This window comes from Typha latifolia, chromosome 14, assembly GCF_019914945.1.
Source record: "Typha latifolia isolate L0001 chromosome 14, TyphaL0001v2, whole genome shotgun sequence".
Classification (NCBI taxonomy): Eukaryota; Viridiplantae; Streptophyta; class Magnoliopsida; order Poales; family Typhaceae; genus Typha; species Typha latifolia.
In genome coordinates, this window is record NC_133099.1 from 7,682,589 (window position 1) to 7,754,677 (window position 72,089).

Here is a 72,089-nt window from a genome sequence, read left to right on the forward strand (position 1 = left end):
ATTCAAGACCCCAAGGATCTCACTAGCAATGAGTGGTGATTGATTGACGGATGTGAGGGATACATGGTTTGGATCTTCTAATCAGATGTGAGTAGTCTTATTCCCTAAATGCCTTTTTCAAATTAGGTTATATTATATATTATGTATATGCATATTTTGGCTTCCACCATGATTATATGACTTTATCTAAAGATGATTATAGTCGAGCATATTTTATCATACATACAATTAGACTGATCTTAGATATGAGTATAATGATGATAGATAGAGAAGATTAAATATGACTATACTGTTATAATTTTATGTCCAGCTGATTTGTAGTATGAGTATGTATGTTGTGATAGATAGCATATGTATGCATGTGTTGACTACCTGGTTGGAAACTATATTGCATCATTTTCTCTTAATTCCTATTCCACCTAAATTTCTGTTATGCATTGACTTATTATCATACTGGATATATGCATATGATTTGTCATTTAGAAGGACAGCATGAAATATGATTGATAGGATAGTTAATAGAAAGCGTGAGGATACCTGAGTGGGCGTGAGGGTTAGGACGTGCTTGGTGGATGATTGAACGCTAGACAAAGTGGCGATCCTATGGCCTTACGTTCGAGGTCATTAGTCTGTGTGCGCAGTAGACATTTGGACACATGCCATTCGCTAAGGCAATGTGGCGAGTTATCATCACGAGAATTCTATCAACTAGAAGGGTGTCTAGTTTGGATGAATGTTGATACCCTTAGCGAATGACAAAGTATGATTATATTTGATATACTCATTGCGGATTGCAGAGTATGCTCTGAGCTTTCGAGCATGATGTTGAGACCAGATATCGGGTGTTGACTATGCATAGTGGTCCAGTATAATGGTGGTATACCGAGATGTCGGTGATGATTGTGATACAGAAAGTTGCATATAATTATTGAGTAATTATCATAATTTATATATCATCGTAATTAACATCATGACATAGTTGGCATGTATCATATGTGTTATATTTGAGAGTGATACGATAATAGTATGACATAGAGATTTATTTATGCATTGTCAAGAGTTTGTGTTCTTGATCAGTTATAACATGACATTTACTATAGATCTAGGATTATTGAAGACTTGTTTATTTGTTCTTTCACAGCATGATGCTCTTTCTTATTCATATTATCTAGTACATGATTTACTCTCTGTTTGGCATCACTGATTCGGGGTAAGATTTATTCACTAAGCCTTTTGATCATAACTCTCTCTTAATTTTTTTTAACCCCCTCAGATATGTGGTATGTGATAGTAATTTGAGATATCTCGAAAAGATATTTTAGATTGATGAGGTGAGCTATAGGTGCGAGACGGTATAGATGATGATTTGTATAGAAATTGAGTTGTATCGTTGTTTGTTATATTTGTACTTTACTGTATTAGATGATTATTTGTATAGTACATGTTAGATTATAGTGTACTCGTATATCAATTGTTTAATTGTATCTTGATGGTTTGTCGTGGCCTGTGTGGTTCTTGCCAAATTATGTAGTGTTCTAGTGTATATTATTGTGGACTTAGATATTCATATGTTAACAGTTTTATTTGATTGATAATATGATTTATTTGGTGTTGGATTATGTGAGCATAGATATGTTAGTAGGTATTATTTGATGATGTGATGATTATATGTGCACAAGAGTGTATCTGTGCGTGACGGGCCCTACGCGTCCTATCGCATGAGTCGCACGTGCCTTGTAAGTGCGTCAGCCTCATGTGCCGTGTAGGCGTGTGAGTGTGCACGTGCCCGTGTCGGGCGAGGGCGTTACAGCTACTATTTTCGATAAGTGTATACGGTCAATAGTCCGTGGTGTGTTTGTGTATTTGGACTCTGACGTCATTCGAGCAAAGTTTCATCTTCCAGCTAGTGATTTTGAGTACTCTTCTTCTAAGCCTCTTCCTTCTATTCAGAATTTTGCTAGTGACATTTTAGTATAAGGGGAAGAACCAATAGGCAATATGATGTCTCATGCCAAACTGACATCTGTGCCTCACATGTTACACCTTATTTGTCTCTACAATTTCACCCCAAAAACTTGGCACTCCAACATCAATCAGGATCGGGCATTTCTCCTTCACGCAATGCTTATAGGTGTATCCATTGACATCGCCACCGTTATTTATGATAGCATTGTGTCAGCTTTACAAAAAGAGGCCCCTCATGAAGGTTTGCTATTTGGGATCTTCATCACCAAACTGTGCATACAGAGTGGTGCGAGAGTTAATTCCTCAGAAGCTTCAGTTAAGGCTCAAAAAACCTTTGGATCGGATCACCATGAAGAGGAGTCAAGCTCATGATCCACCATCTCCTTACAAACCAACCTCCTCTTCCGCCGCTGAACAATGACCACACCAGGAAATCTCTTCTAAGGACAGCTCCTATGATGAATCATATAAACCTGAGGGAGAGTTTCGTTTATGACCTGAACAGTTCGATTAGCTTAGCACTCAGGTTCATGATTTACGTTGCCCAGCTGCTGGGTTTTTTGCTACTATTGTAGAGATATGAGCTGAGCAAGTTCATCAGAGGACAGTGCTTGACTCTGTGTTGTCTATCCTCCATCGTCACTTTCCTCCTAGTGCTTAGCCTTTGGAAATTTGTGTCAAAAAGGGAGAGAGTGAGTGAGAGATCAAATTGTGGGGGAGTAGGGAATTTAGTTTAAGGGAGTTGCATAGTGAGTTGCATTAACATCTATTTTATTTGCATTATTCTATATAATATGCTAATTGCTTAATTTAAAATGAAAATGTGTTGCTTTGTATTTATGATAATTGAAAGATCGCATGTGTTTACTGTTTTTAATTTTGTATAATCTTACTTCAAATTATTTTCACTTGATCTTAGATTGGTATGATTTGAGTTATAGGGATTGAAGTGTTACATCTTTTAGACTTGTTGAATGCTCGTTTAGGACTCTTTGTAATTTTTGTAAACTAGATATTTTGTCACAAATTGCCAAAGGGGGAGACTGTTGGGTTTTTGGTGTTAGCAATTGTGTACAAAATATTCTAAGTATTTTTATATATGTACATGAGCATTTATATAAGTTTTGAAAGTATTTGGATTCAAGAATTTCAAGATCAAAGGAGAAAAGTTTCTGCGTTCGCACCGCGTTCGAACGTTACGTTTAAACGCGCTCTGAGGAGTTCACACATACAGAGAATGCATTCAGGCCGTTTGAATGCGAGCACAGGTGTTCGCACATATGGAGAATGTGTTTGGGCCATTCAAACGTGTGTACAGGCGTTCGCAAATACAGAAAATATTTTTCTGTTGTTCGAACGCAGTCAAGGGTTGTTCAAACGCACCCTGCATACGTTTATAGCAAGTTCATACATATAGTGGCGTGTATTTGCGAGTTCGAACTCAACCAATGAAAATCAAGTTACCGCGTTCGAACACACTTGGGCCCATTCGAATGCACTTGGATTTGGCTCTATCTTAGTTACATATATAAGTATTATGATGCCCTAACTCGAGAGTGGTTGGTGAAGGTAAATAAAAGAGAGTTCTTGAGGCTACATGGTTTCTTATACCAACAAGGTCCATCTCTTCTACAACACATTAACCTTTCATCTTAAGGGTCATCTAGATGAAGGATCAATCTCAAGGTTTACTGATGTTAGATATCAATCACGGGAAACGATTAATCGTGGGTTCTAGCGAGCAAAACTGAGAGCAACAAAGTCGTGGGGATCAACGATAGTTTTGTGAATCAGTTTTGTAACTGTTACTATTTTAATGATTGGTTTTGATCTGAGTTTGGATCCATAGTTTTTTTTTCGTTTGGGATTTCCATGTAAAATTCGTGGTATTCATCTTTGCTTTTATTTTTTAAATATTTATTCCGCTTTTACTTAAGCAAAGGGATGATATCGTTGCCTAAGATTTAGATACATACGTGTGCCTAGGTGTTTTTCATTTTTCTTCTTAAATAGCTACAAACTCATTGTAATTCATTGCATAGAATGATAGGAAGATGGAGCGAGATTATATAGTCCTTCGCCAAATAAGAAGTATTTAGCATGGTTTAGATCGTGCCTTGTGGCACAATTAATTATTCTTTTATGCATAATAAATCAGTAACACTTGATTAATAATAAAATATTCTAAATAAATTTATAAAATAAATTAGATATTCTTTTTAATTGTAATTAAATATGTGGAGCTAGATTTTAGCATACGCCCGATGATTAGTCCAAATTAGTCCTGTGCATACCGTACTAATATTTTGTTCAATTAAGCCTATTGCAAAACTAATGCAAAGTTTTTCTTTAAAAAATTTTCAACCTGCGATTAAAAGTCAAATTAAAACGACATTTATTTTGAAACTCACTTTTAAATCACGTTTAAAACCAACAATAATTACTTTTTTAATTTGAGATAAATATATAAATAGTGATATATTATTCAAACATGATCTCCAAGTTATACAGATTTGAGAAGGCAAACTAATAGTATCTCACTTATATATTACAACAATTCTAGAATTAGATCATGCTTCTGATACTATGTTGACTCATCAGCTGCTTTAAAATCTCCGAGATCAGAAAATTGTTGGCGATAAGGTATGTAATATTTGAGAAAATCATCCTTAGATCTGGAACTAAAAAATAAAAAGAAGTTACAGTTTAGTGAACTTCTTTACGTGTATGTTCATGTGAAAAAAAAAAAATGTAATTTCAAGTTACCTTTTCAAAGTCTTGAGCAAGATTGTCAACCTTCCAACCTTCGACATTTTTATAAACATGATTAATGAGAGGAATGTGCTTAGTTTTATTTCTTCCTTCTGCACTGTAGATGTTTCGAGTGAATTCTGGGTGCAAATCCCATATATAAAGCTCTTGGAGAAATATAAGTGAGTTCATTCCTTGTGGGATCTCCTTCAATTGTGTCAAGCCGACTAATTTTAACTCCTCAAGGCTCTGCACAGACTTCTCGAACAATATAAACTCAAGCCATGACATATCTATTAAATAAAGTCTTTTTAGATTAGGAAACCACCCTGACTGAAAGAGCAATTCTTTTCCTTCATATGCCCTTTGAAGCCAAAGATATGTTAAACCAGACATACAAGAGATAGCTCTAAGTGGATCTTTCTCGAGCTTGCACCACCGTAGAACAAGCCACTTAAGGTTGACTTGAAGTGATTGAAACAAAAGGGAAGCCAACACCAATCTACCATGCAAACTTAGCTTTTGAAGATGCTGAGGTAGAGAGCTCAATGCTTCTAAATTAATATACTCATTCTCGTCACTTGCAAACACATCTAAGTTAGAGAGGAACTGCATCTTATTGATGGATTTAAATAGCTCATAACAGTGAATGCTTTTGACATTTCTAATGCGAAAACTTCTCAGTTGAGTCAAGTTTCCTATTTGTCGCACCAAGTCCATGGTTGCTTCAATACTTTGCAAAGTTTGCAAGTCTGTCAAATGCCATAGTCTCGTCGGAGCTTCTACACCACTGAGAGCATGAAATTTTCTATAATTTGCATCCAATTTCTTCTCTGCAAACAAGTGTCGCAACTCCTTTAATTCTACTATTGTAGTAGGCAACTTGTTTATTGCAGTATGGAAAAGGTTGAGAGTTTGGAGTCTATGCAATTTGCCTAAGGAGTTCGATAGCTGCTTAACATTTGTATTCTTCAAACCCAAGTAGCGTAAGTTGAATAGGTTGAAAATATCATTTGGTAGACATGAGATTGGAGCATCTTGTATATCTAATATTCTCAGATATCTTACACTACGCGAAAACCATGATAGAGAGGATAGAGAAAAGTGGGCAGTATCAAACAAGTAAAAAGAGCGAAGGTGTGAAAAATTTATACTTGAATGGATACTATCACTATACTCATCTGATGCCACACGACGAGCATTATAGTTAACAATTCTCACCTGCGACTTATTATATGCCGTGTAAAAGTTTTCATTTGCAGAAATCGATATGGCTAATTCCCGCACAAGGTCATGCATTTGACAAGACTTGACCCTTCCAAAGTCATTCCTTTTCACAACTTGTAGCAAGCATCGATCAATGAGTTCGTTAAGGTACTCCTCTGCAACTTCTTCTAGTGTCTTGGTACTTTTTGATGCAACCAAATCTTCTGCAACCCACAGTCTAATTAGCCTCTTTCTAGATATCAAGAAATCCTCTGGAAAAATGCTACAAAACAAGAAACAGTTTTTTAGATGACTTGGCAACTGATTATAGCTTAGATTCAAAACACTCATCACCGAGCTCAAATTTTGGTTGTCCAAGCTATCATGTAACTCCCAATTTATTTCATTATAGAATTTTATCCATTCTGCTACATTCTTCCTTTTAAATGATAATAGGTTGCCTGCAACCACAATAGCTAATGGCAAGCCATGACACTTGCTTACAATCTTTCTCCCCCATTGTTCAAGTTCCTCTGGACATCTTTTATCCAACATGTTTCTAAAAACCCATCTACAAAAGAGAGCCCATTCTTCTGACTTGTGTAGATTTTTTAACTCAAAATTATGACTTTCCGTCGCTAATTCTGCTACATCTTTCAATCTTGTTGTTATTACCACTCTACCACCAGAGTAGTTCTCATCAAAGATAGTAAATAATTTGATCCAAACATCTCTACTCCATACATCATCTAAAACAATCAAGTACTTTTTGTCTTGTAAATTTCTTCGAAGTAGCTCTATTAGATCTGTCCTGCACATGCTCTCAATATTTTCAAGACCTTCATTATTATTGAAGACATGTTTTACCATCCTTATTAATATATCTTCAATTTTATACTTTTGAGAGATTGAAACCCACATACGATTATCAAAGTGTTCCTTTATAACTTTGCTTTCGTAAATATTATGAATAAGAGTAGTTTTCCCGGATCCTCCCATACCCCACACGGAAATTATGGTTGTCAGCTTTTCTCCAGTTGTTAGATACTGCATTATCTTCTCTCTTTCTTCTCGAATGCCTACAAGCTCATTGTAATCCATTGCATAGGAAGAGAGAGTGAAGTCACGTAGCCCTTGAGCTGAATAAGAAGTGTCAATTTCTTTTGACAATATAATGTTGTACCTATCTTTCATGCTTGAAAGGTTATGAAGACGAATTTGGATTTCCTTCAGCTCCATAGCAACTTTATGCCAAGAACTGATGTTCTTTGATTTATGAAGAGTGTTCTTGAGAAATCCTCGAATTCCACTTTGATATCCACTAACTAGGTAAGTATACTCATCTATTATATCCTCGATTTGAAATGCCAAATTCTGTACTTGTTGTAACCAGGCTTGTAGTGTTGCATCATAGCCTCCATATCTTTGTACTTGATATAAGAATGGATGCATTACATTAAGCTCACCTTCAATCTGTTTTATTTGACTTTCCACTTGGATCAAAATTGATACATTTTTCCCTAACTGTGAACTTAATACTTGCACTGCATTGGTTGCCACAATAGATCCTAGTTTATGAAGAATTTGAAAGACTAGAGCTTCTGCCATCCTTTACTACTGGATAGAAATTTTCGAGCCTGCCACCTGCAAAGAGGTGTAAAATCTTAGATGTGCATTATGGGTTGCCACCTGCAAAGAGGTGTAAAATCTTAGATGTGCATTATGGGTTTCTCCCCTTTTTTCTGGAAAGTATCTTTTGTCATATTTGCTATGTGAGCTGAACTTAGTCGATCAATCTTCAGGTTCAATAATTCGATTAAGAATATCTCTCCATCTCAAATAGTCTCTAGCATATGTGCAAGTATACTATATATTTTTGAAGGAAACATCACCGAGCTCTAAAATAGTAGAGCTGATGAGATCTAAGGGAGGGGACTTAAACTAGGGGACTAAGTAAATATATATTCAAATAGATATTTGAATAATCCAGGTTTAATAGTAGAATGTGGATTATGAAAAATGAAAAAGTAAATTAAATTAGAACTAAATCCGATTAGGAGAGACAGAATTATGGGTTAGATATTATCTGACGAAAGCCTAATAATATGGGCTTGGCTAGTTTAAGATTACTAAGAGCATTTTCAAAGGAGAGAGGCTCCAATTATTGAGCCAAGAGCCCGGTGCACTCCAATGTATCCAGCTCTATATTTATTATTTAATTAATATATATATATATATATATATATATTTATTTATTTTTATATTTTAAATCACTTAATAAATCCTCTTAATATTATTATTTTTTAATAAAAAATATATGGTTAGAAAACTCTTATTGATATCTTTATAATAAGACTAATATTCAATCATTTCAGAAATAATTTTAAATGACTATTTTTTTAATTAAAAATATCAAAATTATATTACACGAAATAAAAATAAATATTTAAAATAACTTAAAAAATTTAATATTAGACTCATTTTAAAGAACTTGATGAGAAGATTCTAATAGCATTATTTTTATTAAAAATTGATTAGCAAAACTAATTATATATTTAGTTTAATTAATTAAATTTTTAATAAAGGATATAGATGAAATTTTAATTTTTGGATTAAGCTAGTATTGGAGCTGGCCTCTAAAGTTTTAGATAGGGTTCAAAATTTGGAGCTCACTATAGCTGGCTCCAAATTTGGAGCCTCATTGAAACTCCACTAGGAGCCAAATTTAAAGCATTGGAGACCAGTTGGAGATGCTCTAAGCTGGCTCTATTTCAAAAAGTTTCTATAATATTACTTCATACTTTTTCGGTGGTGGATATATAGAATGACATTCCTATTTCTTAGTTTCTCAATGTGGCACTAAATGCCATCTAGCCAATTTAAATATTGTAAAACTCAGAATTACTTAATTATTTGATATTAAAGTGCAATAACCAAGTACACTATGGATATCTATATATATATCGAACTAATTCATCCTGAGCTCGAGTGAGCCAAGTCTAGCTCAACATGGCTCAATTATTTCTTTGAGGCAAAAACCCGAGTTTACTACCCTCAACTATTTTGATAGCCCTATTCAAAATATAGAATTAGATTGTTAAAATAATCAAGTTGGCTTAAGCTTGGCTAAAACATAAATTAAGCCAAGCTTGATCTTTAAAACACATAGAATTAGGGCCATCAAATTTTGATCATGAGCCAGTTTGATCAAGTAAGCTCGGTAAGGCTTAAAATAATTATAATATATATATATATATAATATAAATAATACTTTTTATATTATACTATATTTTGGTTATATGATAAAATTTGCTCATGTGGATTGTTATGTATTTTGATCTTGTAGAGTTTAATTTTGAATTATGATTCTATTATATCCTTTCCAAATAAATAGATATTTCTATTAGTTTATATTTTTGTTGATTCAAGAGTAATTAAGCTTGATTTAATTTAAGCTTGATCACACTTAATATTTGGCTTGAACTAATTAAGGTTTGAAATTGCTTATTCATCGCCTAGTTTTAATTAAGTTCAAAATTAGCTGGAATTAAAATAATTTCAATTTAAGCTTGATCACAAATTTAGCTTCTATATTATTTTCAATTCAAACATAAACTTGATCAGAGTTAGACGCTAGATTACACCCCCTACCTAGAGTAATGATCGTGCTCCCCATTCATCTTGATTTATCATATAAAAGAGATGTGTCCTCTTCATGACCGCATATTTTATTGGCATAGTTGGGATTAAACATGATGCTTGTCATGGGGGTGTATTTGTATATATATATATATAATCCCTGTTTTGGCCAATAGTCTAGATTTCAAAGATTCTAAATCCTATGTACTAATGTTTGTCAAAAATCGCTACATCAATTAATCCCTAAAATACCTAATCCTAATTCTGGTGTTGTAATAGAACATTTTCTTTCTTGTGTGAAGTCATAAAGATCAGATCTAATTTTTAAATCACGTCTGAACTAATAGGCACAGCCAACCATACATCAATTATGTTAGACTTGTACTAGTTTCCGACATCAAATCGTATCATCGCTATATATAGTCCTACATAAGAAGACAAATAAACAATCAATGCTATAATAACATTTGAAAATTAAGCAGTGAGCTAGAAAGAAATAGATATGCATGTCATCTAGTTATATTCTCATTAATTGACGCTGAGAAGAAAATAAAACTGTGCGAGATACGTACCAGAATGGAGACAGCGTACAGAATCACGAGATACTTTTGGTTGCTAGCTCTTGAGAGGCGTTAGAACCAGTGAAGGAAACTTTAATGACAATATGAGTATTTATAGATACTACCAGAAGTAGTTTTAATTTCCGCATAATCGATCTTTTGACCAAAATACCTCTATTTTTTAAAATTTTTATCAAAAATGGACTGCTTCGAAGTTATTTATCAAATGGGATCGAATTTACTATAGCTATAATAAACGCTAATCAGTTTATCATTTTTATCGCTAGATAATTTTTTTTTCTAAATTATTGAAATATTAAGTTAAAAAGATTTATATACATAAAACGATGAACAACTTAATGTTTTAGGACCAAATAAAAACGCATCAGTATTTTACTTAAGAAAAAAATATTGATCAGTTAAGTATTTTTATTAAGGTTACAGAAAATTAAATTCTATTTGATAAATAAGTTTGAGGGTAAAAATAGTTTGGAAGAAGGCTAGGTCTATAAGAAAAAAAAAACTCCAAAATCGTTGTTTTATTGAATTTTATACGTAGTAAAATGAAAGGGTAGTTGGCATTGATAACGTGCAGACCACTGTCCGTTGTGCCCCTTGACATTAATACCGTGCAGTCGTGCAGTCGTGCAGTCGTGCAGAGTCGTTATTCCAAAATAACAAGTCTTCGTATAAATTAACTGTTAGTACATATAATATCTACTTGGACTCTTTCAGGTTAAAAGGAAAATATATATAGAAATGAGTAACCAAGCAGAGGCCACATATGTATATATTACGCCCGTTGACACTTTTATAAATGAGCTCCCTTGGTTACAATGAGAGAAATCCTTCCACCCAGGTCCAACCAAAACCTTGATTTCGACCAAGGTTTGTTAGCCAATCAGTTGGTTTATTAGATCCATGATAGACGTGACTGATTATTGAGATTTAGTATTTTTGGAGAAGGCTACAGATATCCTCCGTAACGGCTTCCAAGTTGGCTAGCTTGTATTGTTTAGCATATCTGGCGTTTGTTAATGAGTTGTGTAGAATCTTTAAGCTTGTTTGCTTTGATTTTAGGAATCTTTTTAAATTGGTTTGGGGAATCATAATCTGGTTCAGTAACTAAATATTTTTTTATATCTAACTAAGTTCACTTTTTAAAAATTTAAGACTAACTAATTAAGTTTCAAACTTAGCCTCAAACCAAATAAGATCTATACGTTGAAGATGATATTATTTCTAAGTTTCTAAATTTGCAAATTCACAACCACAGAATGGTCCTGCATTAGATTTCTATCCGACCTAAAAGCTCCCTCAAACGCATAAATCTGCTAACCGTAGTCTGAGATTGAAGGTTTGTTGAAACCTATTCTCCACAAAAGCCCACACACATGTGGCAATATTAATGAGAGGGGCCACAATTTTGAACGGAATGGACCCTAGATTAAATTGATAGGGGTACAACCTCAACACATCTTCTAGAGAAAGATTTTATTTTTCGAGGGGGTTGTTATAACCCACAGCTTGTTCCACCTATCCTAGTGGAAGTCACGGGCATAAGTGGGACTACGGAATTTGTACATCGATTTAGCTATGGCCACATCCTTGGGATGCATAGACCAGACCCAATAATCCACTATTTTCTAGAAGGAATGTGTAAGGAGAAGATCCGATCACAAAGATTGAAAATGAAAGAAAATTTCAATGATAAGATCCTCGTCCCAGCTATTAAGGCTAATCAGGTCAACAACAATGTTATATTGGTCTATTGCATTCATAATGATGTAGGTGGGCGAATGGCTTAACAAAACATAGCATAGCCAAGGATCAGTCCAAATATTTGTAGATCTGTCATCTTGAGTGGTAGTGAGAGAATCCTACATCAGCAACCAACTCCAAGCACATTTAATAGGACGCTTAGCTCGTGAGGGGTGTAGTTCCCCATATTTTGTTGTTTTCCTTGTTCAAGAGTACAAAGGATTTATTTTTTGTCATAAGAGCGAAGACAAATATATGCAAGTCTCTTATGGCCACTCCAAGCACATACGCCCCTTTTCTTTTCCTTCTCTCTTTCTTTCTTTCTTCTCTTCTTTCCTTCTTTCTTTTTTCTTTTTTCCTTCTTCTCCCCGCTGGCTCACTCCCCCCACCTATCTCCTTCCCGCCACACTAGAGTGCCACCAGCATCGTCGACCCCATGGATTGAAGTGCCGGAGCTATCTCTCTCGTCATGTAAATTTAATTTAAAAATATGTTAAATTTTGTGTTGTTCTCCTTCGAGCTCTCCCATCTCAATCTCGCCATGATCCGGCTGGCCAGCGGCTTCGTTCCATGCCACACTGGTTCGATGAGCTTCCCCTGTTTGGGAGGATGCCCTCGGTGGCATCCTTTGTAGCTCCTACAGCCAAAATAGCCGGGCGACCCCTCGCTTTGGCTAGTAGACTCGACAAAGACAATCCTCACCGTCAGCCGCCTCTAGCGGCTAGGCTCCCCCTCAGCTAGCTTCTGCTAGCTAATTATTTTATTTATTTATTCTTGTAAATTGAGCTAACTTGCTTGTAGCACCTACGTGGGTATTTGTATTTGTTCGTGGATATATATTTTGAGGCTTGTTATGGCCTATTATATTATGGGCTTTTTTTTATTTGTATTATTTATGAAAATATTGAGCTTTCGTCTATTATTTATATTAAAATATTGACCAATAGGTCATATAAAAATCATATGAGTTTACCCACGTAAAAATCATGTATTTAGTGGTGAGTGTTACAACTATTGTTCCTCCCAGAAGATGGTCTTTTGAGACCCACCTCCTAAAGGTTGCTTCAAAACCAACACTGATAGGGCCTTCGCAAGCTATTAGGATTCTTGCATCGGGATGAGACTAGACCTTGCTTAGTTGGTGCTTCTAATGGTAGCATCAAAGATTCCCTCCATATGGAAGTGGAAGCTCTCAAGCGAGCGTCACTCCCTGCTCATGATCATTCCCTACCAAATCTATGCATTAAATCTGGTTCAGAGCTACTAATTTCCATCCTGCAAAGGAAAAATAGAAACCACCTTAGAGAATCTATTGGGAAGAAATATTGAAATCAGATTTTATTACTATTGTTATTGATTTGGTTAATATGTTTATTATTTACTTTCCTTGTATATAACAACTCTATCCTAATCTGTTGGATAGACAAGTTTAATTGTAGGAGAGATTGTTGTAATCTTCTCCTATTTATGTACTTGATTCATCTTAATGAAGCACGCAATTACCTCATTCTATTTTAATTTCTTTCTTTTACATGGTATCAGAACTAGAACCCTAGCAACCAAGTTCTATTGCAGTCATACTCTAATCCATCGAAACCTTCATTACCCTCAATGGTTGAAGATAATCATTCTTCTTCCCAAGGTGTTATTCTACCAAATCCATCAAAGGTAGGGAAAGAAAATTCCCCTGCTGACCTCTCCAATCCTTACTTCATCCATCCTTCCGATCATTACGGATTGGTTCTCGTTTCCAAGCCCCTCAATAGAGATAACTACTCCAGTTGGAAAAGTTCCATGATTCAAGCCTTGAATACAAGAAATAAGCTCGGATTTCATCAATGGGTCTATCTCAGCTCCTTCAGAAGCAGATGATCCTAAATGTCACACCATTTGGTCAAGATGTAATGACATTATCCATTCTTGGATAGTCAACACCTGTGATCCAGAAATTGCTGACAGTGTGAATTTTTATTCTACTGCTAGAGAAGTTTGGGAGGACCTCGACACTCAATTCTCTCAAGGCAATCTAGCCCGCATATTTGAGATCCAACGAGACATCATCCTCCACAAGCAAGAAACCACCTCTGTCTCCACCTATTACACTCAATTGAAAACCTTATGGGACGAGCTAGGGATGCATTGTGAAACACCACAATCGGAGCAACAAAAGGTAATGCAATTTCTAATGGGTTTGAATAAACATTACAGTGCAATCCGCAGCTAGATCTTCCTAATGATACCTTCCCCTATGGTTTGCGAAGCATACTTCTTCGTTGCTTAAGAGGAGAAACAATGCCATCTAGGAGTTGCTTCCGCCTCCACCGAGTTGACTTCGGTTGCTGCCATAGTTGTCCGTAAACTTTATTAGCCATCACCAGGGAAGAACGAGAGGAGCGATCGTCTAGATTCTAATCACAAACGCAATGGACCCGGTTCTGGAAAAAGGTGCGACCCCACTGCACCTATTATGATGTCGATAGACACTAGGTCCAAAGTGTTACAAGTTACATGGCTACCCCTTGGCCATCCAAAGGCCAAGTCCAATCTGGGCTCAGGCTCTGCTCAGCCCAATTACTCTGCAGTCAATCAGGCAAGCTGTGAAGAAGGTTGACCTAACACCACATTCACAGAGGCCCAATTAAAACAGATTATGAAACTTCTCAATAATTTGGTAGAAGGTACCCTTAATCCTAAGGCAAATGCTGTCACAAAACCAGGTTTGTCTCAATTAGCTCATTGGAATTGGATTATTGATAGTGGTGCAACAAATCATATCACCTTATCATAAAACATACTGTATAAAGACAAAGGTTGCTCGTTGTCACCCGTATTATTACCTAGTGGAGAGAAGGCCAAAACTATTGCTAAAGGTCCATGCCTTTGAATTCCGACTATAAATTGCATGATGTGTTATCTGTTCCTACATTCAAAGTTGATTTGTTATCAGTAGGGCGATTGACAAAAAGCTTAAATTGTTTAGTGACATTTTTCCCTTATTTGTGTATTTTGCAGGATCTGGATACAAGGAAGATGATTGGTTTAGGTGAAATGTGTGATGGACTCTATTATCTGGTGGCATTAGGAGCAGGAAAGTCTACCACTAAAGAAGCCACGTCCTCAAACCAACCAATATGCAATCTCACCATCTCACCTACCGACCTTTGGCACAACCGCTTAGGGCATGTATCATCTTCCCGTTTGAATTTTATTGCCCAAAATTTCTTAAATTTTTCTGCTAATTCTAATAAATCTTGCTCTATTTGTCCACTTGCCAAACAAAGTTGTTTATCTTTTAATATCAGTAATACTTTCTCTATTAAACCATTTGATGTTATTTATTGTGATATTTGGGGTCGCTATCAACATCCTTCCCTTTCTGGTTCTCATTATTTTCTCACCATTGTCGATGATTTTTCATGTTTTATTTGGATATTTTTGATGCAACATAAAGATGAAATACAACTGCTTTTAAACCTAGTTATGTTTCTACTCAATTTGAAATTCGCATCAAAACTGTTCGAAGTGATAATGGTGGCGAATTTATCTCTCTTCGTTCTTTTTTCCAAAATAATGGTGTTTATTTTCAACATTCTTGCGTATACACACCTCAACAAAATGGGGTTGTGGAACACAAACACCGTTACATTCTTCAAGTAGCAAGAGCATTAAAATTTCAAGCTAATCTTCCTTCACAATTTTGGGGAGAATGTGCTCTTAGTGCTGTTCACATCATTAATTGGCTATCTTCTCCAATTTTAGCCGACAAGACACCATTTGAACTTCTTTACTCAAAACCTCCTACTTTTTCCCATCTACAAGTTTTTGGTTGCTTGGCTTATGCCACAAACATCCATACCTCTCATAAATTTGACTACCAAGTTACACCTTCCAATTTCATTGGATACCCGATAGGTCAAAAAATGTTACAAACTTTTTGATTTATTAACAAATAAAATTTTCACAAGCAAAGACGTCCATTTTAAAAAAGATATTTTTCCTTATTCTCCAAATAATATCTATTCTCTACCCTTTCCTTTGATCCAAACAACAAGCCCATCAAGGGGAGATGATACAAGTCCCATAAGCCCATATGATCATTATTTTGAACCCAACTCAACCACATCACCATCATTTGAACCTAACCCACCCACCTCACCACCCTCCACCGCAACTCCACCACCACCAAACATACAACCACTTGAAATTTGTTCACCCATGAACCTTCTCCCCTCTACTTCATCCCCGCCACCACCACCGTGCCATACTACCACCATTCCCTTTACGGGAACACCCGATCCACCACCACCAACCAATATTCCTCTCCGCCGCTCCACTCGACAATCTAATCCACAATTGAGGTTCAACAATTACCTTTGCTCTGTCATCACGTATCCTCCCTTTGATCCAGTCACCTCCTCCTCTCTAGATTCGTACAAAGGGACAAGGTACCCATTGACCAATTACCTTTCTTATTATCACTATACACCTCCACACAAATCGTTTATTGCTTCTATCAGTCAAGAGCAAGAGTTGACCTCTTATAATGAAGCTATCACCAACCCTCAATGGCGTGATACAATGAAGCTTGAGTTGGATGCCCTTGCTACCAATGGCACATGGAGTCTGACCTCTCTTTCGGCTAGCAAGAAACCCATAGGATGTTGGTGGGTTTACAAGATCAAACGTCACTCTGATGGCACAATAGAGTGACATAAGGCGCGTCTAGTTGCCCAAGGATTCACCCAAATGGAGGGCATCGACTACCACGAGACTTTTTCTCCCACAGCAAAAATTATTTTTGTTCGCTGTCTTCTTGTCTTAGCTACTACCAGAGGCTGGCCACTTCATCAACTTGATGTCCACAATGCATTCCTCCACGGTGACTTGACTGAAGAAACTTACATGTCTCCACACCAAGGCTTCGGAGACATGGGGAGGAACATCTCGTCTGTCGCCTACACAATCGCTCTATGGGTTGAAGCAAGCCTCTTGCCAGTGGTTTTCAAAGTTTTCTTCTGTCACCACTTCTGCTGGCTTTGTACAATCACGAGCCGACTACTCCCTCTTCACCGAAAAGAAAGGCAAGTCCTTTACCATTCTCCTGATTTATGTCGATGACATTTTGATCACTGGAAATGATCCAAACAGTATTGCTGCCATCAAGAAGCATTTGCATAAAAATTTCAATCTTAAAGACCTTGGCGAGTTGAAATATTTTCTAGGAATAGAAATCTCTGTATTTAGGAATGGGATTTTTATGTCATAGAGAAAATATGCATTAGAATTAATCAAAGATGCTGGAAAGAGGCTTAAAACTGTTAGATAAAGATAAATTGCTTAAAGATCTGGGCAGATACAGAAGATTGGTTGGCCACCTATTATATTTGACAGTGAAAAAACCCCTAGACACACGTATGTATCTAAACACTAGGCAATGATATCGCTCGTTTGCTTAAGTAAAAATCCGAAAAAATATTAAGAACGAAAGTAGAGATGAACGCCAAGATTTTAACATGGAAAAACCCAAAACGGGAAAAAAACCATGGATCCAAACTCGGATCAAAACCAATCACTATGATAGTAGCAGTTACAAGACTGACTCACAAAACAACCCGTTGATTCAAACGACTTTGTTCTCTCAGTCTTGATCGTTAGAACCCACGATTCACTACTTATTGTGATTAAAGTCCAATCTCAGTAGCCCTCGAGATTGATCTTTCATCTAGATAGCCCTTAAGACGAAAGATTAAGATTTGTAGATGCGAAGGGCCTTGTTTGTTGAAGAACTGATGTAGCCTCCAAAAAATCTTTGAATAATCTTCTTCCACTGCCCTAGGTTAGGGCAACACTATCCTTATATATGATCTCCAAGATAGAGCAAAATCCAAGTCATTTTCGTACTCACGAAAATCTAATAAATTGCAAACTTCATAGGTGCGTTCGAATGCGGCCCGAGTGTGTTCAAACGGCCTGACTTAATCTCAGGTGCGTTCGAACGGGCCCAAGTGCATTCGAACGCGATAGCTTGAATTCTTCAGGTTGCGTTCGAACGCGTTTGTGAACGCTGCTCTCGGTCTGTGTGAACGCAGTATCCGCGTCAGAACGCGTTTGTGAACGCGGCTCTCTGTCTGTGTGAACACAGTGTCCGCATTCGAACGCGCTTGTGAACGCGGCTCTCTGTCTGTGTGAACGCAGATTTCGCGTTCGAACGCGTTTGTGAACGCGGTGAGAACGCGACGGCTTTTCTCCAATGATCTTACAATTCTTCACACCAGTGATATTCTAGACTTGTATAAAGCTCATATACATGAAAAAATACACTTAGAATATTTCATACAAAATTGCCAACAAATAAAAAACCTAACAATCTCCCCCTTTGGCAATTTGTGACAAAACACCTAGGTTACAAGATATTACAATGACTTCAAACTGAGCAATCAACAAGTCTAGAATATTTTGCACATCAATCCCTGCAAGGAAACATATACCAATCCAAGATCAAGTGAAAATAACTTGAAATAAAAAAAATCAAAACACAAGTTATCACAAGAGCAAAAATTTAAACAGACAAAGATTAAACACACGTTATCACAATTACTTCAAGTTAAGTTCAAATGCCAACGACACTAAGACAAAGCAAAGTTCAACCATCAAGTAAACTCCACTAAACTCCCCCTATGCCCATACTCCCCCTACACACCTAGACACCTAAACACTAAGACACTCTCCCCATTTTTTGGCACAAATGTCAAAGACTAGGAACTCGGAGGAAACTGACGGTAAAGAATCGTCAACACGGAATCAAGTACAGTTCCCTGACGGACTTGCTCAGTACGTAAATCATTCACCGCTGAATGGAGATCCTGCATACTAATTGAAAAAACTCCTAGACACACGTATGTATCTAAACACTAGGCAATGATATCGCTCATTCGCTTAAGTAAAAATCCGAAGAAATATTAAGAACGAAAGCAGAGATGAATGCCAAGATTTTAACGTGGAAAAACCCAAAACGAAAAAAAATCACGGATCCAAACTCGGATCAAAACCAATCACTATGATAGTAGCAGTTACAAGACTGACTCACAAAACAACCCGTTGATCCAAACGACTTTGTTCTCTCAGTCTTGATCGCTAGAACCCACGATTCACTGCTTCTTGTGATTGAAGTCCAATCTCAGTAGCCCTCGAGATTGATCTTTCGTCTAGATAGCCCTTAAGACGAAAGATTAAGATTTGTATATGCGAAGGGCCTTGTTTGTTGAAGAACCGATGTAGCCTCCAAAAAATCTCCTTGAATAATCTTCTTCCACTGCCCTAGGTTAGGGCAACACTATCCTTATATATGATCTCCAAAATAGAGCCAAATCCAAGTCATATTCGTACTCACGAAAATCCAATAAATGGCAAACTTCATAGGTGCGTTCGAACGCGGCTCGAGTGCATTTGAACGGCCTGACTTAATCTCAGGTGCGTTTGAACGGGCCCAAGTGCGTTCGAACGCGACAGCTTGAATTCTTCAGGTTGTGTTCGAACGCATTTATGAACGGTGCTCTCGGTCTATGTGAACGCAGTACCTGCGTTCGAACGCGTTTGTGAGCGCGGCTCTCTGTATGTGTGAACGCAGTGCCCTCGTTCGAACGCGCTTGTGAACGCGGCTCTCTGTCTATGTGAACGCAGATTTCGCGTTCGAACGTATTTGTGAACGCGATGGCTTTTCTCCAATGATCTTACAATTCTTCACACCAGTGATATTCTAGACTTGTGTAAAGCTCATATATATAAAAAAATACACTTAGAATATTTTGTACAAAATTGCCAACAAATAAAAAACCTAACAGACAGTTTCAAGACTTGATATCACCTATTCTATTCATGTCTTGAGTAGATTCATGCATCAACCCAGAAGATATCATATAGAGGCAGCCTTACGCGTTGTTCAATATCTAAAGGGTGCCCCAGGTCAAGGTCTATTTTTTCTTCAAAAAATAATTTGAAATTACGAGCCTACTGTGATTCAGATTGGGGAGGTTGTCCTTTCACTAGACAATCCACTACAAGGTATTATGTATTCCTTGGGTCCTCACTAATTTTATGAAAATCAAAACGGCAAAAAACTATATTATTGTCTTCAGCTAAAACAGAACACTACGTAATGACTGGAGCTTGCTGTGAGTTAACATGGCTTCGGCGCCTATTAGAAAATTCACCATGGACCTGCTTTCTTATATTGTGACAACAAGGTCGCTCTTCATATAGCAGCAAACCTAGTCTTTCATGAAAGCACAAGGCACATAGAAATGGACTGTCACTATATTCGAGACAAGATTCAAGATGGTTCAATAATTACCAAGCATATTAGCTCAGCAAATCAATTGACAGATTTATTAACTAAACCTTTGGGAAAGGAAATACTTATACCTATGATACGCAAGTTGGGTGTGCAAGATATTCATTCTCCAACTTAAGGAGGAGTGTTGGAAAGAAATATTGAAATCAGATTTGCTTCCAACTTGAGAGGGGTGTTTGTTGAAAAGAAATATCGAAATTAAATTTGGTTCCAACTTGAGGGTGAGTATTGAAAAGAAATATCGAAATAAGATTTTACTACTATTGTTATTGATTTGGTTAATCTATTTGTTATTTACTTTCCTTGTATATAGTAGCTCTATCATAATCTGTTGGATAGACAAACTTAATTGTACGAGAGGTTGTTGTAATCTCCTCCTATTTATGTTCTTGATTCATCTTAATGAAGCACATAATTACCTCATTCTATTTTAATTTCTTTCTTTTACAGAATCTGGCAAATCTTCGATATTTCCATCTTTTAAAAATAATTTGAAGTAACTTCCTTTAACCACTACTCTAGGGAGGCTAACTAAAGTGCAAATTGGTTAGCCGCCTTGGGTAATTCATAAGATTTTTCTACTCTTTAGGTGAAGGCTATCGCTCCAAACCTATTTTTCTACTCTTTGGGTGGAGGCTGCTCCTCTTGACCTATTAAGAATTTTTGTATACCAACGCCTACGGTATCCAGTGGGATACCAGAGGTTTTTGTTTTCTTTGTTTTGTGGTAATCCTTACAATGACTTGTTAATAATTTCAAAATTCATCTCAGAAGTTGTTTGTTTAATTTTTTTTTAATAGTATCATGTGACTCTTAAGTGATTAATTCCAGGCACCTTATTTAGAAAGAAAAGAGGAAAAAGAATTGTTGACGGTAACACGAGGGGACAAAGTTTTACAAACAATAAATGCATGGACCTTTATATGAAATTTTGCAATAGTTTATGGGCCTTTAAATGTGAAGGAATTTCATTATGTTTCATGTAATGTACAAAGGAGCTCCAAAGGATTCTAAAGGAGAACTAATCACCATCTTCCTCTTTGGGACGAGACTTGAGAGGTCATTTCTAGGAGTTTTTCTATATCATTAAGAAAACTTAGCAAGATAAACTATTGCAAAAAAATTTTCTGATCACACTATCTATATCTGTTATATGATGATTATCTCATAAATAGCTTTCTAACAGAATGCTTTGTCCTTGAGTCATTTTGTTTCGTCATTGTAGAATAGTTTTTTAAATAATATAAAATAAAATATATAAAAAATGAGTTGTCTATTTTAAAAAAATTAGTATTGCGGAAACTTGTTAGAGATCAATTCAAACAAAATTTGAATCTATTCGAGCGTGATAGATCCATTCAAATAGAATTTTTCTAAGAGCAAATTTTATCTAATGTTCAAGATTCATTTGAATGTTAGGTATTATTTTGAATAAGATGTGTCCTATTATTAAAAAAAAAACCTATTTCGTCTCTAAAACTCTTTAAATAAAGAGGGAAAGAGCATCTAAAAGTAATTAATAGTAATCATACCCTTTGATCCTCTTTTCTTCATATAATATCATTGGTTTTAATTTTTCTTCTTGATTTTTGGATTGGTGATTGGTCCCAAGTTTTTTGAAAGTACGGTCGTTCAAAATTTGATAGTGAAAGCATTACATCCTAGAGATAATTTCTAAGAGTACATTTGTACTTTGACAAGGAAATTACTTTTTAAAAGAAGCTACCAACATCTTGCCTTATCAACCCAAATTTCTTTTTAAATTCCACTCTACTTCACAAATACCCCCAATAATTAAGATAATAATTTTCCTCATTATGGAGTCTTCAATGCTCAAGACTACTATACAAGAAGTAGAGGATAAATCACTTTAGAGATCTTCTACCAACTCACCATATTGAAAGTGTTTTATGTAATTATAACTCTTTTTCTATCGGAAGGAGCATTTGAAGGAGAATACAGCTACAAAAAAAAGAAATAAATCGATAACGATTATATTTGCTGCTATACCATTCTCAACTCAACAACAAATCTGTTGTTCGATGAATTTTTCAAGTACACAATAACAACATTCTTATATGGAGCACTTAAATAAAGGTATGTTAGTAAAGATGCCGAATTTCATTTTTTTTCATAAACAAGCATGTTAATTTGTAAGATAGATGATGCTAAACCAGTCCTCGAGCAAGTAAATCAACTTTAAATTCTTGCTCAAGAGATTAGAGAAAGAGGGGAGCTTATTAACCAATACTTCTAAGTTTCAAATATAATTAGTAAACTTCATCCTTCTTGGAAGGATTATCAACATATTTTGAAATATAAGAAGAATGCTCTAATTCTTAATGAGTTGATAATGCACATCCGAATTACAAATGAAGCTAGTTCTACAAATATACTTGAAAGTCAAGAGAGCATTGAGAAGAAAGAGAAAGTTTCACAATATTGAGAATTCGGTATCCAATTAATAAAAAGAAGCATCATAATAAAGGTAAGATTTTTTTAAGTTCAAGAAGAAGGGATTTAAGAAGAAAAAAAATGGAAAAGAATATGAGTTCTTGCTATGTGTGTGGTAAAATTAGGTATTTAGTAAGGTAATGACACTACCGTAAGGGCGAACAATCAAAGAAAACGAGAAGAGGCTAATGTCATGGAGGATGACATGATTGCTATAATCAGTGAACTGATGATGATAGTCAATGGAGATGAAGGTTAGTGGCTTGACTTTGAATAGATTTAGAAAGTCTTATTTATGTTATGAAACTATATAATTATAGCTTCTATATAGCCTTTAATTTTTATAAAATTATTATTAGTAAAAAGGGATCCTTAGGAGTAGGATCTGCAGGAAAATTTATATTTGCTTTCTATGAATAATGAACTTTCTACTTCTTATATAATATATATTTTTGAATGATTATAATATTTGGCACCATAGATTAGGATATGTAGGAAAGAAAATTACGCATAGGATGATGCATCCTGATTTAGTTCTCAAATATAATTCTACTATTTCTTTTTTTAAATGTGATTGCTAAGTGCAAGCCAAATTATAAAAAAAGAAGAAGCTATGGATAATAAATTTGAATATATTCCTTATATCTTTGGAAGAAAGCTATGGATAATAAAATTGAATTTATTCCTTATATCTTTAGAATAAAACGATAAATAATGAAATTGAATCTATTAGGAATAACCAGACTTAGATATTAGTAAGTTTACCTCCTAATACTAAACTTATAGGATCTAAATGGGTATTCATTAAGAAATATAAACCCAATGAAAATATCAAAAAAATATAAGGTTAGATTAGTAGCCCGGGTTATAGCCAAAGAAAATGATTTGATTATTTTACACTTTTTTACCGATAAATAAAGATTATCTTATTAGAGCTATATTTGCTATTGTTTCTTTGTCTAATTTGGAAGTTCATCAAATGAATGTTAAAACATCAATTTCAAATAGTGAATTAAAAGAAAAGATATATATTAAGCAACCGAAAGATTATATGATAACTTTTGCAAATTAAATAAATCTCTATATGTTATAAAGCAAACACATAAAAAATTTAAACAAAAAGCTAAGAAAATACACTACAATCCCCAACTTCCTTTTTAAAATAATAGTAAAATAAAATATTTAGAAAATGAAAATAAATAAAATATTTGAATAATGAACGGTGTATGTGGATAACACTTGAACATATAGTTTGAAAGCAATTCAAATAATATGAATGGATAAGAAGACTAGATTTTGATCTCAAATCATTAAACTTCTAAATCGGGTCCTTGTGGAGATTTGATTTCATTAAATACTAAGTATTAACTTGTATCATTCCAGCGGAGGTACAAGTTACCATTCTAACATCATTAATTGAATCATGCCATGTGGCACAACGATTAATTAATCTTTTATGCACTAAGACTTGATTCGTAAATAAAATATTGCAAAACTATTTTCAACAATTTCCGCGCACGTTTAAATCCAACAAATATGTATTTTATTTCAATTTGAAATAAATACACAAATAGTGATATATTATTCAAACACGATTACCTCCAACTTTATTCAGGGACAAACTAATAGTATCTCACTTATATATTACAATAATTATATAATCAGCTGTGTTTACTCACAGACGGCTCTGAAAACTCTAAGATCTTTGTATTGTTGGCAATAAGGTATGCAATATATGAGAAAATCATCCTTAGATCTGGAACTGTTAAAAAAAAAAAGTTTAATGAGCTTCTTTGCGTCTATATTCATGTGAAAAAAAATAATATTCAAATGTAATTTCAAGTTACCTTTTCAGAGGCTTGAGCAAGATTGACAACACCCCAACGATCTTCCTCATTTTTATAAAAATGATTAATGCAAGGAATGTGTTTAGTTTTAATTTTCCCATCTGCACTTTGGATGTTTCGAATGAATTCTGGGGGCAAATCCAATAGATCAAGCTCCTGGAGAAATACAAGTGAATTCATTCCTTGTGGGACCTCCTTCAATTGTGTCAACCCGATCAATTCTAACTCCTCAAGGCTCTGCACGGACTTCTCGAACGATATAAACTCGAGAGATGGCATATCTACCAAACTAAGTCTTTTCAAATTAGGAAACCACCCTGCCTGAAAGATCAACTCTTTTCCTTCGTATGCCCTTCGAAGAGCAAGATATGTTAGACTGGACATATAAGAGATAGCACCGAGTAGATCTTCCTTGAGCTTACAACACTCTAGACTAAGCCACTTGAGATTAACTCGAAGGGATTGAAACAGAGGAGAAGCCAACATCACTTCTTGTAATCTGCCATGCAAACTTAGCTTTTGAAGATGATGAGGTAGGGAGCTCAATGCTTCTAAATTGATATACTCATTCTCGTCACTTGCTAACACATCTAAGTTAGAGAGGAACTTCATCTTACCGATGGATTTAAATAGCTCATAGCAGTGAATGTTTTTGACATTTGTAATTCGAAGACTTCTCAGTTGAGTCAAGTTTCCTATTTGTCGCACTAAGACCATAGTTGCTTCAATGCTTTGTAAAGTTTGTAGGTCTTTCAAATGCCATAGTCCCTTTGGAGCTTCTACACCACTGAGAACATGGAATTTTCTATAACTTGTATCCAATTTCTTCTCTGCAAACAAGTGTCGCAACTCCTTTAATTCTACTATTGTTCTAGGCAACTTCTTTATTGCTGTTCTGCTTAGGTCTAAAGTTTGGAGTCTACGCAGTTTGCCTATTGAGTTCGGTTGCTGCTTAACATTTGTATACCTCAAGCCCAAGTAGCGTAAGTTGAATAGATTGAAAATATCATCCGGTAGGCATGTGATTGGGGCTTTTGGTATATCTAATACTCTTAAATATCGTACACTCTGTGAAATCCATGATAGAGAGGTTAGTGAAAATTTGGCAGTGTCGAACAAATAAAAAGAGCGAAGAATTGAAATTTTGATACTTGACTGGATATCATCGTTATACTCATCTAATGCCAAACGACGAGCATGATGATTAACCATTCTCATCTGTGACTTGTGATATGCCACGCAAAATTTTTCTTTTGCAGAAATCGATATGGCTAATCCTCGCACAAGGTCATGCATTCGACAAGACTTGACCCTTCCAAAGTCATTCTTTTCCACAACTTGTAGCAAGCATCGATCAATGAGTTCGTTAAGGTACTCCGCTGCAATTTCTTCTAGTGTCTTTGTAGTCTTTGGTGCAACTAAACCTTCTGCAACCCACAACTTAATTAGCCTCTTTCTGTAAATCAAGTAATCCTCTGGAAAGATGCTACAAAACAAGAAACAATTCTTCAAATGACTTGGCAAGTGATTATAGCTTAGATTCAAAACTCTCATTACCGAGCTCAAATTTTGGTTTTCTAAGCTATCATGTAACTCCCAATTAATTTCATTATAGAATCTTTCCCATTCTGCTACCTTCATCTTTCTGAATGACAATAAGTTGCCTGCAACTACAATAGCTAGTGGTAAACCGCAGCACTTGTCTACAATTCTTCTCCCCCACTGTTCAAGATCTTCTAGACATCTTTTATCCTCCATGTTTCTAAAAGCCCATCTACAAAATAGATCCCATGCTTCATACTCATGTAGATTTTTTAACTCAAGATCATAGCTTTCTGTTGCTAATTCTGCTACATCTTTCAATTGTGTTGTTATTATCACTCTGCCTCCAGAGTTGTTCTCACTAAAAACAGTAAATAATTCGATCAAGACATCTCTACTCCACACATTGTCTAAAACAATAAAATACTTTTTGTCTTGCAAATTTCTCCTAAGAAGCTCTTTTAGAGTTGAACTGCTCATGCTCTCAATACTTGTGGAACTTTCCTTGTTAGTGAAGACATTTTTTGCCATCCTTTTTAATATATCTTCAATTTGAAACTTTTGAGAGATAGAAACCCAAATACGATAATCGAAATGTTCCTTTATAATTTTTCCTTCGTAAATATTACGAACAAGAGTAGTTTTCCCCAATCCTCCCATACCCCAAACTGAAATTATGCGAGTTAGCTTTCCTCTGGTTGTTAGATACTTTATTATCTTTTCTCTTTCTTCTTGAATACCGACAAGCTCATTGTAATCCATTGCATAGGAAGAGAGAGTGGAATCATGTAGTCCTTCGGCTGGATAAGAAGTGTCAATTTCTTTTGACAATGTAATATTGTACCTATCTTTCATGCTCGAAAGGGTCTGAAGATGACTATGGATGTTCTTTAGTTTAGTAGCAACATTCTGCCAAGAATTGATATTCTTAGATTTGTGAAAAGTGTTCTTGAGAAATCCTCGAGGTCCACTTTGATAACCACCAACCAGGTAAGTGTATTCATCGATTATGTCCTCAATTTCAAATGCCAACTCATATACTTCTTTCAACCAAGCTTGCCGTGGTTCATCATTGTCTTCCCGTCTTTGTGCTTGACATAAGAATGGATGCATTACATTAAGCTCACTTTCAATCTGTTTTATTTGACCTTCCACTTCTTTCAAAATTGATACCTCTTTTCCTAATTGTGAACTTAATGCTTGCACTGCATTTGTTGCCGCAATAGATCCTAGTTTATAAATAATTTGAAAGACTAGAGCATCTGCCATCTTTTGCTTTACTACTGGATGAAAATTTTCGAGATTGCTACCTGCAAAGAGGTAGTAAAATCTTAAATACAATGTAGCCACCAAGGGAGGGGATTTCTAAACTCTCCATCTCTAGCTAACTAACACTATGTTTTTGGCTATATTAATTCTCAAAATACACACTCTATCACAACAAACAAAATATAGGATATTCTACCTGAATGAAACTTAATTTTTATCAGTGAAATTGATAACTTATTAACTACTTTAAAAATTTATCCTTACAGAGATGTGTGGTTTTTATATTTTATACTCTAAATGCACGCCACGCCCTCACTTCTAGGCTATTTTATACCCTAAAATTGTCCTTTTCATCTATATCTCTGTTCTCTCTGTTTTTCCTGATGCAACTCCAATTTTAACCAAGACTGCTTCTAGTTTAATTTCTTTTCCCTTTTTATATTGAAATAGAACTTGTTGAACAATCTTCAGGTTCATGATATGAGAAATTTTTCTGCTAGTTATCTGAACAAGAACAAAACTCTCCATGCCAAGGTAGCCAGTAATATATTATGTGCTAGTGTACAATAACTTGTTGAAGAAAATATCAGTGGGCCTAAAAATAATAGAGTTGAAGAGGGTCTATGGGAAAGAAGGGAAATGAGGATTTAACTCATTAGACTCATTAAATAGATCTGATCATTCCAAACGCAGCTATATATAGTATCTACAAAAAGATTTGAAGGTTTTAAATAGTAATCAATCCATCTGCTTCAGCTTGCAACAAGAAAAGAGAATTACTCTTATAGGGAGCACGACAAGAAGAAGAAAAGAAACACACACATGGCCGTCAAATATATCAAGAGGGGAACGAAGAAGATTGTGAGAAAAGAAAATATTCTATCAGGTTCAGACAGTTAGTAGTGTAGTTATACTTCCTTTAGGAATTAACCTTTGCTACTTGATGTTTGAGAGAAAAGCTAAGACAATACCAAAGTAAAGCATACATGCAAAAGGAACAGGAAAAAGATTAATTATTTCATAGAGAAAAGATCATAAGCAATGTTTTCAGAATACTTTCTAATTGGTAAAAGACTATATCACACTTATGATACATAAAATTAATTTCCTCGTATTATCTATCATTCGATCTGCTCATATTTGCATGCATAAATGATGGAAGAGATGAGGGGTACCTCTTGGCCAACGGAATCACTTACCTAGTCTCTCCTTCTGTTTCTTATATATATGAGGGCTTAGAAGAACGAGCGCAAGGAGCTTGTGAGTGAGTGATGTATTTATAAAGGAAGTTGCTGGCAGAATTATATTAGTGCTAATCTTATTGTTGTGTTGTATATTGCACATGCTATCGTACAGGCTTGCATCCGATTCCCAATTAACAATGAAATCCATTGGCATGTTGGCATCCAATTCTTTTCTTTTTTTTCATTGTTTTGGTAAGAGAGAACTGATTCTCTCTTGAAAGATAAGGTCCACCATTAAGGTTGGAACCCACTAACTAATTTACCTCTTGGGGTCTACCATAGTAATTTATATGTTGATGTGAGCGTTTTCCCAGATAAACCCAAAATATATTTGATATAGTAGTTTTTTCTCATTTTATATTTTCATAATAAAATTATCTAATTTCACTATTTTATGAATTGTTAGTAATTTGATTAGTGGGCTCATATGTTTAATAAAATTGTTAGTTATTCGATTAGTGAGCATGCTATTTATGTTAAGCACACTTAAGTGATCTATAAGTTTAATTTATTTTGAGCTTTAGAAATATAATTAAGTTGATATGGTTCCAAATATGTAAAAGTCCATGTAATAATAATGGGCTTGTGGCCATAAAGCTTATTGAGTTATGATCCCTAAAGATGATTTTAATAAATATCGATTAATTCCTATTCCCATTACGTGTGAAACTCGTTTCTTAGAAGTTTCCAACCATCTCCTTCATTTTCCTTTCGGCTTCAATGACAATGACTATCGATTCAAATTAATTTTTTATATTATTTTAATATCTCTAAGATTATATCTATATAATTCAACTGGTCCTGTTTTGGATTTGAGAATTTCTTTCAATTGGTATTAGAGAGGTGTTGGAATTATTTGATATAGTTTTTGAGAATTAAGGTTGCCATCGTTTTCTTCTTATGAAATTTTCTTTTAATTTCGGAAGACTCAAGCAATTTATTGGATCAATTCCTTTGTTCATTGAAAGGAGATGTTTTTTGTTTTATATGGATGCATCCAGTTGGTAAAAGATTATACAAATCTTTCCGTATTTCAAAGAAATGCTTTATTGAATTTTGGTATTGTCATCTGAATCCATGTTTTATTTAGCGACACTCACGTGATCTCTACGCGAGGAAAGTCGCTCGGCTGTCACGTTCTTTAGGATCTCTGCGATCGTCTCTCTCTTGGACTCATGCTGTAGCGGCGACTACAATTTTAGTTTCTAGTGGTTACGGTTTTTTTATTTTAAAATCTTAACTGTCATTTTCTCCGGGGTTTAGTTATAATTATTGAAATTGCAGCTTAAGTTTTTATAGATTATTTAAGTTAATCCTTTGACTATGAAATTTAAGATTTTGTCCATAATCCTGTTGGATTTTAAGGATTAACTCATAATCATTCAAGAAATATAATTCAAAATGGATTAGTTGAAACAATATGTTACCAAAGTGATCGCTATTGTGTAAATTAGGGGTACAGGAGACCCACACAAAGATTGAGGATATAAAGTTTGAGAGCGAACGAATGTTTTAAAACCACCATGGACACCTTGAGGACAAGGTGGTTGGAAGCATGGTATATTATTACGATCAGACCACGTGGGTTAAGTCGAGTCAAGTCGAGTCGAGTCGAGTCTATTTATCTTTTAATTATTTCTTATTGTAAGCCTTTTAGGTAAGTCTAGTAACGTGAGCCATTAAGGCAGATCGAAATATGTCATGACAGCCCTTAAGGCAAGTCTAATTAACACAAGTCTAAATAAGTCACGACAGCTCTTAAGGCAAGTCTAGTTAAGTCAAGTAAGCTTGTAAAGCAAGTCCAATTAAGTTATGTAAGCCTTTAAGGCAAGTCCTAATTTGAGTCGTGTCAACCTTTAGGGCTAGTCCTCGTGGGACTCGTTGTAACCGACCTCTATATATAGAGGGGTTGGATTCCTTTTTTAAGCATTGAAGAATCGAAGAATCCAAGTATCCAAGCATTGAGAATTAATTGAGTTTTGTTATTTTTTATTACTGTATTTACGATTTTATCGTAGCCATTGGATCGTCTTTACCTTTCTAACGGTAGATCCTAGCCGTAGATCCTCCAAAGCTTCCAAACCCTAGCCACCTCCTACCTACAGCAGCCACCCTACAATACAGCCATCCACCACCACCCTTGGCTGTCCATCACCCTTCGACAACTGCTACAACGTCGGATATTTAATGTTTAGCACTGTTTGACCTATCTCCACTATTTTATTTTAACTTTTCATCCTGACCCCATTGACAGCACGAAACAATATGCAATCGAACTAATACGTTCTAACACCCGAAACAGACCGAAGTAGTGATGTGCTAACTTTTGGTTTTACATCGAACGCAAGGTCACTTAAGGATACAGTTGAACTCTCACGAACACCCAACTGTCGATGTCGAACTGATGCTCCCTATGGCTGCGATCATAAACTTGCTTTATGCGGTTTTGAGCAAGTTTAAGATGGGCACGCAACCTCCTCAATGTGGCGTCTCTATCCATCAGTGCTAAGTCTACCTCCGTCCTATCTATAGATGCCACTAGATCATAAGCACGTAATGTCAGTGTCATGCGCCTATACACACCTCGAATGGAGTCATGACAATGCTGCTATGATAGGCAGTATTGTAAGACCATTCTGCCCGCGATAAGAACTCCAATCATCGTCTCGACATCTCTCTAACAAAGCACTTCAAGTACTGCTCAATGCCTCGATTGACCACCTCGGTTTGACCGTCCGTCTATGGATGGTAGGCCAAACTAAAGTTTAATCGAGTCCCATGTAAAATGCTCCAAGATATCAGTCTCCAACTGCCATATCGCCTCATCGAATGGCTTACTAAGCCACTCGACTAGAATCTCCATCTCTAATCTGGTACCATGTCGTTATCGATGCCTAGCAAGTACACGAATTTGCTCTACAATCTCTATCTCCTCCAATGGCTCCAGTCTAACGACCTCATGATCTCCAATCCGCTCCCTCAGCAATGAAACATAAAAAATAGGATGCACTCTCCACCCCTCCGGTAGCTCCAAACGATATGCAACTGGACCAATATGCTTTAACACCTAAAATGGATCGAAGTAGAGATGAGTAAACTTCTAGTTTCGCATCGGACGCAAGGTCAGCTGTCGATATGGTTGCACCCTCACAAACACCCAACTACTGATGTCAAACTCCTACGCCTATGGACTGCGATCATAAACTTGCTTCGTGTGATCTTGAGCAAGTTTAAGATATGCACGCAACCTCCTCAATGTGGTGTCTCTATCCATCAAAGCTAAGTCCACCTCCGTCCGATCTGTAGATGCCACTGGATCATAAGCGCATAATGTCGAAGCCGTGCATCCATACACCACCTCAAATGGAGTCATGTTAATGCTACTATAGTAGGCGGTGTTGTAAGACCACTCCTCCCACGGTAAGAACTCCAACCATCGTCTCGGCATTTCTCTAACAAAGCACATCAAGTACTACTCAATGCCTCGATTTAGTGTAACACAATGTAGCGCGCTGATTTGTGCTCGACCAATTAGTCCATGGCTAAGATTTAACTCACCCACAATCCAACATACGCTCGAATCTAATCTAGGCCTCACACAAGGGCTAATCTATTTAGACTTTGGCACATTGTTTATGAGCTGAGGAGGTTGTCCTTTAGATTGGTAAGAAACTTGATGGGTAGCCATGACCATAGGATCGGGCTGTCGAGGTATTGGATCCTCAATATTTTTCAAAGCTTCTATTCCCTTAATTAATGGCTCGGGTGGCGATTGGTGATGGCTGACGATCACTTTTGAATTCCTAGCTGTCGATGTGGGTAGTAAGGTCTCCTTTGATGGTGATGTATACCTCAGTGGTCCTTGGTCAGGCACCGATCGTCGTTGAGGAGATGACGGAGCCGATCAGTTCATGACATATTTCTTTAAATCATTGTGATCCTTTTGCATTGCGTCAACTTTATGCAGTAATGTTTGAAACATGCCCCTAAGTTCATCCTCCAAGCCCATATTTACACCCATGGACATTGGTTGACTCAGTCCTGCTGTGGTCGCTCTAAAAGAATCGGCTTCACGGTTAGGGTTACGTGGATTGTGTCTTCCCTTGTCGGTGTGCTCTCTATTGGTCACCTTGTTGATGTCATCTTCCTTGTTTCCACCATTACTAGAGGTCTGAGGTTAACCTAGCTCTGATACCACGATGATCAGGGTGAAACGTTCATCGCATCGAAAGCAAAGGCCCTTCGCTCTTCGTTCCTCTACCTAGGCAGGTGTGAGAGTTCAAATGGGGGATCTTGTGCCTCCTCTAATATTGGAAGAGGGTCTCAAGGGTGGTCGTGCTCCAGTACTAGCAACCGCTGTCTTTGCACTTGCAGAATTTTCAATCGACGTTCTAGGCATGAACCACCCATCTCAGTTGCCCCAACTTGCTTTTGCTAACATCTTGAGAGCCTTGTGCTTTTACTCCATCCTCACGGCCTTCTCAAAGGCCTCCACAAGAGTGGTAGGGTAGAGAGCATGAACATCCGCCTAGATCTCCTCCCGTAGCCCTGAGATAAATGTGCTTATCAATGTCGGTTCAGGCTAAGGTGGCTCGCAACGACTACTAAGTCTTTCAAATTCTGCTTGGTACTCCAATACAGTTGTCATCTGAACCGTCTTGCTTAATGTGGCAGCAAAATCTTCATATGCCGCTATCCCAAATCTGCGTGTAATCCTCCTACAAAAGTCAGCCCAACCGATAAATCCTCCACCATGAATAGCCGATCGATACCAATGCAATGCCATTCTTGGGAGGTAAAAGCTTGCCATTTGTACCTTTGCGTCCTCTGCTGTCCCATGAAAATAAAAGAATTGTTCCACTTGAAACACCCAATCCATTGGATTACCGCCTTAGAATTTTGGAAAGTCTAAATGTGTGGCTCTTCCCCGAATAGCATTATTGGGCTCGCGAAATATCCTTGGTTCAGGTCTGAACGTTTATGCTTGTTGATCTCCTTCTTTGAATCCTCGAGCATGCCCATCACCATCTCCGAAGGGACCAACTTCATCCTCTATGCCAATCCTCTTCATCAGCGAAGCGCACCGGTGCCGCACGCCTCTCGGGTTTCACCACCGCTGGCCTTGAGTTGTGTATTGGAGGTGGGGGATGATGTGTAGGAATAGGTAAAAGAGGATCATTGACATTAACCTGTCGTACCTTGACTTATGGGGTATTCGATCGGTGTGGTCCCTCCGAGGGTAAATATTCATCAAATATTCTCTTGTAGTGAGAAAATTATGAAACCAAGTTGGATCTATCCATAACTTCCTGATCTACGTTTTTTATAGTTATGCCCTTCATAGATTTGAAATTCAATCGGAAAGAAAATACGATAGAGTGGGGATGAAGGTGGTGGTGATGAGTGGAGTGGTTGTTAGGGTTATGGATGATAATGGAGATGAGGGTGGATGGTTGATATAGTTTAGGGGATAAGGAAGAATGGGAAGAAGTGGTCTAGATCCCAAGAAAAAGGGAGGATTCGACAGATGAGGGAGATTAGAAGTTAGAAGAGACTTTGCCAACGGTAGAGGTAGCTAGTTGGTGAAGAGGAAGAAAGATTAGGGTAGAGAGACTAGAGAGAGGATAGAGGAGGATAGAAACCAATATTTTTTAAGCATATTGATTTTGTGATAAGCTCTAATACCAATTGATAAGATCTGGAACCAAAGATAAGCTATGCAACTATTTCTTCAAGATCTGAATGTATTATAGGAACTAGTCCGCGCAATCGTGGAAAAATATTTGTCAGATATTCTCTATATTCAAAAAACTATGAAATCAATTGGGTTAGATCCGTAACTTCCTGATCTATAACTTTTATATTTACGCCCTTTGTAGATTCTAACTGTAGTAGGGACGAAAACACGGAATAACATGGGTGATGGTGGTGGTGACGAGTGGAGTGGATGTTAGAGTTATGGATGGGTATGGAGATGAAGGTGGATTGTGAATGTAATTTAATGATATAGATGAAGGGAACAAAGTGTTCGAGATCCCAAAGAAGAGGGGTGGCTTGGTAGTCGAGGGAGATTAGAAGTTAGGAAAAACCTTGCCAACGGTAGAGGTGGAAAGATGGTGAATAGGGAGGAGGGAGATTAGGGTAGACAGATGATATAGAGGTAAAAAATTAATATTTCAATAGTATAATGAATTTGGCTGTCATCCGCATATTTATAGAAGCTAGCCAATAAGTCCTAAAACAATATGAAACCCTAATTCTAGAGGATTCCCGTCGATCGCGTTCGAACGTGCTCGATCGTGTTCGAACGCACCAGAAGACGTTTTCTATATGTGCGAATGCAATGTAGGAACTCGTCCGACCGCGTTCGAACGCATAATATGTGTTTTTTATATTTGCGAACCTGAGGCAAGCGTTCACAAGAGCATTTGAACGCGACCTATAGGAATTTTATTTTAATAAAAATAAACACCTAATGCAATAAGAAAAGATACTAAGTGTATCATTTTGACTGTCATCTACACCTTTGTAAAGGCTAGCCAATAAGCCAAAATAATAATTATTAACCCTAATTATAATGAATTCCCATCAATCACATTCAAATGCGTTCTCTATTTTGCGAACTGATGCAAGCATTCACAAAGTCGTTCGAACGTGACTCCTTCCACGTATGAATGCGACATTCAGAAAATTTATTTTTATAAAAATAAATAACTAATGCAATAAGAAAAAACTCTAGCAAAGTGTATTAGTATTTAGTAAGATAATGCCACTATTGCAAGGGCGAACAACCAAAAGAAAAGGAGGAGGCTAATGTCATCGAGGATGATATGGTTGTTAGGATCACCAAACTCATGATGGTTGAAGAAACCCTTAGACACACGTATGTATCTAACCTTTAAGCAATAATATTGTTCGTTCATTTAAGTAAAAGTCGTAAGAAATATTAAAAACGAAAGTAGAGATGAACACCAAGATTTTAACGTGAAAAAACCCAAAACGGAAAAAAACCACGGATCCAAACTCGGATCAAAACCAATCACTATGATAGTAGCAGTTACAAGACTGACTCACAAAATAGCCCGTCGATCCAAACGAATTTGTTCCTCTCAGTCTTGATCGCTAGAACCCACGATTCACTGCTTCTTGTGATTGAAGTCCAATCTCAGTAGCCCTCGAGATTGATCTTTCGTCTAGATAGCCCTTAAGACGAAAGATTAAATTCTTGTAGATGAGTAGAACCTTGTTCGTTGAAGAACCGATGTAGCCTCAAGAAATCTCCTTCAATAATCTTCTTCAACTGCTCTAGAGATAGGGCATCACAATCCTTATATATGATCTCCAAGATAAAGCCAAATCCAAGTCTTATCCGTACTCACAAAAATCCAATAAATTGCAAACTTCATAGGTGCGTTCGAACGCGGCCCGGTGCGTTCGAACGGCCTGACTTAATCTTAGGTGCGTTCGAACGGGCCCAAGTGCGTTCGAACGCAACAGCTTGAATTCTTCAGATTGCGTTTGAACGCGTTTGTGAACGCTGCTCTCGGTCTGTGTGAACGCAGTACCCGCGTTCGAACACGTTTGTGAACGCAGCTCTCTGTCTGTGTGAACGCAGTACTTGCGTTCGAACGCGTTTGTGAACGCGGTGTGAACTCAACAGCTTTTCTCCACTAATCTTGCAATTCTTCAAACCAGAGATATTCTAGACTTATGCAAAGCTGATATATATGAAAAAATACACTTAGAATATTTTGTACACAATTGCCAACAAATAAAAACCTAACAATGGTCAATGTAGATGAAGGTCGATGGCTTGACTATGGATGGACTTAAGAAGTCTTATTTATGTTATAAAACTATATAATCATAGCGTCTATGTAGTCTTTGATTTTTATAAAGTTATAATTAGTAAAAAAGAATCTTTCGCTCGAAAAGGCTATGCAAGAAAATTTGTATTTACTTTCTACGAATAGTGAAGTTTTTACTTCTTATATATTTTTCTTTGAATGATTATAATGTTTGGCATTTTAGATTAGGACATGCGGGAAGAAAATTATGCATAGGATAATGCATCATGACTTAGTTATTAAATATAATTCTTCTATTTCTTTTTAAAAGTGAAGATTGTTTGGAAGCCAAATTATGCAATAAACCTATTATGTATGTAGTTAGATCTACTACGTTGCTAGAATTGATTCATACTAATATTTGTGACAATAAGGTTCATCTAGCTAGAGATGGAAGCATTATTTTATAATGTTTAGAGATGATTTTTTAAAAATTTTCACATGTATATTTGCTTAGAACTAAAGACAAGGCATTTGAAGAAAATAAAAATTGTAAGCTTGAAGTTAAATCAACTTGAAATTAAAAGGATAAGATCTAGTAAAGGTAGTGAATATTTATCAAATAAATTTATATCTTTTTGTGAATCTCATGGTATTGTTAGAAAATTACCCCGCGTAATAGGGTTGCAGAAAGGAAAAATAGAACATTATTAGAAATAGTTAGTGTTATGTTATTACATTCTCATTAACCTAAAAGTTTTTGGGGGTATTGAAGCATTGGTTTTTAAATGTTACACAAGAATTATAATAAGACAGCTTTTGAGTTATGGTTTAATAAAAAACCAAGTCTAAATTATTTTAAGGATTGTGATTGTATAGCTTATATCTTAGATCTTTCACAAAAGAGACCTAAGTTAAGAAGTAAAGCTATAAAATTTATATTCTTAGGGTATATATGCTAGGAATAGTAGAGCTTGTAGATTTCTTAATCTTAATTCCAATAGTATTTTTAAAACTATTTATGCAGAATTTTTTTAGCATTTGACTATTAAAGATACAAGTTTTTTGGAATTAGAGAAGAATTAAATGCTATGTGGGACAACAATTAATTAATCATTTATGCATAATAAATCAATAACACTTGATTTATAATAAAATATTGTAAATAAATTCATAATTAAATATGTGGAGCCAAATTTTAATCTGACGTTTAAAACCAACAATATGTATTTTATTTAAATTTGAAGCAAATACACAAATAGTGATATATTATTCAAACATGATTACCTCCAAAGGTATACAGAAAAGCTTAATCTTTTCTAAAGACAAACTAATAGTATCTCACTTATATATTACAACAATAAGAGAATCAGCTCATGCTCTGATTGATACTGTGTTAACTCATCAGCTGCTCCTAAAACTCCAGGATTTGTGAATTATTAGTGATAAGGTATGCAATATCTGAGAAAATTATCTTAGATCTGGAACCAAAAATTTAAAGAAGTTATAGTAAATATTCATGTGAAAAAAAAGAAGATTCAAATGTAATTTCTAAATTACCTTTTCAGTGGCTTGGGCAAGATTAACACTCCAACGACCTTCTTCATTTTCATAAAAATAATTAATGGCAGGAAAGTGTTTAGTTTTATTTTTTCCATCTGCAACTTGGATGTTCCGAATGAATTCTTGGTGCATATCCCGTAGATTAAGTTGCTGGAGAAATACAAGTGAATTCATTCCTTGTGGGATCTCCTTCAACTGTGTCAGGCCCAGCAATCCTAAGTCCTCAAGGCTCTGCACGGATTCCTCAAACGATATGAACTCGAGGCACGGCATATCTATTAAAATAAGTATTTTCAGATTAGGAAACCACCCTGGCTGAAAGATCAACTCTTTTCCTTCATATGCCCTTTGAAGAAAAAGAGATGTTAGGCTAGACATACAAGAGATATCTCCAAGTGGATCTTTCTCGAGCTTGCACCACAGTAGGTCTAGCCACTTAAGGTTGACTCGAAGGGATTGAAATACAGGGGAAGCCAACACCCCTTCTTGCAATCTGCCTTTCAAATATAGCTTTTGAAGATGATGAGGTAGGGAGCTCAATGCTTCTAAATTGATATACTCATTCTCGTCACTTGCCAACACATATAAGTTAGAGAGGAACTGCATCTTACTGATGGATTTAAATAGCTCGTAGCAGTGAATCTTTTTGACACTTCTAATTCGAAAACTTCTCAATTGAGTCAAGTTTCCTACTTTTCGCACAAAGTCCATGGTTGCCTCAATGCTTTGTAGAGTTTGCAAGTCTGTCAAATGCCATAGTCCCTTTGGAGCTTCTACACCACTGGGAGAATGAAAATTTCTAAAATCTCCATCCGGTTGCTTCTCTGCAAACAAGTGCCGCAACTCCTTTAATTCTACTATCGTACTAGGCAACTTCTTTATTGCAGTATAGCATAGGTCGAGAGTTTGGAGTTTATGCAATTTGCCCAAAGAGTTGGATAACTGCTTAACATTTGTATTCCTCAAACCCAAGTAGCATAAGTTGAATAGATTGAAAATATCATCCGGTAGGCTTGTGATTGGGGCATTCTGTATATCTAATACTCTGAGATATCTTACACTCTGTGAAACCCATGATAGAGAGGTTGGTAAGAAATTGGCAGTATCGAACAAATAAAAAGAGCGAAGGTGTGAAAATTTGATACTCGACTGAATACTGTCGTTATACTCATCTGATGCCACACGACGAGCATTATTGTTTACCATTCTCATCTGTGATTTGTCATATGCTGTGCAAAAATTTTCTTTTACAGAAATCGATATGGCTAATTCTCGCACAAGGTCGTGCATTTGACAAGACTTGACCCTTCCAAAGTTGTTTCTTTCCACAACTTGTAACAAGCATCGATCAATGAGTTCACTAAGATACCCCTCTGCAATTTCTTCTACTGTTTTGGTACTACTACTCTTTGATGCAACCAAACCTTCTGCAACCCACAGCTTAATTAGCCTCTTTCTACGAATTAAATAATCCTCTGGAAAGATGCTACAAAATAAGAAACAATTCTTCAAATGACTTGGCAAGTGATTATAGCTTAGATTCAAAACTCTCATTACCGAGCTCAAATGTTGGTTGTCTAAGCTATCATGTAACTCCCAATTAATTTCATTATAGAATCTTTCCCATTCTGCTACCTTCATCATCCTTCTGAATGACAACAAATTGCCTACACCCACAATTGCTAGTGGCAAACCATGACACTTGTCTACAATCTTTCTTCCCCATTGTTCAAGATCCTCTGGACATTTTTTATCCTCCATGTTTCTAAAAGCCCATCTACAAAATAGATCCCATGCTTCTGACTCATGTAGGTTTTTTAACTCAAGATCATAGTTTTCTGTTGCTAATTCGGCTACATCTTTCAATCGTGTTGTTATTACTACTTTGCCTTTGTAGCTGTTCTCTCCTAAAACAGTAGATAATTTGATCCAGACATCTCTACTCCACACATCGTCTAAAACAATCAAGTACTTTTTCTCTTTCAAATTTCTCTGAAGTAGCTCTTTTAGATCTGTATAGCTCATGCTTTGAATGCTTACGGGGTTTTCATTACTAGTGAAGACATTTTTAACCATCCCTCTTAATATATCCTCAAGTTGGTACTTTTGAGAGATAGAAACCCAGAAACGATGATCAAAATGTTCCTTTATAATTTTGCTTTCATAAATATTACGAACAAGAGTAGTTTTTCCCGATCCTCCCATACCCCACACTGAAATTATGGAAGTTAGCTTTTCTTCGGTTGTTAAGTACTGCATTATCTTTTCTCTTTCTTCTTGAATACCTACAAGCTCATTGTAATCCATTGGATAGGAGGAGAAAGTGGAATCATGTAGTCCTTCAGCTAAATAAGAAGTGTCAATTTCTTTTGTCAATGTAATGCTATACCTTTCTTTCATCCTTGAAAGGTTATGAAGACGATTTTGAATTTCCTTTAACTCAGTAGCAACTTTATGCCAAGAATTGATATTCTTAGATTTGTGAAAAGTGTTCTTGAGAAATCCTTGAAATCCACTTTGATAACTACTAATTAGGTAAGTATACTCATCGATTATATCCTCGATTTCAAAGGCCAAGTTTTGTACTTGCTGCAACCAGGCTTGTAGTGTTGCATCATACCCTCCATATCTTTGTGCTTGATATAAGAATGGATGCATTACATTAAGCTCACTTTCAATCTGTTTTATTTGACTTTCCACTTGGATCAAATTTGCTACCTCTTTCCCTAACTGTGAACTTAATGCTTTCACTGCATCGTTTGCCACAATAGATCCTAGTTTATAAAGAATTTGAAAGACGAGAGCTTCTGCCATCTTTTGCGTTACTACTGGTTGAAAATTTTTGAGATTGCTACCTGCAAAGATGTAGTAAAATCTTGAATACAAATTGTTGAAGGAAATTTATAGAGATGTGTGGTTTTTATATTTTTTTTACTCTAAATGCACTCCCTCACTTCTAGGCTATTTTATACACTAAAATTGTCCTTTTCATCTAATCTCTCTTTTCTCTCTGTTTTTCCTGCTGCACCTTCAATTTTAAGCAAAACTGCTTCTAGTTTAACTACTTTTGGGGAAATTAAACTACCTTTTTTATATTAAAATATTTTGAACAATCTTCAGGTTCATGATATGAGAAATTTTTCTGCTAGTTATCTGAACAAGAACAAAACTCTGTATTTCAAAATAGTCAGTGATATATTATGTGCTAGAGTACTATAACTTGTTGAAGGAAACATCAGTGGGCCTAAAAATAATAGATTTAAAGAGGGTCTATGCATGGGAAAGAAGGGAAATGAGGATTTAACTTATTAGACTCCATCTGCTCATTCCAAACGTAGCTGTATATAGTATCTACAAAAAGATTTAAAGGTTTTACATAGTAACCAATCCATCTGCTTCAGCTTTCAATAAGAAAAGAGAATTACTCTTAATAGTGAGCACGACAAGAAGAAGAAAAAGAAACACACACATACATGTCCGCCAAATATATCAAGAGGGGAACGAAGAAGATTGTGACAGAAAAACAAAATATTCTATAAGGTTCAGACAGTTAGTAGTGTAGTTATACTTCCTTTAGGAATTAATCTTTGCTACTTGATGGTGAGAGAAAAACTAACACAATATCCAAGTAAAGCAAACATGCAAAAGGAACAGGAAAAAGATCAATTATTTCATAGAGAAGAAGATCATAAGCAATGTTTTCAGAATACTTGCTAATTTGGTAAAAGATTATATCACACTTATGATACATAAAATTAACTTCCTCGTATTATCTATCATTCTGCTCATCTTTGCATGCATAAATGATGGAAGTGTATGAGGGGTACCTCTTGGCCAACGGAATCACTTACGTAGTCTCTCCTTCTGTTTCTTATATTTAGGAGGGCTTAGAAGAACCAGCGCAAGGAGCTTGTGAGTGAGTGATGTATTTATAATGGAAGTTGCTGGCAGAATTATATTGATGGTAATCTCCTTTCTTTCTTTCTTTTTTTTCTTTGATGAAAAGGACTAGCAACCTTCTTGTAATATTATATATTAATGTCAGCGATCGGCAATAATTCTTAGTAGTTGGCAGCCCAAGAAAGTGAGTAGACTTGTCTATTTTGCTTGACTAGCTGTTTTCTTTTGTCATTTCTCTTAATAATTCGTAGGTGATGACAACCTAAAACACATCCCAGCCTGTTAGTTTTTGTTCTTATCCTTTCCATGCATGATTTCAAGAATTACTAAATAGTATATCTTTAGATTATTCCATACTGATTGCTTTAAACTAAAGTCCTAAAATCTTTCAAATTTTACCATTAATGTACTTAATATTTTTTTGTTTTGTTCTTTCAAATTAATTTGGGTTGTAACAGGATTCTTTTCAAACTAGCCCTTTAAACAGTAAAATATGGCTAGTTTGGAGGCGAACATATATAATTTAATATATAATCACTTATTACCTTTACAAACAGTAAAAAATGACTGTTGCTATAAGTACAAGGGCCAACATACTCTTTTTTCTTCAAACAAATAGAAAAAGAAACTAGGGTTAGCATAGGGTAAATCTTTTATTTTAAGAACAAATAGATTATAAATTAGCCACTACAATTGCAAGACATGCTGTTAGAGTCGAAGACCAAAAACTGAAGCACCTCAGTTAGAAAATCGCCATCCCACGTATACCCATACCCAAGGTTCATTTCCATTAATAAGCCAATCAATAGCCTGATTAACTTTCCTAGAGATATGTTTAACTTTATAATTATAAAATTTCTAAGTTAAAAAATTAATATCGCCAATAAAGGAGTCAACATCCAAGACGTTTTAGTAGCACCATTAACCATATTACCAGTAGCAAAGAATTTGATCTGATCCACACATTGCAACATATTTATTAGAAAGACAATGAAAAGCCTCCTTCATCTCCACCGCCTTAGAGATAATGATCAAGCTGTACAAACCACAACAAACCCCTACAAGAAAAGACCTATTAGCATGTCAAACCACAAAGCCCACTCCTTCAAGCTCAGGGTTCACAAAAGAACCATTCATTTTTACCCTAACCTATCCCATGGTGGTGGTTCCCAACGGATGAGGTGGTTAGAGGAGTTGGGTTCTATATGGCCGACATAAAAGTTCTTGAAGTATTTGTTAGTAAGCCTTAACACCCAGCTCCACAGCCTTTTACTAGTTCTCCCTCTCCTTCTAAAACAAAGGGCATTTTTGAATTTCTATAATCGCTAAAGGATCACCATGGTCAATGCTCTTAGTTAAGCTTTAGACTTCTCCAGCAGACCCTCTCCTTCATGCAGTTAGAAACCATTATCCCATAAGTCCCAACTCACAAGGCGGTGTCTCTACAAAGCAAAAGCAACTCTATAGTGGAAGAACACATAGTCGATGGGCAATTCAGCGACTTCCTAGGTGGAAGGAATAGAGAAGGTCATGTTAAAATTGGCTTCAGGAAAAAGAACTTACTCTCATTGGGAAAAAGAACTTACTCTCAATGATATGATGCATGTGCTCGACATTCGAAAGAATCTGACTCCGGGATCATTGTTGAGTAAGAAAGGTTTTAAGCTGGTTTTTAAGTCTGATCACTTTATACTTATAAAACATAGCATGTATGTAGGAAGGGGCTAATGACCTCTTTAAGATGAATGTAATAACTGTGACTCTAAGAATAAATAAAGATGAATATTCTTCTTCTTACTTGCTTGTCTTGTAAAATTTTGCATGGTAGATTAGGACATGTTAATTGTGGCACATTGCGTAGATTAATTAATCTTAACATGTTGCATAATTTCTATATTGATTTGAATAATAAATGTGAAATATGTGTGGAAGCCAAATTGACTAAGACTTCGTTTTATTCCATTGAATGAAAGTATAGAACCTCTAGAACTTATACTATGATAGTTCATTGGAGGCCCTAGTTATCTTAATTTTCAGTTTTTGCTTAATTATGCATTGTATTTCATTTTTAGACCTTGAAGTCTTGTTAATTGCTTACTAGTTGTTTAGGGAAATAAGATAGTTTCTAACAAGTGTGTTCAAACACAAATGGTTGTGATACGATTCGGACTTCACCGACGTCGTCTCGAGCATGGATTCACTTTAGGAGAGTTTTAGTTTCATGTTTTAGTATTTATTTTTCATTAAAATAGGTTTTCTGTAAGTTGCGTTCGAACGCGCTGTGAACGCCTGTATAGCGTTCGCAAAAACCGACAGGCACGTTCGCACTTGCGTTCGAACGCCTATATCGCGTTCGCAAATACAGAACAACCAATTCAGTGCGTTCGAACGCGGTCGGGCGAGTTCGAACGCGATCGGCAAAAATTGTGTTTTAGGGTTAGTTTGAATTGTTGGTTAGCCTATAAAAGGATGTGTAGGGCAACCAAGATTATTATTGAATATTGAGAATTGAGTTTGCATTGCCTCCTTCGTAGGGGTGAAAACGGGTCGGATTAACTCCGACCCGACCTGCTATCCGACCCGACTCGGATTGGATTCGGATAAAAAATTTCTATCCGATTCGGATTCGGATACGGATACGGATAGAATTTTTGAAAAAAATTCGGATATGGATTCGGATACGGGTCGGATATAATTTTCGGATTCGGATACGGATATCGGATATCCGTTTATCCGCATATTTTTTTAAATGATTTACAGTTTTTTTATTTGCTTATTTAAATAGTAAGTATTAATATTATTATTAATAATACGTTATATATTATTTATAGAGATTAATTTCTCTAATTTTATATATTTGACATACAAAAAAATAATTTCTTATAAAAACTCTTAATAATTTTGTGTTAATTATATTTAAATAAAATATTATAATTATTTTAAATTTAATCAATATCCGTTTAAGATCTGATATTTTATCCGAAAATTATCCGTATCCGTTTAGTTAGGATATGGTTTTTAATTTTGCTATCCGTCTAATATCCGTATCTGAATCCGTATCCGAACTAAAAATACGGATCCGGATATGGGTTGAGCACTATCCGATCCGTATCCGATCCGTTTTCACCCCTACTCCTTCGTCTTTTTCGCTCCCGTTCCCTCAATCCCCCCGGCGACGCCGCTTCTAATCTCCCTCGACAGGCCAATCACCCTAGTCCCTTAGGAGTGGCCCTCTTCTCCCCCTTCTTCCAATTTATCCAGCGCTATCCCTAACCTTTCCATCATCCATAACCCTTCGACTATCACTTTTCCACCGGTGCCACCCCATTAACACCGGCCCTCCACAATCCACCATTACCTAGGATTTCGTGCCTCCATCCACGGAATCCAAAAACAGAGTATCCTGACGTTCGTCCACTAAACGAACGATATCTCGAGATCCCCAACTCCGATTCGCCTGAACCTAGATCCATTGGAAAGCTCTTTTCCGGGCCTACAACATATCAAAATTTCACAGCGATCCAACATCGGGATATTTCGGGATCTTATCTCAAAGTTCCGTGCAAGATCAAATCAAGCTGGTATCAGAGACATAGCCGAGGAAAGATCGTATCAATCTGGTATCAGAGCCTTAGCCCCAAAGGAGAGATCGTAACAAGCTGGTATCAGAGCCACCGTTCCTCGGACAAGCGCTTCCTATGACGACCACCAGATCCATGGCTGCACGGCGTGATGATGAAGAAGAGTTTCTTCCCATAGAGGAGGGAGAAATGGTTGCGGGGACTTCCAACCGCGGAACCGTCCGATCTAATCGGAATACGGAAGAGCCTAGCGTTCACTTACGTAGTCTCTCCTTCTGTTTCTTATATTTAGGAGAAGGAGCTTGTGAGTGAGTGATGTATTTATAATGGAAGTTGCTGGCAGAATTATATTGATGGTAATCTCCTTTCTTTCTTTCTTTTTTTTCTTTGATGAAAAGGACTAGCAACCTTCTTGTAATATTATATATTAATGTCAGCGATCGGCAATAATTCTTAGTAGTTGGCAGCCCAAGAAAGTGAGTAGACTTGTCTATTTTGCTTGACTAGCTGTTTTCTTTTGTCATTTCTCTTAATAATTCGTAGGTGATGACAACCTAAAACACATCCCAGCCTGTTAGTTTTTGTTCTTATCCTTTCCATGCATGATTTCAAGAATTACTAAATAGTATATCTTTAGATTATTCCATACTGATTGCTTTAAACTAAAGTCCTAAAATCTTTCAAATTTTACCATTAATGTACTTAATATTTTTTTCCTATTTTATGCCAATTGGGATTCTAAAAATTTTAAAGATAATTTGATGTTCATCCCTTAGGTACAAATTAGGTATTTCTATACTTTTAATCATATTATTTTTATTTGATTGTAAAATATAGATAAAATTATGATAATTATCTTGAATAAATTTATGTAAGAATTTAAGTTTAGTTACTAAACTATAAATTATTTTAAGGCGAGAAGACTAAAATGCCCTCATAATAAATAGTGTGAAGCTATGGGTGAAGATAAATATATAGTTATAACTTACTATGCAAAGAGAGGATTATTCTTAGTCACTTTTGAGATCACAAGTACTTTAGCTATAAAAGGAAAATATTTTTACTATTTTTTGCTAATAAAAATTGGACACAGGTTTTGAACATTGGTGAAAGAATGGTAAAGCAAGAAAATAGGTTAGACATAAAGGAGGTCATTTTAGTTACTATTTTAATAAAAATCTTGCGTAAAAAATATGGATAATTTTATAGCAATCTATTATCTCTGATTACATTTTGTGCACATATAATAATATTTAATTAAAATATATATAAATAAATATTTTTATTATAAAAGAAGTTTAATTTATAAATAAATACTCTTATGCAGGAAACAAATGCTGCCCTAAGTTTAGTCTAAACTTATCAAAGCTATTACCAAAAACTCTTAGTGGGAAAGGATAGTGAAGATTATTGACGAGTGAAAGAAAAGAAAAGAAAAGTTAAGAAAAAGATAGATTAGACTGCTCGCAATTGTGGTCATAATAGGACAAATTATGTTACCATCGCTCTTAAGTCTCCCATTACGAAAGAAACTTTGCAGTCGTATGGCCATTGCCCTTTGGTGGTGGTTAGCTAACTAGAAAAAGAGAGAGAAAGTAGGAAAGTATAAGACAATCTTGTTTTGAAAATGTTAAGCACCAGACTTCTATTCATTTGTGGAATAGAAATAGCTATTTTCTAGAATAAGGCTTCTTATTCTGGCATAATAACTAACAACTTAGCTTCTTCTGGTATATTAATTTATATAGTCATGACTTCTAAAATAATAGAGTCCCTTTTAACTCCTTTAAAAGATTTTCTTATTTGTTTTCACATGTATATGTCCGAATCGAGCATGGCTATATTGATGTGTCATATACATACATTATAATATTAAAACTGCTAGAATAAGTATGAGTCAAATTTTCAATAATTAATTTAAATAAATCATTAGAAAAATAAAATAACCTTTACTAATAAAAAGGTCTCCATGAGTTATCACAACTTTATTAGATTCTTAAACAGTCTTTATCCCTTTTGGACTAAATAAAAAGGAACTACTAACAAAATTCTTTCTAAATCTCAGTACTAAAAGCACATTTTTAAAAATAAAGATTTTTTTCTGCATGTGCAGACTCATTGTTGGCAAGGAGTTAATCCTCCTCCAACAGAGTCCTGAATGATGGTGAAACAGGAACTGTTATTACACACATGTACATTTTCTCCTAAATCTAGCCACCCAATCATGACAAGTATAAGAGGCAAAATTTATAAACGGTCAAGGATCTTCAACCTTAATCATGTTGACCTTGTCTTTTCATTCAACCTTCTTTAATTGATTTTTTTTTTTGCGGTGATACAATTTGACTTCACCGATGTCGTCTCGAGCATGGATACACTTTAGGGGTGTCTTTTATTCTTGTTTTACTATTTATTTTATAAAAAAAAATTTGTGTATGCCGGTTTCAAACGTAGATGAAGTGCGTTCGAACGCGCTTGTGAAAGCTTGCATCAGGTTCACAAAAACAGAGAACGTGAAATGTGCGTTTGTGAATGCCTACAGCAGGTTCACAAATACAAAGAATGTGAAATGCTCGTTCGAATGCGATCGACAAAAATCTATTATTTTAGGGTTAATAATTATCATTTTTGAATTGTTTGGTTAGCCTCTGAAGGTGTGGATGGCAACCATGAAATCATTATTGAATGAATTGAGTTTTACCCTTGTCTCCTTTGTCTTCTTCTGTTTCGTTCTCTCGTTTCCCTACGACGCCGCTTCAAACCTCCCTTAACCAGCCAATCACCCTAGTCTCTTAGGGGCAGCCCAGTCCTCCCTCTTCTTCCAATCTATCTATCACTTTGCCCTAACTCTTCCATTATCCATAACCCTTCCACCTCCACTTACTAATCGGTGCCACTCCATTAGCACCGGTCCACCATCCTCCACCATCACCAAGGATCCCTGATGTTTGTCTACTTATCGGACGACATCTCAAGATCCCACTGCCTATTTCACCTAAAACTAGATTTCTTGGGAAAGCTCGTTTCAAGAGCTGCAACATATCAAAATGGCACATCAATCTGACGGCTTCATCTTTCGATATCTATTTGCTAAGTTTCGTATCAAATCCTGTCCAAATCTGAAAATCGGGATAGATCGAACCTTCACCTAAAGGGGGAGATCGTATCAAGTTGGTACTAGAGCCACCATTCCTCGGACACGCGGTTCCTATGATAACAACCAGATCCATGGCTGCACAGTGAGATGAGGAAGAAGAGATTTCCCCATTAGAAGTGAGAGAAACGGTTGTGGGAACTTCCACCCGCGGAACCGCCTGACCAAATATGAATACGGAAGAGCCTAGCATTCAAGCCATGATTGGGTCTTTTTCTAAACATATAGCCATCAATAATCAGATGATGATGGAGATGATGCGGGGAATACGGGCGATAAGAGAAGCTATGGCAAATGTAAATGCACCATTGACCCTATGACGCGAGTCCACTCCCATGGATCTGCTGCCACCGGTTTAGAATTTACAACCACAAGAGTCTCTACTACCATCAGGGTACAGCAGAAGATCAATTCTTCACGTACTGTGATACAAGCGGAAGAATATAAGGTGAAGCTTGCGAGCTTCCACCTTGAAGATGCGGCTCTTCATTGGTTTCAAGCAGCCAATGCCCATTTGAAGTGTTAAGCTCTAATACCAATTGTTAAGCTATGATACCAAATTGTAGACTTTGATACCAAATTGATAGGTTCTTGTACCAAAAGATCATCTACGGAATAATTCCTTAAGATCTGAATTTATTGTAGGAAACAGTCCGCGCAATTATGGGAAAATATTTGTCGATATCCTCTAGTACTCAGACATTTACGAAACCAATTGGGTTAGGTCTATAACTTCCTGATCTACAACTTCCGTATTTATGCCCTTAGTAGATTTGAACTGTAGCAGAGACGAAAATATGGAATAACGTGGGTGATGGTGGTGGTGACGGGTGGAGTGGATGCTAGGGTTATGGATGGGTATGGAGATGAAGGTGGATAGTGGAAGTGATTAAGAGAAGTAGACGAAGGGAAGGAAGTGATCGAGATCCCAAAGAAGAGGGGTGGCTCGACAGTTGAGGGGGATTAGAAGTTAGGAGAAACCTTACCAACGGTAGAGGTGGAAGGATGGTGAAGAGGGAGGATGGGTATGAAGACTTCGATGCTCTCTTTACCAAGAAGAATTTGAGAGGATAAGTAGCTGATGCCAACCTCCATGGATGGATCAACAACTTCACAACACCTTCATCTCCGGGCTACGGGGAGACATACAAGCCGACGTAAGGGCCTTAAGGCCTAGAACCTTAAATGAGGCCTTCGAAGATGCAGTACTCATGGAAGATAAACATTGAGCCATGAAGTTGCACCTCAAATAGAACTGGATGAGCCAAGGAAGCCGCAATCCTGCTCAACCAACCATAATGACAAGAAATGTTACCGGTGTACTAAGAGCCGTTGCTGCAATGGTGCCTCCTCGAGTACCCTTGAAGCCCTCCCAAGATGTGAAGTACGCACCTAAAGCTCCGGACAAGCACTCACTCCTGCTCAAGTGGAGAAACGAACAACCAAAGGCCTATGCTTTCGTTGTGATGAGAAGTTTATACCTGGACATCGTTGCGCTAAACTTATGGGATCGATGATACTAATAGACGGATTGGAGGAGGTAGAGGATGAGATTGCAGCTAAAAATGAAGGTGTGGCTGGACAACAAGGAGGAGTAGCTGAGGAACGACCTGTGGACGACATAATAGCTGAAATCTTCCTCCACGCCTATTCAGGGGCAGCTGCGCTAAAGACTTTACGGGTGAACGGTATAATCAAGACAACCATAGTGAGGATATTAATCGACACCGGGTCCACCCACAACTTAATGGACAAGAGGCTTCTTAGGAAGATTGGGCTTGAGTTGGAACCCATAGACGGGTTCGATGTGATGATTGGAGATGGCACCACCTTGCGAGTAGATTTCATTTGTGGAGGTGTGGAATTGAAGGTGCAAGGCCAAACTTTCACATTGGATCTTTATCTGTTGGCCTTGCGAGGTACCGACATTGTCTTGGGGACCCAATAGCTTCAAAGCTTGGGGCCCGTAATATTTGATTTTTTCAAACCTCACGCTTACATTTCAGAGGAATGGTCAAGAATTGATGTTGGATGGAAACCAACCATGGCAAGGGCCGACGTTGCGACCACTATTGGGGCTTCCATGTGCAGGGGACTGAGCTCTCTTGCAAATGGCTGTTATTGAACCAGAACATCTACCATCAAGGGAAATACCCATTGACATGCAAGAGCTGCTGTAGGAATTCAAGGATCTCTTCGAGGAGCCCCGAGGACTGTCGCCGACCCGTCGGCACGACCATCGCATTTAGATCATAACAAGGGCTAAGCCGGCAAATGTTTGGTCATATTGGTACCCAGATGTCCAGAAGGAGGAGATCAACAAATTGGTGGTGGAAATGCTAGAACAAGAGATTATTCAACCGAGTAGAAGTGCCTACTCATCGTCGTTGCCGCGTTTAGAAGAAAGACGGAGTTGGTGGTTTTGCATTGACTACCGATCCTTGAATGCGATCATCACAAAGACCGATACCCAATACCGGTAATCGAGGAGTTGCTAGATGAACTTACAAGGTCGCTTACTTCAGCAAACTTGACTTAAGAGCGGGGTACCATCAAATCAGCGTCGAGCAGAAGATGTGCACAAAATGGTGTTTCGAACTCATGATGGACACTATGAGTTCCGAGTCATACCGTTTAGGCTCACTAATGCACCGGCTATCTTCCAACGGTTGATGAGTGACCTTTTTTGCCCGCTCTTGTGTCAATACATGCTCGTCTTCTTTGACGATACTCTAGTTAAGCAGGAATTGGAGCGAGCGAGCACTTATAGCATGTGCGTGAGGTGTTGAATATCTTGTGACAAAACTAGTTAAAAGTCAAGATGAGCATGTGCATATGGGGTAAGCCACGAGTGGAGTACTTGGGTCATATAATCTCAGCGAGAGGAGTGTGATGGGTTCTACGGTACCAAACTGGTAGGCTCTAATACCAGATTGATAGGTCACGAAACAATTTCTTAAAAGATCTGAATTTATTGTAGAAAGTAGTTCGCGCAATCGAGGTAAACTATTAACTAGATATTATCTTGTACTTATAAAATTACAAAACTAAGTGGAATCGTTCTGAAACTTCCTAATCTACAACTTTTGTATTTACAACCTTTGCAGATTCTAACTACAACTGGGATGAAAATACGAAATAACGTGGGTGATGGTGATGGTGATGGGTGGAGTGGATATTAGGGTTATGGATGGGTATGGAAATGGAGGTGGATGGTTGATGTGATTAAGGGATATAGACAAAGGGAACGAAGTGGTTGAGATCCCAAAGAAGAGGGGGGCTCGATAGTCGAGGGAGATTAGAAGTTAGGAGAAACCTTGCCAATGGTAGAGGTGGAATGATGGTGAAGAGAGAGGAGGGAGATTATGGTAGATAGATGATAGAGAGGCAAGAAATCAATATTCCAATAGCATTCTTAATTTGGTTGCCATCCACATATATATATAGAGGCTAGCCAACAAGCCCTAAAGTAACCCTAATTCTAGATGATTCCTACCGATCGCGTTTGAACGCGCCCGATCGAGTTTGAACGCGATCGAACATGCTCGATCGCGTTCGAACGCACAAAACACATTCTCTGTATGTCTGAACGCGATGCAAGCGTTCAAACGCACAATATGCATTTTCTGTATTTGAGAACCTAGTGTGCATTCACAAGGGCGTTTGAACGCAACTCCTCCTACGTTCGAACACGACTTACATGAATTTTATTTTAATAAAAATAAACAACTAATACAATAAGAAAAGATCTTAACTAAATGTATCGCCTAACCCACCAAGCTTCCCTCACCTTCCCTCAAGGTGTGAAGTCGGGAAACTCTCCAAGATATCGCCCTAACTCTCATGTAGCCTCATTAGATAGCTTGTCAAGGCACTCAACTAGAATCTCCATCTCCAATCTCATAGCATGTTGTCGTGATATGATTCGGACTTCACCGACGTCGTGTCGAGCATGGATTCACTTTAGGAGTATTTAGTTTCATATTTTAGTGTTTATTTTTCATTAAAATAGGTTTTCTGTAAGTCGCGTTCGAACGCGCTGTGAACGTCTGTATCGTGTTCGCAAAAACTGACAGGCGCGTTCACACTTGCGTTAGAACGCCTGTATCGCGTTCGCAAGTCCAGAACAACCATTCGGGTGCGTTTGAACGCGGTCGGGCGAGTTCGAACGCGATCGGCGAAAATTGTGTTTTAGGTTAGTTGGAGTTGTTGGTTAGCTTATAAAAGGATGTGTAGGTCAACCAAAATTATGAATTGATTATTGAGAATTGAGTTTGCCTTGCCTCCTTCATCTTCTTTGCTCCCGTTCCTCAATCTCCCCGGCGACGCCGCTTCTAATCTCCCCTCGACCGGCCAATCACCATAGTCCCTTAGGAGTGGCCCTCTTCTCCCCCTTCTTCCAATCGAGCCATGTCTACCGCTCCAGCTTCTAGCACTACCGGATTTCGGCAAGCCTTTCGTGGTGGAATGCGACGCTTCGGGTGAGGGCATTGGAGCAGTTTTGATGCAGAGGGCAGACCCGTGGCATACATGAGCAAAGCATTGTCAAATCAGTCGCGACAGCCTATCCACCTACGAGCGAAATGCTAGCGATTCTACACGCCGTCAACAAATGGCGACCCTACTTGATTGGCCAAAAGTTTACTATCCGCACGGATCAGCGTAGCTTACCCTACTTCATGGAGCAATGTGTGCACACCCCAGCCCAACAACGGTGGGTCACGAAACTCCTTGGGTATGACTACGAATTAGTCTACAAAAAGGGGATTGAGAATAGAGCGACTAATGCTCTTTCGCGCCAACTGCAGACACGAGTGAACTTGCCTCTTTCTCAACACCAACATCTCTTATATCTTCAGAATTGTGGGGAACCAATGCAGAAGATCATACCATGGAGGAGCTAGAGTCAAAGCGCAAGATCGCTTCCCAAGTTTCAAACCTTGAGGACAAGGTTGCGGAAGCGTGGTGGATTGATACGATTCGGACTTCACCGACGTCGTCTCGAGCATGGATTCACTTTAGGAGTATTTTAGTTTCATGTTTTAGTGTTTATTTTTCATTAAAATAGGTTTTCTGTAAGTCGCGTTCGAACGCGCCGTGAGCGCCCGTATCGCGTTCGCAAAACCGACAGCGCGTTCACACTTGCGTTCGAACGCCCGTATCGCGTCTCGCAAGTCCAGAATAGCCAATTCGGTGCGTTCGAACGCGGTCGGGCGAGTTCGAACGCGATCGGCGAAATTGTGTTTTAGGGTTAGTTGGAGTTGTTGGTTAGCTTATAAAAGGATGTGTAGGGCAACCAAAATTATGAATTGATTATTGAGAATTGAGTTTGCCTTGCCTCCTTCATCTTCTTCACTCCTGTTCTCTCAATCTCCCCGGCGACGCCGCTTCTAATCTCCCTCGACTGGCCAATCACCCTCGTCCCTTAGGAGTGGCCCTCTTCTCCCCCTTCTTCCAATTTATCCAGCGCTATCCCTAACCTTTCCATCATCCATAACCCTTCCACCATCACTTTTCCATCGGTGCCACCCCATTAACACCGGCCCTCCACAATCCACCATTATCTAGGATCTCGTGCCTCCATCCACGGATCCAAAAACAGAGTATCCTGACGTTCGTCCACTAAACGAACAATATCTCGAGATCCCCAACTCCGATTTGCCTGAAACTTGATCCGTTGGAAAGCTCTTTCCCGGGCCTACAACATATCAAAATTTCACAGCGATCCAACGACGGGATATTTCGGGATCTTATCTCAAAGTTCCGTGTAAGATCGTATCAAACTGGTATCAGAGTTCTAGCACCAAAGGAGAGATCTTATCAACTGCATCGTAGTCATAAACCAAAAGAGGGATCGTATCAAGCTGGTATCAGAGCCATAGCCAAAAGAGAGGTTCGTAACAAGCTGGTATCAGAGCCACCGTTCCTCGGACAAGCGCTTCCAATGACGATCACCCGATCTAATCGAAATACGGAAGAACCTAGCATTCAAGCCATGTTGGGGTCTCTTTCCAAGCAGATGGCCATCGACCACTAGAGGATGATGGAGATGATGAAGGGTCTACGGGCATCAATGGATGCAATGTTGAAAAGGAAGGCAATCACAAGACAGCATGGGGAACCCTCCACCACATACCCAACATCCTCCACGGCCTCCCCGTTCATCACAAAAATAGGGAGAGTTCGGCTATCCAGCAGAGCAAGATTCTACACCTCGACCCCCGGTCGCCCGCAACGAACTATCACCGGCTACAATGAGATCCTCAACCATTGTAGCAGCTCGGAACCTCCACATCTTCCCATGCACCGAGACCTCGTCGACAAACCGCGAAGTGCTGGCTACACCATTCCTGATCCCTACAGAAACGGCGAAGAGTCCAGCTTCAAGGCAACAGTTTCCTCCGGCGAGCTCGACGGTTGGAAAGGTTCTTTTGACGTCAAAATCTTCGAAGAGTCAACAACCGTGCGAATCACTATTGAATGGTGGAAGACCACACCTGGTCGCTGGATATCCCTCATCAGGAATCCTCATCAGTGGTGAAGGAGATGATCCGAAACCGCGAATTTTGACACTTGGGCCGCCTTTCACCAAAGACCTTTGCAAACCAAAGTGAGTCGGCAACTAAGAAGAAATCGCATATGGCCTCCAGCGATCTCCTCGGCTAATCGACGCCGACCACGACAGCTTCGCCACCGGTGATGACGTTGCAGCCCCTCGCCAAGCTACAACTCAAAGGAGAAGGCCACGATCTTCCACCCATGGCAGCTGAAAGTGCAGATGTTGCTGGACATCGAGGAGAAGAAGTTGAGCAGCAACAACACGTGGAGGACACGATGGCCGAAATCTCCCTCCACGCCTATTCGGGGACAGCTGCGCCAAAGACCTTGCGGTGTGAACGGTGTAATCAAGAAAACCACAAAGTGAGAATCTTGATTGACACTGGGTCCACCCACAACTTCATTGACAAGAGGCTCCTTAGGAAGATTGGGCTCGAGTCGGAACCCACGGAAGGGTTCGATGTGACGATTGGAGATGGCACCACATTGCGAGCGGATTCTAGTTGTGGAGGTTCAGAGTTGAAGGTGCAAGGCCAAACTTTCACATTGGATCTTTATCCGTTGGCCTTACAAGGTGCCGACATTGTTTTAGGGACTCAATGGCTTCAAAGCTTGGGGCCTGTAACATTTGATTTCTCAAACCTCACACTGACATTTCGGAGGAATGGAAGAAAGGTACTACTGGATGGAAATCAACCACGGCAAGGACCAACATTCCAACCACTTGTAGGCTTTCCTAGTGCAGAGGACCGAGCTCCACTATTGCAAATAATTGTCGCTGAACCTAGCTCGATTCATTGGGAGGACCAAATCCGGATCCACCAACTGCATCTAACTTGACCCCCCGAGCGCAATCGGATGCACCAGATTTCTTTTGCTGAACTGACATTGAGTCAATTGGTTAGACCACCCGAGAGCAAGTGGACTCAATGTAGACGGACCCGAATTCCACTTTGGGCCTGTAGGAGTACAAGCATCCAAGCTCGACTAAGGATGACCCCTTGAAGCGGTTTATGGTCGCACTTCCCCCGTCTTGTGTGCCTACGATATACTTGCGGCGACCGTTAGGACCGAGCTCGACTCAGAACTTGCTGATAGAGATGAAGCCTTGAAGACAGCCATGTCTACCGCTCCACTTCTAGCACTACCGGATTTCGGCAAGCCTTTCGTCGTGGAATGCGACGCTTCGGGTGAGGGCATTGGAGCAGTTTTGATGCAGGAGGGCAGACCTGTGGCATACATGAGCAAAGCATTGTCAAATCAGTCGCGACAGCCTATCTACCTACGAGCGAAATGCTAGCGATTCTACACGCCGTCACCAAATGGCGACCCTACTTGATTGGCCAAAAGTTTACTATCCGCACGGATCAGCGTAGCTTACCCTACTTCATGGAGCAACGTGTGCACACCCCAGCCCAACAACGGTGGGTCACGAAACTCCTTGGGTATGACTACGAATTAGTCTACAAAAAGAGGATTGAGAATAGAGCGATTGATGCTCTTTCGCGCCAACCAGACACGAGTGCACTTGCCTCTTTCTCAACACCAACATCTCTTATATCTTCAGAATTGTGGGGAACCAATGCAGAAGATCATACCATGGAGGAGCTAGAGTCAAAGGGCAAGATCGCTTCCCAAGTTTCAAACCTTGAGGACAAGGTTGCGGAAGCGTGGTGGATTGATACGATTCGGACTTCACCGACGTCGTCTCGAACATGGATTCACTTTAGGAGTATTTTAGTTTTATGTTTTAGTGTTTATTTTTCATTAAAATAGGTTTTCTGTAAGTCGCGTTCGAACGCGCCGTGAGCGCCTCGTATCACGTTCACAAAAACCGACAGCGCGTTCACACTTGCGTTCAAACGCCCGTATCGCGTTCGCAAGTCCAGAACAGCCCACCTGGGTGCGTTCGAACGCGGCCGGGCGAGTTCGAACGCGATCGGCAAAAATTGTGTTTTAGGGTTAGTTGGAGTTGTTGGTTGGCTTATAAAAGGATGTGTAGAGCAACCAAAATTATGAATTGATTATTAAGAATTGAGTTTGCCTTGCCTCCTTCATCTTCTTCGCTCCCGTTCCCTCAATCTCCCCGGCGACGTCGCTTCTAATCTCCCTCGACTGGCCAATCACCCTAGTCTCTTAGGAGTGGCCCTCTTCTCCCCCTTCTTCCAATTTATCCAGCGCTATCCCTAACCTTTCCATCATCCATAACCCTTCCACCATCACTTTTCCACCGGTGCCACCCCATTAACACCGGTCCTCCACAATCCACTATTATCTAGTATCTCGTGCCTCCATCCACGGATCCAAAAACAGAGTATCATGACGTTCGTCCACTAAACGAACGATATCTCGAGATCCCCAACTCTGATTCGCATGAAACTTGATCCGTTGGAAAGCTCTTTCCCGGGCCTACAACATATCACAATTTCACAGCGATCCAACGGCGGGATATTTCGGAATCTTATCTCAAAATTCTGTGCAAGATCGTATCAAACTGGTATCAGAGTTCTAGCACCAAAGGAGAGATCGTATCAATCTGGTATCAGAGCCATAAACCAAAAGAGGGATCGTATCAAGCTGGTATCAGAGCCATAGCCAAAAGGGAGGTTCGTAACATATCGTCGACGTCTAGCAAGTACACGAACTAGCTCAACGATCTCTATCTCCTCTAATGGCTCTGGTAGAACTGATCTAATGACCTCATGATCTCTAGTCCGTTCCTCAAAGAATGAAAATTGAAGATCGATGCATTCTTGACCCTCCGGCAGCTTCAAACGATATGCAATCGAATCGATACACTCTAACACCCAAAACGGACCAAAGTAGCGATGTGCTAACTTTTGGTTACGCATCGAACGCAACGTCACCTGTCGATATGGTTGTACCCTCACAAACACCCAACTGCCGATGTTGAACTTCTGCTCCCTGTGACTGTGATCATAAACTTGCTTCATACGGTTTTGAGCAAGTTTAAGATGGGCACGCAACTTCCTCAATGTGGCGTCTCTATCCATCAAGGCTAAGTCCACCTCCGTCCGATCTACCGATACCACTGCTGTGCATCCATACACCACCTCAAATGGAGTCATCCCAATGCTACTATGGTAGGGTGTGTTGTAGGACCACTCCAGCCATGGTAAGAACTCCAACCATCGTCTCGGCATCTCTCCAAAAAAAACACCTCAAGTACCGCTCAATGCCTCGATTAACCACACGCTTAGCCGTCTCTGTTTGTGGATGGTAGGTTGAATCGAAGTTCAATCGAGTCCCCGCAATCTAAAAACTCTATCCAAAAGTCACTCATAAATACACGATCACTATCCGAGATAATCGTGCATGGCATGCCTTGTAACCGAGCAACATCTATAATAAAATTTTAGCCACCAACTTGGCTGAAAACGGATATGACAATACTGAAAAGTGCGCATACTTGCTCAATTGGTCAACCACCACAAAGATAACAGAATTACCACATACTAGCGAAAGACTCTCTATGAATTCCATAGAAATGTCCTCCCAAACACGGTCCTGTATAAGTAAATGTTGTAGTAATCTCGCCGGTTTCAATGTGGTTGCCTTAGCTCTTTGACAGACTTCGCAAGCATGGACAAAACATCTCACATCCCGCCTCAATCCTAGGGACGTGCAACTTTAAGATATCCTCCTATAAGTTCTCATGACACCCTCAAGACCAGCCTTTAGAGTTTGGTGGAAGTTCTCTAACAATTTTTGTCGCAATCCTTCATTTGCGTGCACCTTAATGCATCCGTGGTCCAGCAGCAAACCGCCTCGATTCTCCAACTCTAGATGACGCTCCGGATCATCCATCATCTCCTACAACAATCACAAAACATCTAGGTCAGATGTACATGCATACCTCAACTCGCTAAGGAAGGGAAAGGTAGGAGAAGAATAGGCCGCAAGCTCGGTAGTATCGCCAGTTGGCATGATAGTGCATCCGTCGCTCTATTTTCTATTCCCTTCTTGTATTGTATTTCATAATTATACCCCAATAATTTTGTGAGTCATCTCTGCTGTGTCGAAATGTGTATACGCTGTCTCATAAAGTATAGAAGACTCCTTTGATCGGTTCGTATAATAAATCATCTATCGATAAAATAAGGCCTCCACTTTGTCACCGTATACAGAATTGCCAACATCTCCTTCTCATAAGTCGATAATTGTTGAGATTTTTGTGATAAAACCTTGCTAAGATAGGTAATGGGATATTTTCTAGCACAACTCCTATGCCAACACCCGACGCATCACATTCCACAATGAACTCTTTGGTGAAGTCCTAGCGCTAGAACGAAAATCATCGTCATTGCAATTTTTAGTTTTTCAAAGGCTGAAGTGGCTTTATCCATCCAACTAAAAGAGTCCTTCAACAAAGAAGTGAGAGGAGCAGTGATCTTATAATATCCGGTGATGAAACGACGATAGTATCCGGTCAGCCCTAATAATCCTCTCAATCCGGTGGTAGTAGTAGGATTAGGCCAAGCGGTCATGCATGTAACCTTTTGAGGACCCCTTGCTACACCATCTCGCTGAAATGATGTGGCCTAAATACTCCACTTGTGGTACTCCCCATAGGCACTTGGACTTCTTGATCTTCAATTGGTTTTGCTTCAACAAATTCAACACATCATCTAAATACCTCAAATGCTCCATTTCGGTCCCGCTATACACCCAAATGTCGTCTAAGAATACCAAGACATACCTTCGCAATAGAGGTCAGAATATATCATTCATGAGGCCTAGAAAGTTAGCCGGAAGCATTAGTGAGACCAAAAGGCATCACCGGGAACTCGTAATACCTAACTAGAGTCTGAAATATAGTTTTGTGCACATCCGCAAGGTGAACTCTAATTTGGTGATACTCGACCCTCAAGTCAAGCTTGCTGAAAATAGTCACCCCTACAAGCTCGTCTAGCAACTCCTCAATAACCGAAATAGGATACCGGATTTGACAAGTAATAGCGTTTAGTGCTCGATAGTCAACACAAAAATGCTATGTCCCATCCTTTTTTCGCACCAATAGCACGAGGGATGAGTTTGAGCTATGACTTGGTTGTATTAGGCCTTGCTCCAACATCTTGGCTACCACCTTTGAGATAACTTTTTTTGGCACATGTGGATACCAATATGGCCTCAAGATCGCCGATGCAGCACCGGGTACAATCTCTATGCGATGGTCCACCGCTCTCCTCGATGGGGGATGATGTGTAGGCATAGATAATAGAAGATCATTGACACTTACATGATGCACCTAGATGTTGGTTCGGATAATTAATCATCTACCGATTCAATAATCCTCCAGTTTATCACCGCATGCAAAATTGCCAACATCACTCTCTTATAGGTTGATAAATGCTGCGAATTTTGCGATAAAGCCTTGCTAAAAATGGCTATGGGAGCATCCTCCTTGCATTAGTACAGCTCATATGCCAACTCCCGACGCATCACATTCCACGACGAACTCTTTAGTGATGGCCGGTAGAGCTAGAAAGGGCGTCGTTGTCATTATTGTTTTTAGTTTTTCAAAGGTTGTCGTAGCTTCATCCGTTCAATTAGAAGAGTCCTTCCTTAGCAAAGAAGTGAGAGGAGCAGCGATTTTGCCATATTCAACGATGAACTAGCGATAATACTTGATCAGCTCCAAGAATCCCTGCAATCCTATGGTGGAAGTAGGGATCGGCTAAGCGGTCATGCATGCCACCTTTTGAGGATTTGCTGCCACTCCTTACGTTGTGATGATGTGGCCTAAATACTCTACTAGTGGAACTTCCCATTGTCACTTGGACTTCTTAATCTTCAGCTGGTTTTGCTTCAATAAATTTAGCAAATCCTTCGAAAGCCACCAATGCTTCATTTAAGTCCTCCTGTACACCAAAATGTCATCAAAGAATACCAAGACATACCTTCACAGTAGAGGCCAAAAAATATCATTCATGAGGCCTTAAAAAGTAGCTGGAGCATTGGTGAGACCAAAAGGCATCACCCGGAACTCATAATGCCCGTCCAAAGTCCGAAATGCAGTTTTATGCACATCCGTTGGGTGAACTCTAATTTAATACCCAGCCCTCAAGTCAAGCTTGCTGAATATGATCACCCCTACAAGCTTATCCAGCAACTCCTCTATGACCAGAATGGGATACCGGTCCTTGACGATGATAGCGTTTAGTACAAGGTAGTCGACACAAAAATGTCATGCCTTGTCCTTCCGCACCAATAGCATGGGCAATGAGTAAGAGCTAGGACTTGGTTGGATGAGGCCTTGCTCCAACATCTCAGCTACCATCTTGGAGATAACTCCTTTTTGCACATGTGGATACTGATATGGTCTCTCATTCGCCGACGCAGCCCCGTGCACAATCTCTATGCGGTGGTCCGTTGTTCGCCTTGACGGCAACTCCTTTGGTTCCTCAAATAGTCTAGCAAATTTATCTAATAAATTAGACAAATCAATTGTAGTACCTAGACTCATTAGAGGCTCATCTCCTGTTGGTCCTAACTGAAGAAGATAGGCCAAATCACTCGCACAAGGCAGCCCCACCATCGACTGCATTGCTGGAATCCGTAGGGACTGAACGCCTTCAAGCCGCGCATCTCTTTGTTTCCTTGTGTAAATCTCATCCACATGCTGTGGATATCAAATGTGATGGATCCCAAGCTCGCAACCGCCGAGTGCCTAGCATAATGTCTTGTCCTCTTAGTGCCAATGGATACAAGTCCACAATGATGTGTCTTGCACCCGCATGCCGGTCCCACCGAGGGAAAATATTCACCTAATATTCTCTTATAATCAAAAATTATGAAACTGATACGATCTCGCCTCGGGCTATGGAGCTCTGATACCAGCTTGATACGATCTCTCCTTTGGGGCTAAGGCTCTGATACCAGATTGATACGATTTTGCACGGAACTTTGAGATGAGATCCCAAAATATTCCGCCGTCGGATCGATGTGAAATTTTGATATATGTTGTAGGCCCGTAAAAGAGCTTTCCAACAAATCAAGTTTCAGGCGAATCGGAGTTGGAGATCTCAAGATATCGTTCGTTTAGTGGACGAACGTCAGGATGCTCTGTTTTGGATCCGTGGATGGAGGCACGAGATCCTAGGTAATGGTGGATGGTGAAGGGCCGGTGTTAATGGGGTGGCACCGGTGGAGAAGTGATGGTGGAAGGGTTATGGATGATGGAAAGGTTAGGGATAGTGTTGGATAAATTGGAAGAAGGGGGAGAAGAGGGCTACTCCTAAGGGGCTAGGGTGATTGGCCAGTCGAGGGAGATTAGAAGCGGCGTCGCCGGGGAGATTGAGGGAACGGGAGCGAAGAAAACGAAGGAGGCAAGGCAAACTCAATTCTCAATAATCAATAATAATTTTGGTTGCCTTACACATCCTTTTATAGGCTAACCAACAACTCAAACTAACCCTAAAACACAATTTTCGCCGATCGCGTTCGAACTCGTCCGACCGCGTTTGAACGCACCGAATTGGTTCCTCTGGACTTGCGAACGTGATGCAGGCGTTCGAACGCAAGATCGAACGCGCCTGTCGGTATTTGCGAACGCGATGCAGGCGTTCACAGCGCGTTCAAACGCACCCGTTCGAACGCACAGTACACTATCTTCACCCACGTTCACAACCCTGTTCACAAACCACGTTCGAACTCACACCACCCGCGTTCGAACGCGACTTACAGAAAAGTTATTTTAATGGAAAATAAACACTAAAACATGAAACTAAAATACTCCTAAAGTGAATCCATGCTCGAGACGACGTCGGTGAAGTCTGAATCGTATCAGAAACCAAGTTGGATCAATCCGTAACTTACTGATCTACATTTTTATACTTATGCCCTTCATAGATTTGAAATGCAACTAGAAAGAAAACACGATAGAGTGGGGATGAAGGTGGTAGTGACGAGTGGAGTGGTTGTTAGGGTTATGGATGATAATGGAGATGAGGATAGATGGTTGATGTAGTTAAGGGATAAGGACAAATGGGAAGAAGTGGTCAAGATCCCAAGAAAAAGGGAGGACTCAATAGATGAGGGAGATTAGAAGTTAGAAGAGACATTGCCAACGGTGGAGGTGGCTAGTTGGTGAAGAGGAAGAGAGATTAGGGTAGAGAGACTAGAGAGAGGATAGAGGAGGATAGAAACCAATATTTATTAATCATATTGATTTTGTGATAAGTTCTGATACCACTTGATAAGATTTGGAAACAAAGATAAGCAATGCAACTATTCCTTCAAGATCTGAATGTATTACAGAATCAGCCCGCGCAATAGTGGGAAAATATTTGTCAGATATTCTCCATATTCAGATAATTACGAAATCAATAGGGTTAGATTCATAACTTCCTGATCTATAACTTTTATTTTTACGCCCTTTGCAAATTCTAATTGTAAAGAGTGGACGAAAACACGGAATAACATAGGTGATGGTGGTGGTGACGGGTGGAGTGGATGTTAGGGTTATAGATAGGTAAGGAGATGAAGGTGGATTGTGGATGTGATTTAGGGATATAGATGAAGGGAACGAAGTGTTCGAAATCCTAAAGAAGAGGGGTGGCTTGACAGTCGATGGAGATCAGAAGTTAGGAGAAACCTTGCCAACGGTACAGGTGGAAGAATGGTGAATAGGAAGGAGAGAGATTAGGGTAGATAGATGATAGAGAGGCAAAAAATTAATATTCCAATAGCATAATAAATTTGGCTGTTATCCACATATTTATAGAGACTAGCCAACAAGTTCTAAAACAATATAAAACCCTAAATCTAGATGATTCCCGTTGATCGCGTTCGAACGCGCCCGATTGCGTTCCAACGCACTAGAAGACATTTTTTGTATGTGCAAACGCGATGCAAGCGTTCGAAATCACCCGATCGCGTTCGAACGCACAATATTCGTTCTTTGTATTTGCGAACCTGATGTAAGCGTTCACAAGGGCATTCAAACGCGACCCCTATTATGTTCGAACGTGACCTATAGAAATTTTATTTTAATAAACATAAACACTTAATGCAATAAGAAAAGATACTAAATGTATCATTTTGATTGCCATCTACACCTTTATAGAGTCTAGCCAATAAGCCAAAATAATAATTATTAACCCTAATTATAATGAACCCCCATCAATCACATTCGAACGCGCCCGACCGCGTTCGAACGCATATTTTACGTTCTCTGTTTTTGCGAACTGATGCAAGCGTTCGAAAAGTCATTCGAACGCGACCCCTTCCACGTATGAATGCAACATTCAGAAAATTTATTGTAATAAAAATAAATAACTAATGCAATAAGAAAAAAACTCTAGCAAAGTGTATTAGTATTTAGTAAGATAACGCCACTATTGCAAGGGTGAACAACCAAAAGAAAAGGACGAGGCTAATGTCGTCGAGGATGATATGGTTGTTATGATCACCAAATTCATGATGGTCAATGTAGATCAAGGCTGGTGGCTTGACTCTGGATGGACTTAAGAAGTCTTATTTATGTTATAAAACTATATAATTATAGCGTCTATGTAGTCTTTGATTTTTATAAAGTTATTATTAGTAAAAAAAGAATCTTTCGCAGGAAAAGGCTATGCAAGAAAATTTGTATTTACTTTCTATGAATAGTGATGTTTTTACTTCTTATATTTTTTCTCTTTGAATGATTATAATGTTTGGCATTATAGATTAGGACATGCTGAAAGAAAATTATGCATAGGATAATGCACCATGATTTAGTTATTAAATATAATTCTTTGATTTCTTTATAAAAGTGAAGATTGTTTGCAAGCCAAATTATCAATAAACCTATTAAGATGTAGTTAGATCTACTACATTGCTAGAATTGATTCATACTAATATTTGTGACAATAAGGATCATCTAACTAGAGGTGGAAAGCATTATTTTATAATGTTTAGAGATGATTTTTTAAATTTGTATATTTGCTCAGAACTAAAGACGAGGCATTTGAAGAAAATAAATTTGTAAACTTGAAGTTAAATCAACTTGAAATTAAAAGGATAAGATCTAGTAGAGGTAGTGAATATTTTAAGGATTAATAAAAACCAAGCCTAAATTATTTTAAGGATTGTGATTGTATAGCTTATATCTTAGATCTTTCACAAAAGAGACCTAAGTTAAGAAGTAAAGCTATAAAATTTATATTCTTAGGGTATATATGCTAGGAATAGTAGAGCTTGTAGATTTCTTAATCTTAATTCCAATAGTATTTTTAAAACTATTTATGCAGAATTTTTTTAGCATTTGACTATTAAAGATACAAGTTTTTTTGGAATTAGAGAAGAATTAAATGCTATGTGGGACAACAATTAATTAATCATTTATGCATAATAAATCAATAACACTTGATTTATAATAAAATATTGTAAATAAATTTATAATTAAATATGTGGAGCCAAATTTTAATCTGACGTTTAAAACCAACGATATGTATTTTATTTAAATTTGAAGCAAATACACAAATAGTGATATATTATTCAAACATGATTACCTCCAAAGGTATACAGAAAAGCTTAATCTTTTCTAAAGACAAACTAATAGTATCTCACTTATATATTACAACAATAAGAGAATCAGCTCATGCTCTGATTGATACTGTGTTAACTCATCAGCTGCTCCTAAAACTCCAGGATTTGTGAATTATTAGTGATAAGGTATGCAATATCTGAGAAAATTATCTTAGATCTGGAACCAAAAATTTAAAGAAGTTATAGTAAATATTCATGTGAAAAAAAAGAAGATTCAAATGTAATTTCTAAATTACCTTTTCAGTGGCTTGGGCAAGATTAACACTCCAACGACCTTCTTCATTTTCATAAAAATAATTAATGGCAGGAAAGTGTTTAGTTTTATTTTTTCCATCTGCAACTTGGATGTTCCGAATGAATTCTTGGTGCATATCCCGTAGATTAAGTTGCTGGAGAAATACAAGTGAATTCATTCCTTGTGGGATCTCCTTCAACTGTGTCAGGCCCAGCAATCCTAAGTCCTCAAGGCTCTGCACGGATTCCTCAAACGATATGAACTCGAGGCACGGCATATCTATTAAAATAAGTATTTTCAGATTAGGAAACCACCCTGGCTGAAAGATCAACTCTTTTCCTTCATATGCCCTTTGAAGAAAAAGAGATGTTAGGCTAGACATACAAGAGATATCTCCAAGTGGATCTTTCTCGAGCTTGCACCACAGTAGGTCTAGCCACTTAAGGTTGACTCGAAGGGATTGAAATACAGGGAAGCCAACACCCCTTCTTGCAATCTGCCTTTCAAATATAGCTTTTGAAGATGATGAGGTAGGGAGCTCAATGCTTCTAAATTGATATACTCATTCTCGTCACTTGCCAACACATATAAGTTAGAGAGGAACTGCATCTTACTGATGGATTTAAATAGCTCGTAGCAGTGAATCTTTTTGACACTTCTAATTCGAAAACTTCTCAATTGAGTCAAGTTTCCTACTTTTCGCACAAAGTCCATGGTTGCCTCAATGCTTTGTAGAGTTTGCAAGTCTGTCAAATGCCATAGTCCCTTTGGAGCTTCTACACCACTGGGAGAATGAAAATTTCTAAAATCTCCATCCGGTTGCTTCTCTGCAAACAAGTGCCGCAACTCCTTTAATTCTACTATCGTACTAGGCAACTTCTTTATTGCAGTATAGCATAGGTCGAGAGTTTGGAGTTTATGCAATTTGCCCAAAGAGTTGGATAACTGCTTAACATTTGTATTCCTCAAACCCAAGTAGCATAAGTTGAATAGATTGAAAATATCATCCGGTAGGCTTGTGATTGGGGCATTCTGTATATCTAATACTCTGAGATATCTTACACTCTGTGAAACCCATGATAGAGAGGTTGGTAAGAAATTGGCAGTATCGAACAAATAAAAAGAGCGAAGGTGTGAAAATTTGATACTCGACTGAATACTGTCGTTATACTCATCTGATGCCACACGACGAGCATTATTGTTTACCATTCTCATCTGTGATTTGTCATATGCTGTGCAAAAATTTTCTTTTACAGAAATCGATATGGCTAATTCTCGCACAAGGTCGTGCATTTGACAAGACTTGACCCTTCCAAAGTTGTTTCTTTCCACAACTTGTAACAAGCATCGATCAATGAGTTCACTAAGATACCCCTCTGCAATTTCTTCTACTGTTTTGGTACTACTACTCTTTGATGCAACCAAACCTTCTGCAACCCACAGCTTAATTAGCCTCTTTCTACGAATTAAATAATCCTCTGGAAAGATGCTACAAAATAAGAAACAATTCTTCAAATGACTTGGCAAGTGATTATAGCTTAGATTCAAAACTCTCATTACCGAGCTCAAATGTTGGTTGTCTAAGCTATCATGTAACTCCCAATTAATTTCATTATAGAATCTTTCCCATTCTGCTACCTTCATCCTTCTGAATGACAACAAATTGCCTACACCCACAATTGCTAGTGGCAAACCATGACACTTGTCTACAATCTTTCTTCCCCATTGTTCAAGATCCTCTGGACATTTTTTATCCTCCATGTTTCTAAAAGCCCATCTACAAAATAGATCCCATGCTTCTGACTCATGTAGGTTTTTTAACTCAAGATCATAGTTTTCTGTTGCTAATTCGGCTACATCTTTCAATCGTGTTGTTATTACTACTTTGCCTTTGTAGCTGTTCTCTCCTAAAACAGTAGATAATTTGATCCAGACATCTCTACTCCACACATCGTCTAAAACAATCAAGTACTTTTTCTCTTTCAAATTTCTCTGAAGTAGCTCTTTTAGATCTGTATAGCTCATGCTTTGAATGCTTACGGGGTTTTCATTACTAGTGAAGACATTTTTAACCATCCCTCTTAATATATCCTCAAGTTGGTACTTTTGAGAGATAGAAACCCAGAAACGATGATCAAAATGTTCCTTTATAATTTTGCTTTCATAAATATTACGAACAAGAGTAGTTTTTCCCGATCCTCCCATACCCCACACTGAAATTATGGAAGTTAGCTTTTCTTCGGTTGTTAAGTACTGCATTATCTTTTCTCTTTCTTCTTGAATACCTACAAGCTCATTGTAATCCATTGGATAGGAGGAGAAAGTGGAATCATGTAGTCCTTCAGCTAAATAAGAAGTGTCAATTTCTTTTGTCAATGTAATGCTATACCTTTCTTTCATCCTTGAAAGGTTATGAAGACGATTTTGAATTTCCTTTAACTCAGTAGCAACTTTATGCCAAGAATTGATATTCTTAGATTTGTGAAAAGTGTTCTTGAGAAATCCTTGAAATCCACTTTGATAACTACTAATTAGGTAAGTATACTCATCGATTATATCCTCGATTTCAAAGGCCAAGTTTTGTACTTGCTGCAACCAGGCTTGTAGTGTTGCATCATACCCTCCATATCTTTGTGCTTGATATAAGAATGGATGCATTACATTAAGCTCACTTTCAATCTGTTTTATTTGACTTTCCACTTGGATCAAATTTGCTACCTCTTTCCCTAACTGTGAACTTAATGCTTTCACTGCATCGTTTGCCACAATAGATCCTAGTTTATAAAGAATTTGAAAGACGAGAGCTTCTGCCATCTTTTGCGTTACTACTGGTTGAAAATTTTTGAGATTGCTACCTGCAAAGATGTAGTAAAATCTTGAATACAAATTGTTGAAGGAAATTTATAGAGATGTGTGGTTTTTATATTTTTTTTACTCTAAATGCACTCCCTCACTTCTAGGCTATTTTATACACTAAAATTGTCCTTTTCATCTAATCTCTCTTTTCTCTCTGTTTTTCCTGCTGCACCTTCAATTTTAAGCAAAACTGCTTCTAGTTTAACTACTTTTGGGGAAATTAAACTACCTTTTTTATATTAAAATATTTTGAACAATCTTCAGGTTCATGATATGAGAAATTTTTCTGCTAGTTATCTGAACAAGAACAAAACTCTGTATTTCAAAATAGTCAGTGATATATTATGTGCTAGAGTACTATAACTTGTTGAAGGAAACATCAGTGGGCCTAAAAATAATAGATTTAAAGAGGGTCTATGCATGGGAAAGAAGGGAAATGAGGATTTAACTTATTAGACTCCATCTGCTCATTCCAAACGTAGCTGTATATAGTATCTACAAAAAGATTTAAAGGTTTTACATAGTAACCAATCCATCTGCTTCAGCTTTCAATAAGAAAAGAGAATTACTCTTAATAGTGAGCACGACAAGAAGAAGAAAAAGAAACACACACATACATGTCCGCCAAATATATCAAGAGGGGAACGAAGAAGATTGTGACAGAAAAACAAAATATTCTATAAGGTTCAGACAGTTAGTAGTGTAGTTATACTTCCTTTAGGAATTAATCTTTGCTACTTGATGGTGAGAGAAAAACTAACACAATATCCAAGTAAAGCAAACATGCAAAAGGAACAGGAAAAAGATCAATTATTTCATAGAGAAGAAGATCATAAGCAATGTTTTCAGAATACTTGCTAATTTGGTAAAAGATTATATCACACTTATGATACATAAAATTAACTTCCTCGTATTATCTATCATTCTGCTCATCTTTGCATGCATAAATGATGGAAGTGTATGAGGGGTACCTCTTGGCCAACGGAATCACTTACGTAGTCTCTCCTTCTGTTTCTTATATTTAGGAGGGCTTAGAAGAACCAGCGCAAGGAGCTTGTGAGTGAGTGATGTATTTATAATGGAAGTTGCTGGCAGAATTATATTGATGGTAATCTCCTTTCTTTCTTTCTTTTTTTTCTTTGATGAAAAGGACTAGCAACCTTCTTGTAATATTATATATTAATGTCAGCGATCGGCAATAATTCTTAGTAGTTGGCAGCCCAAGAAAGTGAGTAGACTTGTCTATTTTGCTTGACTAGCTGTTTTCTTTTGTCATTTCTCTTAATAATTCGTAGGTGATGACAACCTAAAACACATCCCAGCCTGTTAGTTTTTGTTCTTATCCTTTCCATGCATGATTTCAAGAATTACTAAATAGTATATCTTTAGATTATTCCATACTGATTGCTTTAAACTAAAGTCCTAAAATCTTTCAAATTTTACCATTAATGTACTTAATATTTTTTTGTTTTGTTCTTTCAAATTAATTTGGGTTGTAACAGGATTCTTTTCAAACTAGCCCTTTAAACAGTAAAATATGGCTAGTTTGGAGGCGAACATATATAATTTAATATATAATCACTTATTACCTTTACAAACAGTAAAAAATGACTGTTGCTATAAGTACAAGGGCCAACATACTTTTTTTCTTCAAACAAATAGAAAAAGAAACTAGGGTTAGCATAGGGTAAATCTTTTATTTTAAGAACAAATAGATTATAAATTAGCCACTACAATTGCAAGACATGCTGTTAGAGTCGAAGACCAAAAACTGAAGCACCTCAGTTAGAAAATCGCCATCCCACGTATACCCATACCCAAGGTTCATTTCCATTAATAAGCCAATCAATAGCCCGATTAACTTTCCTAGAGATATGTTTAACTTTATAATTATAAAATTTCTAAGTTAAAAAATTAATATCGCCAATAAAGGAGTCAACATCCAAGACGTTTTAGTAGCACCATTAACCATATTACCAGTAGCAAAGAATTTGATCTGATCCACACATTGCAACATATTTATTAGAAAGACAATGAAAAGCCTCCTTCATCTCCACCGCCTTAGAGATAATGATCAAGCTGTACAAACCACAACAAACCCCTACAAGAAAAGACCTATTAGCATGTCAAACCACAAAGCCCACTCCTTCAAGCTCGGGGTTCACAAAAGAACCATTCATTTTTACCCTAACCTATCCCATGGTGGTGGTTCCCAACGGATGAGGTGGTTAGAGGAGTTGGGTTCTATATGGCCGACATAAAAGTTCTTGAAGTATTTGTTAGTAAGCCTTAACACCCAGCTCCACAGCCTTTTACTAGTTCTCCCTCTCCTTCTAAAACAAAGGGCATTTTTGAATTTCTATAATCGCTAAAGGATCACCATGGTCAATGCTCTTAGTTAAGCTTTAGACTTCTCCAGCAGACCCTCTCCTTCATGCGGTTAGAAACCATTATCCCATAAGTCCCAACTCACAAGGCGGTGTCTCTACAAAGCAAAAGCAACTCTATAGTGGAAGAACACATAGTCGATGGGCAATTCAGCGACTTCCTAGGTGGAAGGAATAGAGAAGGTCATGTTAAAATTGGCTTCGGGAAAAAGAACTTACTCTCATTGGGAAAAAGAACTTACTCTCAATGATATGATGCATGTGCTCGACATTCGAAAGAATCGACTCAGGGATCATTGTTGAGTAAGAAAGGTTTTAAGCTGGTTTTTAAGTCTCGATCACTTTATACTTATAAAACATAGCATGTATGTAGGAAGGGGCTAATGACCTCTTTAAGATGAATGTAATAACTGTGACTCTAAGAATAAATAAAGATGAATATTCTTCTTCTTACTTGCTTGTCTTGTAAAATTTTGCATGGTAGATTAGGACATGTTAATTGTGGCACATTGCGTAGATTAATTAATCTTAACATGTTGCATAATTTCTATATTGATTTGAATAATAAATGTGAAATATGTGTGGAAGCCAAATTGACTAAGACTTCGTTTTATTCCATTGAATGAAAGTATAGAACCTCTAGAACTTATACTATGATAGTTCATTGGAGGCCCTAGTTATCTTAATTTTCAGTTTTTGCTTAATTATGCATTGTATTTCATTTTTAGACCTTGAAGTCTTGTTAATTGCTTACTAGTTGTTTAGGGAAATAAGATAGTTTCTAACAAGTGTGTTCAAACACAAATGGTTGTGATACGATTCGGACTTCACCGACGTCGTCTCGAGCATGGATTCACTTTAGGAGAGTTTTAGTTTCATGTTTTAGTATTTATTTTTCATTAAAATAGGTTTTCTGTAAGTTGCGT

General features: G+C 37.8%; 4 protein-coding genes across 5 annotated transcripts; all 4 read right to left on the bottom strand.

The window, feature by feature from the left end:
• Positions 1–4,722: 4,722 nt before the first annotated feature.
• Positions 4,723–7,598, bottom strand: LOC140801166 (disease resistance protein RPM1-like). Its single transcript, XM_073156169.1, has one exon. The coding sequence runs from the start codon at positions 7,528–7,530 to the stop codon at positions 4,723–4,725; it is 2,808 nt and encodes a 935-aa protein (XP_073012270.1). The 5' UTR covers positions 7,531–7,598.
• Positions 7,599–24,206: 16,608 nt separating this feature from the next.
• LOC140801335 (disease resistance protein RPM1-like) lies at positions 24,207–28,595 on the bottom strand. 2 transcript variants are annotated; one of them, XM_073156390.1, is made up of 3 exons: positions 28,520–28,595; positions 24,534–27,385; positions 24,207–24,448 (listed from the first exon to the last, which is right to left on the bottom strand). In XM_073156390.1, exons 2-3 carry the CDS (start codon positions 27,342–27,344, stop codon positions 24,437–24,439), a joined length of 2,823 nt encoding a protein of 940 aa, XP_073012491.1. In that variant the 5' UTR covers positions 27,345–27,385; positions 28,520–28,595; the 3' UTR covers positions 24,207–24,436. The 2 variants fall into 2 exon arrangements, with proteins under 2 accessions (XP_073012491.1, XP_073012490.1); XM_073156389.1 differs by having other exon boundaries at positions 28,544–28,589.
• Positions 28,596–37,926: 9,331 nt separating this feature from the next.
• LOC140801167 (disease resistance protein RPM1-like) lies at positions 37,927–40,752 on the bottom strand. The gene has a single exon (XM_073156170.1). The coding sequence runs from the start codon at positions 40,750–40,752 to the stop codon at positions 37,927–37,929; it is 2,826 nt and encodes a 941-aa protein (XP_073012271.1).
• A 25,600-nt stretch (positions 40,753–66,352) lies between these two features.
• LOC140801168 (disease resistance protein RPM1-like) lies at positions 66,353–68,734 on the bottom strand. Its single transcript, XM_073156171.1, has one exon. It carries the CDS (start codon positions 68,732–68,734, stop codon positions 66,353–66,355), a length of 2,382 nt encoding a protein of 793 aa, XP_073012272.1.
• Positions 68,735–72,089: the final 3,355 nt, after the last annotated feature.

What these genes read in the sequence shown, in the direction of transcription:
- LOC140801166 (XM_073156169.1), bottom strand. Translation starts at nt 7,530, where the DNA reads ATGGCAGAAGCTCTAGTCTTTCAAATTCTTCATAAACTAGGATCTATT.
- LOC140801335 (XM_073156390.1), bottom strand. Translation starts at nt 27,344, where the DNA reads ATGGCAGATGCTCTAGTCTTTCAAATTATTTATAAACTAGGATCTATT.
- LOC140801167 (XM_073156170.1), bottom strand. Translation starts at nt 40,752, where the DNA reads ATGGCAGAAGCTCTCGTCTTTCAAATTCTTTATAAACTAGGATCTATT.
- LOC140801168 (XM_073156171.1), bottom strand. Translation starts at nt 68,734, where the DNA reads ATGGCAGAAGCTCTCGTCTTTCAAATTCTTTATAAACTAGGATCTATT.